This window comes from Helianthus annuus, chromosome 5, assembly GCF_002127325.2.
Source record: "Helianthus annuus cultivar XRQ/B chromosome 5, HanXRQr2.0-SUNRISE, whole genome shotgun sequence".
Classification (NCBI taxonomy): Eukaryota; Viridiplantae; Streptophyta; class Magnoliopsida; order Asterales; family Asteraceae; genus Helianthus; species Helianthus annuus.
Window position 1 is genome coordinate 127,748,700 of NC_035437.2, and position 72,089 is coordinate 127,820,788.

The 72,089-nt window shown below is 37.9% G+C and overlaps 2 protein-coding genes across 10 annotated transcripts; one reads left to right on the forward strand and one right to left on the reverse strand.

The window, feature by feature from the left end:
• Positions 1 to 29,560: 29,560 nt before the first annotated feature.
• Positions 29,561 to 40,858, reverse strand: LOC110941242. Of its 9 annotated transcripts, none has more exons than XM_035990186.1 (6): positions 35,235 to 35,441; positions 33,247 to 33,305; positions 31,062 to 33,167; positions 30,659 to 30,983; positions 30,464 to 30,563; positions 29,561 to 30,347 (listed from the first exon to the last, which is right to left on the reverse strand). In XM_035990186.1, exons 3-4 carry the CDS (start codon positions 33,056 to 33,058, stop codon positions 30,830 to 30,832), a joined length of 2,151 nt encoding a protein of 716 aa, XP_035846079.1. In that variant the 5' UTR covers positions 33,059 to 33,167; positions 33,247 to 33,305; positions 35,235 to 35,441; the 3' UTR covers positions 29,561 to 30,347; positions 30,464 to 30,563; positions 30,659 to 30,829. The 9 variants fall into 9 exon arrangements, 3 of the variants coding, with proteins under 3 accessions (XP_035846079.1, XP_022038559.1, XP_022038558.1); XR_002593934.2 differs by lacking the exons at positions 29,561 to 30,347; positions 30,464 to 30,563; positions 30,659 to 30,983; ... (1 more) ...; positions 33,247 to 33,305; positions 35,235 to 35,441 and adding exons at positions 37,420 to 37,902; positions 38,002 to 38,171; positions 38,281 to 38,373; ... (1 more) ...; positions 38,752 to 38,798; positions 40,451 to 40,844; XM_022182867.2 differs by lacking the exon at positions 35,235 to 35,441 and adding an exon at positions 40,451 to 40,858 and having other exon boundaries at positions 31,062 to 33,305.
• Positions 40,859 to 40,968: 110 nt separating this feature from the next.
• Positions 40,969 to 43,777, forward strand: LOC110941235 (bifunctional lysine-specific demethylase and histidyl-hydroxylase NO66-like). The gene is made up of 9 exons (XM_035990188.1): positions 40,969 to 41,251; positions 41,317 to 41,542; positions 41,646 to 41,873; positions 41,969 to 42,204; positions 42,276 to 42,478; positions 42,559 to 42,646; positions 42,728 to 42,823; positions 42,923 to 43,265; positions 43,424 to 43,777. The coding sequence occupies exons 2-5, from the start codon at positions 41,431 to 41,433 to the stop codon at positions 42,450 to 42,452; spliced, it is 753 nt and encodes a 250-aa protein (XP_035846081.1). The 5' UTR covers positions 40,969 to 41,251; positions 41,317 to 41,430; the 3' UTR covers positions 42,453 to 42,478; positions 42,559 to 42,646; positions 42,728 to 42,823; positions 42,923 to 43,265; positions 43,424 to 43,777.
• The last annotated feature ends 28,312 nt before the right edge of the window (positions 43,778 to 72,089 follow it).

Consider the following 72,089-nt stretch of genomic DNA (forward strand, 5'->3'; position numbering starts at 1 on the left):
TGTTACCATACTTTTCTGGTAATACTAACAATTGGCTAAGAGTATAAGTAATGTTTAAGGGATTTCTCGGCTCAAAATACATCGAGTTTAAACTCAATGAGTTATATCATAAAAGGTTTCGAGGACGAAACCTCTTTAAGGGGGGTAGACTTGTAACATCCCAAAAACGGGTTTGGTAATCAAACCACGTTAACATTAACGACGGGTAAAATACCGCTAGTGGTGAAAATGTACCCGGTAAATATTAGGACTTAAATAAATAAACCTAATATTAATTAAAAGGGGGAATAAATACTTTGAGAAAACGAAGTGTATAAAAAAAAGCCCAAATCAACGGGACTTAAAATATAACGGGTTATAACTTCCCGAACACGTTAAAGTAACTAGGAATAATTAACCTAGTTAGAAGCATTTAATTAACTGACTAATGGTGAGTTATAGCCTCATTTGATCAAAATAAAACATGAGGGGCTAATGTTGCCAAGTGGGAAACTTGTTTTAATAAAACAAGAGTTAAAACACCAAAACACACACTTAAAGTGTGTGTTCTGGTCGTGACAATCACAGGAGCCAAGGGAGGGTTCCTTACTCAAACCCTAACAAGCACAAATCAACAAATTGGAAAGGGGAATCGAACCTAAATGGAAATCCAAGCACAAACTAGTGATCACCTCAGTGAAGGGATCGTAAGGTATGTCAAAATTCCCACTTTGGTTCCATCTCAAATTTGGATGAACACATGAGATTTGAGATTTGAGTTTGCATGATCGTTATTTGGGTGAAATAGTAATGAAATCATGTCTAGGAGTAAACCCTAGTCATTAGTTTGTTGAATTAATGTTTAAACTATGAAATTCATGATCATCCACCATGTGTGTGTAGTGGGTTTTGTAGAAACAAGGTGAACACTAGAACTATGATGAGTAGATTAGTGTTATTTGAATTCTATGAGGTTAATTCTGATATTGAACTATAAATTAGATGTTTGCCTTGTAAAAGATGTTAAAAATCTTGGTAAAAATAACAAGTTATGAACTTGATTATAAATATGTAAAATCATGCACATTAGGTGTTTGTTGAAATGCCTAAATGAGAACTAAGTGTTGATAATGTGCCTAATTGAGTCTTGTGAACTTAATAGTGCAATCATATGTGTTAATTGGTGATTTGACTTTTAAATAGTCAAACCGACCATTAATAAGATCGAATGGTAATTGTGATAGAAAACATGTAAGATGGAATAGTCATAATTAATGATGACTAATATAACCGTCTTACGAATTATGATGATAGTTTGACGCTTGACAAGCTAGGTAGAGGCTTGGAAAGGAAGCGGGTCAAATGAATCAAGCACGAGAAGAAAGGCGTATGCGGGATGCGAGGTAAGTATAGCTTACACTAGTCTTAGATTGTGTAATATTCCCTTAGCGTATAAATAACGAATGGAATAACTAAACAATTAAAATACGATGTTCCGTCGTGTAGGCGTACGGAACTAGATAATCCAAGATGAGAGAAACCATAATAATGGTTAAAAAGGAAGTAAATTGATAATTCGGTCATATTATGACGAAAGTGGTAATAAAAAGGTTTATAAGTAAAAATGACCGTACCGTATTAAACGGAGCGGGTCATGTACTTGAGATGATAATAAATATCATCTCGAAAAGACAAACGGTCAATTCGGCCAAACGGGTCAAAAGGTGTAGACATCACCTTTTGACAATATTGACTAATGATCTTTTGTCGAGTTATATGCTTACAGGAATAGAAATCCAATGGATACTCGCATCGCTCTTATTTAGCGATTTAACAAGCAAGGTATTTATAAATCGGGTCTACTTGTTGATCCGGGCCAGGTATGTATAGTCATGTCGTAGTTTAAAATGCTATTTTGGTCGAATATATGGAAAGAGAGTCTTTCGTAGTAAAAAGAACATAATCGACCAAAACGCCCTTGCTGGCTAATTCGAGCAAACAACCTTTACAAGTTGTTTGGAAACGAGTTCTATGATTAGGTAAATACTTAGAATAAATATAGAAGCATTCGAAAGCGTTTTTAGGCTTGAAAATGCTTAAATACCCGGAACGGGTCAATTAAGCATCCAAGTAAGAGAATGGGTTAAAGATTATATAATAACCCGTGATTTGAGTCTAATATGTTAAACAATATGGTAGTGATGAGAAGTTAGAATCAAACAACATGTTTGTTTGATAAAATTCGCGAACGGGTCAAAATTTGGTAGAAAGGGTAAAAAGCCGAAGACTTAAAAGTCTAAATTTTTGTTAATCCGGATGTTAAATTTTGACTCCATAATGTGGAGGATCAAATTACAATCATGTAGGAAGAAACGGTAGGTCAAACGGACAAACGGATTAAAAGTTATGAACGTTGCCGTTTTAGAAAACGGCAAACTTGGAGAATTCTGCAGAGGCCACCGTAAATTACGGTAGCTACCGTAATTTACGGTAGGCCATATAAATTTACGCCATGAACCTCCTGATTTACGGTGGAGGAATAAACATTCAGGGGCTACCGTAAATTACGGTAGCCACCGTAATTTACGGTGGACCCTGTACAAAAAATGTATTTTTGATTAGTTTTGCTTCCCGGACTTGTTTAAATACGTTTTAAATCACGTATGACTAAAGCATTTCATGTTTTTATGAAATGTAGGTACTTTGTGGATGCCGGAAGAAGATCAAGCTCAACGAAGAACCGAACACGATATAGATACACGTTTCCGCACATTGCCACGTTGTAAATTTTAAACAACGAACTCGATTAAGTTACGTTGAATAACTTATGATTTGTTAAAAGTTTTAATAAACCCGCAATTATATAATATGTGTGGTCTTAACTACACATCTAATTGTGGTATTTTCATATAAAACCGTAATTTAGTAACTAGGGTGTTACACCTTGCATGATCCACCATGGTTTGCATGGATTAAACCATGGTAACCATGGTCCTCCTTTCCTTTTCAAGAAACATTTCCTTTTTCTTTAGACAAAGATAAATTAAAATAAATAAGGGGATAGTGGTTTGGGTCATGACCACACCCTTAGAGTACTGGTTTTGAATGGTAAATTAGAGGTGGATAACATGGCACTAACGTGAAGGGTCATGGTGATCATGAGGATCATCACCACACCCTATAGCCTTAAAGAAGTCATGTGCTTTTACAGTATCATTTTCTCTAAAATTTTTATGTTATTTTTTTATTATTTTATTGTCATGTATCATCTCCTTTAAATTTTGTATATTATTTTTATTATTTTATTTTCATGATTAATTTAAGCATATTTTCTTTTTTATAACTTTTAACATACAACATATTTTAAAATTCCAAATACGCCGTTTCAACGTACATCTATGTCTAAATATAATTTTTACTCGGAACCGATTTTTGGATAGTATACACAAGTGATCGAAGCATAAACATACATGTTATTAACATTTTTTGCTGTTAGTAGTATAATATAGGTTTTATAAAATTTTGAATACATTGTTACTACATAGTTATTTTTATCTACGTCTCAATACAATTTTAGTCGAAACCGACTTGTGGATAGTAATGTATAAGTAACCGAAGCCCAAACGTACATGTTATCAAAGGTTACCTTTTTTTTCGTTATTTTAGAAGTATATTATAACATTTTATAAAATTCTGAATATACTGTTGTGATGTACTTATTTCTATTTACGATTGGATAAAAAGTTTTATTAACAGGTCAAATATAGTTGGTTTTTCTTTATCATTAAGAACTGAACCAAATGTTGTCTTAACATGGGTACAAGTACCATATTCTTTTTAATATTTTCTTCGTCGTAGCGAAAATGGAGTTGTATTCATAATAAAGTGTATATTTGATAATGTTAGCTATAGCGAGTACCGACATGGTAACGGTACTGTAACGAACTGAACCAACATAGGCTAAACAACATTGTGTACCGTAATGAACCAAACCGACACTGGATGAACAACATCAATACCGGTACCAATATTAGTTTTCAATTGATGTAAAACCCGTGTCAATATCCTGCTGGACATATCTCTTTCGATTGTTATACTGGGTGCTTGTACCATGCCGAAATGAACCGACACCGACCGAATTCCTATTAGATCATAGGGGAATGCGGGAAAAATCACTGCCCACCGTGAAGCGCGCGCTAATTTTTTTTACGTTTAAACGTGTTTAATAGAATAATAGGCACAAACGTACATGCTATCAATGCTTACCGTTTTTCGTTAATTTAGTAAAAACAATATAACGTTTTACTAATTCCGAATTAATTGTTGCGACGTGCTGTTTTTATCTACGATTCGATAAAAATTTCATTCCAGCGGGTCAAAAATAGTTGTTATCATTCTTTTTCGCGATGAACCAAACCAATACCCTTTAACATCAATAGCGGTACCGTATGGTTTTCTCAACGTGGCGGTATAAAATTAACCGAATATATATTAAGAAAGCCACGCTTCTACAGTAACTCTAAAAAAATTACTATCTTATGCTTATAATTACTTTTAATCATATTTTGTTTTTCGCGAAGATACGATTTTTTTTATAAAATTACGAGTACGTCATTGCGACGTACTTACTTTTATCTTCATCTCTATATAACTTTTTCACAAAACTGACTTGTGAATAGTAATGTACACGTGTTCGAAGCACAAACTTACATGTTATCAAAGCTTACTTTTTTGTTATTTTAGTAATATAATATAACTTTGTTATAAAATTCTACACACACTGTTGCCATATGCTTATTTTTTTATAAGATTTGATATCTATTTCTTACTATAATTTTACTCGAAACCGACCTATCGATAGTGATGTATAAGTGATCAAATTACAAACGTACATTCTGTCAAAGCTTACTTTTTTTTCACTATTTTAGTAATATAATTACGTTTTATAAAATGTTGAATATATTTTCACGACGTGCTTATTTCACTACTAGAAAACTGCTATTATTCCTACCAAAATTTCCTACGCATTTCCTACGAACGAAAATGGCGACGCATTTCCTACGAAATTCCGACGTATTAGAAAGGGTCTTAGTTTTGTGACAAAAAAATGACAAAAAAACGACAAACTGGTTTGCGTAGGAAAAATGTAGGAAAATTCCGACAGATCTCCGACGAAATCCGTATTCATTTTAACCATTAGTCGGAAATTTGTAGGAATCGTTATGCGTAGGAAAAGTGTCGGCAATTCCCGACGGGATTCCTACGGAATCCGTTTTCATTTTAATCATCGGTAGGAAATGCGTAGGAATCCAATTTATCATCATAATAAAATGAAATTATTGATATTAAAATATAAAGTTTTATTATTTATAAAAAAATATATGTTATTTTTAAAATAAATTTATTAATATCCATAGTTTTCAATTAATATCCGTAGAAAATGTGTAGCAACATACCGACACAATTCCTACGAAATACGTTTCATTTTAACAATTTTCCTATCCGTAGGAAGTGTGTCAGAAATTACCGACAAATTACTCACGAAATTGATAATTTTTTTTTGTAACATATATTTTGTATTATATGTGTGTTATTTTTAAAACAAATTTATTAACATTCGTAGGAAATTTGTCATAATTACCGACAGATTTCCGACGGAATGGTTTTTAATTAATATCCGTAGGAAATGTGTAGGAAAATATCGACACAATTCCTACGAAACACGTTTTTTTAACAATTGTTCAGAAATTCGTTGGAAAATGACGAATTTAACAGTTCCATAGAAACGTAGGAATATTCCATGATACACACGTTAATAAGGTCTATTAGGGCATGTATGACTTGTACTTCTTCGTTACCATATAATAGCACTCAATACAATGTGTTGTAACCCTTCAACATAAAGGCCTTAACGAGCCATTAAGATATATATCAAGGCTTAACACAGTCTGTTAGGGCATGTATGACTTGTTGTTTGTTACGATATATTTAACTCAATACAACGTGATATAATCCTCCAACATCGAGTCTTACATGAAGAACATGTCAACGGTACCAGTGGCGTATTCGTTTTATGGTTTTCTCAATGTGGCAGTATAAAATGTGTTGAAAATGGTGTTGTATTCGCAATTGAGTATATATTTGGCAATGTTAGCCATAGCGAGTAATGGTACGATTACCGTACCGCAACAAATTGAATCGATACAAGCCGAACAACATCTGGTATCGTAACGAACAAAATGATACATGTCAAGCAACATCTGGTACTGATATTTGTTACTTTAGTTTTCAATTGATGCAATTACAACACGTGCAAATATCTTGTTGGGAATGTTTCTTTCCATTGTTATACTGGGTGCCTGTACTGTGTGAAACAAACGATACTGACTGAAAGACTGTTGGAAAACCAAAATGCTACCAAGCAAATTATTGTCACATCATGGGGGAGTGCAGAAAAATCGGTGAACGCCGCGAAGCGCAAACTCATTGTTTTACGTTTAAACGTGTTTACGAAACTTTGTGACTTGCTTATTTTTTATCGTCATCGATGTGAACTTTATTATTTTTTATCATCTTTTCGACGTTCATTTCTTATTTACGGTATGAATACTGATGCACAAGTGGTGGAAACTGCGCTTAACATGTTTTCCACCGCATCCTACACACACCACACACGACGCGAATTAAATGTGTATACTAAACCTTGCGGCTTGCTTTGTTATATCATTGTTCGGATGTGAACTTGCTTATTTTTTATCGTCTTTTAAACATTTTTTTTCTACACGGAGATTTCTGATGTACAAGTGGTCGGAAACAACCAACGGATTGTTTGCAACATCTTACACCCCTAATTATCAAATGTACTGCTAAACTCTTCTGCACAACAAACACTCCCCACTGCAAAGCGCGGGATACTTACGCCCCCTAGTTAGTTTTATTTTTGTTCGTTTTATCCATCAATAATACCAAAAAGAACTCTGCCGTCGATAATAGTAAATTAAGAATTATAACTTCAACGTTAAGAAATTTTATTGCAAGTGTGATGTGGATGAACCCCAAACTGAAACACTTAATATTATGACCCTCGTTAACGTTATAACGTTTTTTTTTTTATTTATTTATTTATTTTTTTTTTTTTGTATATGGATGGTTAAATACATGTATATATTGCATAAATGCTGTCCTGCATTAAATCAATTAATAATTGATTTTTAGCTTTTGAAAAATTCAATATTACATGGATTACTGACATCTAAAAAACAAGCTTTGAAGGATATTTATATATATAACAACTATATAAGTGTTCTATGACGTAAAGTCATGAGCAGTTTTTTTCTTTTTCGTTTTCGTAAAGATGATGATGAAAAGAATGAGTATATAGTCAAATATGCTAGCTGTACCAGAAATAAATATCTTTATGACTAAAGGATATTGGTTTAGTGGATTAGGATCAAATACAAAGGATCCTAATTGTAAGAAGTGTAAGAAGGATTTATAGAGTGACAAGTGTCCAATAACCTAAAAAAACCCACTACACAAAAAAACCCCACTAAAAAAAAAAAAACCTTAAACATCCACCACCACCAAAAACCTAACCCCCCCCCCCCCCCCACATCACCCACCCTAAAAAAAAAAAAATTTTTTTTTTTTTTTTTTTTTTTTTTTGCCGAGGGGGTGGGGGTGGGTGTTTAGTTTTTTTTTTTTAGGTTTTTGGGGGTGGGGGGTTAGGTCTTTTTAGTTTTTTTTTTTTTTTTTTTTTTTTTTTTTTTTTTTGGGGGGGGGGGGTTTAGGTTTTTTTTAGGTTTTTTTTTGGGGGGGGGGGGGGGGGGGGTTTTAGGTTTTTTTTAGGTTTTTGGGGGGTGGGGGTGGGGGGTTTAGGTTTTTTGGGGGTTTTTTGGTGAGGTATAGTTTTTTTTTGTTTTTTTTTGCGGGGGGGGGGGGGGGGGGGGGGTTTAGGTTTTTGGGTGGGGGGGGGTTAGGTTTTTGGGTGGTGGTGGGGTGGGGTGGGGGTGGGTGTTTAGGTTTTTGGTGGTGATGTAGTGGGTTTAGTTTTAGGTCATTTGATACTTGTCACTCTATAAATCCTTCTTACACTTCTTACAATTAGAAGACTTTGTAGAATAACTTGACCCTTGGTTTAGTTTGATTTATATGTATCTACCAAGATCCGATCTTTTTCATGAAAAATGAAGTTGCGTTTATTGTAGATTAGACATATCTTCAAACTCCCCCCCTACCCCCATTAACAACTTCCCTTTTTGCTTTTGAACTATATGCCCGTAGCTTTCCGATATCTCTGAACGTTATCAGAAGCAGGAAACCATGAGATAATAATAATATTTAAGTAGACACTTGCATACCAACTTTATAACACATTAACACAACTTCTTCCCTAGGTGTCAAAGATCATCACACGTTTAGATATTTTTAGAAGTATCTTATAGGAGGTGGCGGCTTTGATGGCGTGCGTGGAGGACCTTCGCACAAGTCCCGTGATTTCGAGGGGCACGCGATTTAAAAAAAAATCCGATATATACATATGTTTTTTTTTAAATAATAAACACATACGAATTCCAATATAGCCCATTTACAAATCATATTTTATGGTTTAGAATTTAGGTCACTTGGCATTAGGTTTGTTGAGCCCCATACTAGTTTGATTTTCTTTTAAATAATAATAAAACATTACGGAAGGGCACATTATTTCAAGCACGAACAGAGTACGTGAATTCTCAGAGACGCCTCTGCTTATAAATCGTAGTTTTAAAATTAAGTTAAGGGTTATCGGGCTAGCATTTTTTGTTTACGGCGATACTTTTATTCCTTTGTGTACCGCAACTTGCGAGCTTACTTGTGTATCCTCAATGGTGTTACGGAACAAATTGTGTATGTAACAAGAACAATGAGGAGCCTCGAGCTGTCGAGCAATCATTTGCATATATGTAACTAATAACAAGATTATGATCGGGTCAGTGGCGAAGCTTGAAATTTTTTACGGGGGTCGAAAACGTATACACCAAAAAATTCTATAGAACCGGGGGGTCGAAAACATATATACCCAAAAATTTCTATACGAAAACTACATATATAACACTACTGGCCGAAAAGTTCAAGGGGTCGGACGCCCCTCCCGGCCCCTTCAAAGCATCGCCCCTGGATCGGGTGGTTTTGCTGGTGACACGATAATAATTTAGTGGTCAGTCAGTGATTCAAATTTGCCATTCAAAAAAGAAAAATAACAAGACTATGGGTGAGTGAAGAGTGTGAGACCCTCTAACTCTAAGAGTGTTGTCCGTAGGCATTTTTGTGCCAAGACGAACCTCCCTCTCTTCATCACTGACAAAGATTTAGTTCGCTTTAAAATATCTTTAAGCTTTGTATTATGGGTCCTACGTACATACGTCATTTGGCCATTTCTATGGCCTAAATTATCAAGACGGTCTCCCTTTATCAATACCAAACCATAAAGTAAATATCTCGTAATTAAATATCATTAGTAAAAGGAAAATTCACTGAACAAAGAGATAAAAAGTTAAAAGAAAATGTTCAAAACCTACATTGTGAGTCACTTTTGGCTTTATCACCATCCGATCGATCGATAGGAAAACGACCTTGTACACAATACCAAAGCTATATTTTATTATATTTTCAGTTGTTGGTAAAAAGAGGAATTAAAGCCATAGTTTCTAGAACATATATAATATATATAATACACATGGATAATTGAAGATGACATTCAATAATAAAAGTGTCATTCGAAGTTGTTTTGGCCATGCCTTGTTTATCCATCACTCGCTCAGAATCACATAAAGGGATACACATGTTTGATATTTGTAGTTATAATATTCGCAAAAATCAGTAAGTTGTTTTGGCCATGCCTTGTCTATCCTACTTGCCTCAAGCACTAACTATTGGAACATCTCAAAATTCTCGTGTTGCAAATCCATACAAGCTTGGCAAAATGAGTGGGCTTCACTTTTATAACAAGTTTAAACACCAAAGGTATCTCAAGTAGTGTTGTAAAACTCGGCCTAGGACGTACTCGCAAAGTAGTCAGCCATTGGCACCATATACCGTAGCGACTTTCTTCATGCCGCCTAATATTACTCGGCGTCGGTAACATCGGTCAACTCTGGTCAACTCGGCGAATAGTTGGTCAACTCGTTAAATTTTGCTTTGCCGCGCAAATAACTTCCACTCTTTACCCAAATCGCGGATCTGCAACATGCTAACATTCTCTTGGTGCCACTTCTCATATGTAAACTTGAATCTGATTGAAAAGTAGAAAAACTTGAAAAGGTATTTACTTGTGGCTACCGGAACTAAGAAAATATAAGAACTAGATGCATAAGTCACTTGATTCGGATAGATTTGTTTATATTTGCATTTAAAAAAAACCGGAAAAGAATTAGAAATAAAAAATAAAAATTTTCATTCTGGAAAACCTAGAACGACGACACAGGTGTTCCAAGAAATTTTAACTATAGGCCCTATAGCAATAACATGTCATCTCTACTAAATGTAATAAATGAATGTTGATGAAAATTCATTTCTTACCTATGACGATAACATGTCGTCGCTATAGGTGTTCCAGAAAAATCTAAATACAAGGTTTTAGCGATGAATTCTTTTCGCAAAATAATTTAAATATGTTTTTTTTTTGTTTAGATTGATGCCGACAATGTTTTAGCGATGACATTTCGAAGGAATAGGTTTAGCTATGCTAACGTCATCTATAGCGACATGTAGAAGATGAAACCCTTTATTATTGAATCAGTCATCACAAATTACATAAACCGAAAGAGTATACATCATCTACAAGCTGATTCAGATCACAATAATCTAAATCTAGCTTTCTCTCACTAACACATAGTCACTCTCTCTCTCTCTAGAATGTGCACACACTGTTGAGGAATTACTGGTGTTTGTGAGAGTTGCACAAAGCTTGTTGTTCTCATCTAACCTGTACACACATATATATATAGGCTAGGGCAACAAACTCGGACACATAAGTCCTGACACCAAACTCGTAGTCCGAATTTGTTAACTAAACAAATTCGGACACTAAAAAAGCTAACAAATTCGGACTATACATCATAAACCCTGACAAAACTTGTCCGAATATACGTAACAAATTCAGACAATAAACTCTAACTAGGATATCTGAATTTACACCTAAATTCGGACTCCATCATGCTTCAACACCTTTGACTTTGTTGACTTGAACCTTTGAATTTGTTGACCAATACTGATAAAGCACAGTTACCCAACAAGAGCTGCACTTCCAGACCCCTCTCTTAACTATTGCTATCAGTTATGTGTGGCATCAATAATCTTCAGTCACTGCATACTACACTTACAGATTCCACCTTGACTGATGATATCATGCTTGCTTTCTACTTTGGCTGAGACTTGATCTTTCCGGCAGAGCACAACGATCTTCAACCCTTCTAATTAAAGGCTTGATGGCGATCACTTAAATGGCCGCTTTGTGAAACCTGAAGAATCCAACATCAACCACTGTAGATCCTCCCCCTCAAACTACTCCCGAATCAAGTTAACACGAACCATCCTACAACTAAATGTACGAATATCGCTCGGTCCCTTAATCTTCAAACCTAACCGACAGCAGAAAGAAACATTGGATTTCCAATGCCCAACCTTGAACACTTCAAATTCCACAAAGACTTGAAGTTCAGTTCGATAAGTTAATAACAAGCTGAACTTTGTAAAAGTACATTGATGTGCTAAAAGTAGTTTAATAAAAACAAACTAAGTTAACCTAATCTAGACACAAATTAATACTCTAGACTCTCTAAACTCGACTAAACTACTGACTGGCAAGTGAACCGATCGACTTTAGTAAAGATCAGTAAGTTCAGATATCGAACCCATAGGACTCAGTTTAACTACACTAATTAACTTACCTAGACTGACACTGACACGAACATGACACTAATTGTTTTATATTAGGGGGGGTGTTCTAAAAATCCTAATATGCAATTAAAAATAAAAATTAAATTAAATAACTAAAATAAAAGTGAACGCGATTGAAACTAAAGTTTAACTCAGTGATGACAAATGACTACTTAGGTTGGACTCCCAATTGAATTGTTACTGTATGGCTTTCTACCGGATGCTAATGTTGTCACACCCCCAAAATCCCACACGCGGAGTACCACCGCTTGGGAGCGTGACATGACCAGGATCTTAACCACCAATCATATTGAACATGTAATATAGTTAAGTATAGAGGAAGCATTTATGTAAAACCCAGCATAAGTATTACTGTTTGAAACGCCATAGATGTTTAATAAGTAATCACGATCCATCTGCCCACAACGACCTGCTCCTCCCTGTGCAAGCTCCATAATGTACCTAAGGTCCTGCAAGGCATGCAGCAGAGAGTCAACAACTAGTTGAGCGAGTTCACAGAAAGTAAATGCGTAATAGTAAGTTCATGAATATCAGGTGGCTCTACTGGGCCGTTAGTACGTTCTATTGACTAGACTATTCGTAACCATAAGCGTTCTTCCCAATCCGAGAACAGTAGTAGGTATAAGTTCACGCAGGATTTTACGTGAGTATCCTTCACATCCGAGGATAGTAATGAGTATAAGTATCCTTCACAACCGAGGATAGTGATCAGTATAGGTATCCTTCACATCCGAGGATAGTGATCAGTATAGGTATCCTTCACATCCGAGGATAGTGATCAGTCTGAGTATCCTTCACAACCGAGGATAGTATTAGGTATAAGTATCCTTCACATCCGAGGATAGTAATATGGTAGTCTAGTCATAGTGTCAGTACGAATCTATTCAACCTTATCCTTTCAATCCCATTCCCAACACCCCGGGAATCCCATGCCTTGGTAAGAGTGTGAACTCACCTTGGGTTGCTCGGCAGATACACAATAAAAGGTTCTTGAACTAAAGTGGTTAACCTCGTCCTAACAGGGTTACCATACAAGTCAGGTTTGGTGTTCAAGTATTGCACGTGTGAATCACATAAGTTAACATGTTAAAAGCACGTATAGGTCTTGGCAACACTTATTACACGGCATCAGTCAATTAGTATAATAGAATCATACATTGTGCGATTAAACAATTAGCCCAAATGTAAACAGCCCAACATATAACAAACCAAACATAAAGGTCTCGGCCCAATAACGTACATGTGCGACTTGTGCGATCCAAGCAGACTTGTGCGATCTGCTTGGATTGTGCGATCATGTCCAGCCCACTAGCGATCCGGCCTAGACAACATAAACAGGCCTGGTGCGAGTGAATACGTGGGCTGTCCGGCCCAACCGAACGGACCCGATTCTTGTGCGGTTCTAATTCATTACCCATCCCAAGACTACGGCCCAGTTGTTACCCTTAAGCCTTGTGCGATTCTAGTGGGTTGTGCGATATGACTTGGGCTCGTTCGGCCCAATAGCCCAACAACAATTTAGCTTGTGCGACACGGACAAGTTGTGCGATTGGGGTGGCTTGTGCGACCCGGAAGGCTTGTGTGGTCCGGAGTCTTGTGCGAGCAGACTCCTTGTGCGGCTGGATCGGTTTTGTGTGATTGACTTGATTACCGAATAACATGCAAGTCGGTTACAATTATCCCAATTTCCAAGTTTATCATGTCAATCAACAACTAATCAGTTTTCTTCCAAATTTACACAATTCAGTTAACAGTTTTTCAAACCAATCCATATTCGATCAAAAACAAGAGATTTATTATTAATTCACATGAACACTCATATCATAGTAATTCAGGAACAATCGATCACCTTCAAACACACTAACATATTCGTGAATTTGATTCCTAACATGTACGCTACATATTGACACAACAATCATTCGAATATCATACTCGATCATGGCTTTAATCCGAGCACATAATTACACAGCCGATTACATGCATCCTTCGGTTCTTTAGTTAACATTATAACAGCCGATTTCATATGAACATAACCTAACAACAGATTTATCATCTATTCGGTCTGATTAGTTGTATCATCCGATTTATAACAAGGTGCACATGTGAGCCGGTTTTATCACAATCAATCATGCAACATTCATTCGAATCACAACATGCAATACATAGTAATCATAACATCATCTAACAAGATCATAAAGTACTAACCGGTTAGAATCAAAGAGAGAGGGAGAGGTCTTCGGTTGCCTTGGATTGTTGCCGTCGAGTAGAGAGAGAGTGGGAAGCTAGGGTTTCTTGTGTGTATTGTATTTTTGCAAGTTGTGAGGACGTCACAAACATTCAAGGGGTAAATCGGCTAGGGGAAGTGGGCCGAACCCACTTGGGCTGCCCTAAGGGTCCGCGTACAAGGAATACGGCCCAAAGGCCTTGTGCGGGTGTGAGTGTTGTGCGATCAATTTCATTAACAAACATATACATTATATACACAACACACGTAGTACAAAATATAATCATAGCATTCATTTAAATCAAGGCTCGTATAATCATAACATGTTCACATACGTCGCACAAAATAGGTCTAAAGTTCGAGTTGTCACATTATCCCCAACTAATTGGAAATTTCGTCCCGAAATTTGGTATGCACTCACTGAGGGAGCTAGGTAAACTGTATTGTTCACTGATTTTCCTGGGGTGTCACATCCTCCCCCCGTTGATCTGGAATTTCGTCCCGAAATTCCGAAGTAGTAGCTTCAGCCTCAGTAGTGGTTGCATTGGTTTCGAATAACTGGGGGTACTTTTCTGTCATCCTGTCTTCGCGTTCCCAGGTGTACTCTGGGCCACGTTTGGAGTTCCAACGTACTCGAACAAGAGGGATTCTCTTGTTTTTGAGGACCTTCACATCCCGGTCCGTGATTTCAACTGGCTCCTCGACGAACTGCAACCGCTCGTCGATAGTGAGTTTCTTAAAAGGAATGATAAGGGTCTCATCTGATAGGCACTTCTTCAGATTCGACACGTGAAATACATTGTGAACTGCACCGAGTTCAGCTGGTAAGTTTAGCTTGTAGGCTACTTTGCCTATCTTCTCAATGATTTCGAACGGTCCGACATACCGTGGATTTAGTTTGCCCCGTTTGCCAAAACGAACCACACCCTTCCAGGGTGAGACTTTAAGTAAAACCCGGTCCCCGACCTGAAATTCCAAAGGCTTTCTACGCTTGTCCGCGTAGGCTTTCTGACGGTCGCGTGCTGCCGCCATGCGTTATCGTATTTGTGTGGTCTTTTCTGTGGCGTCCACTACAATCTCTGGACCCGTAATCTGACTATCCCCCACCTCTGCCCAACAGAGAGGTGACCGGCATTTACGCCCGTACAATGCCTTGAATGGAGCGGCTTGTATGCTGGTGTGATAACCGTTATTGTACGCATGCCCGAAGCATGTCTTCAAGTGTTTGAATCGTTCGCTCAGACTGCCCATCCGTCTGAGGGTGATATGCTGTGCTCATGTCTAACCGTGAGCCGAAAGATTTGTGCATCGCTTGCCATAGCTCTGACGTGAATCGTGCATCCCGATCCGAAATGATGGATGTGGGCACCCCGTGCCTCGAAACAACTTCTTTAAGATAAACGTCTGCGAGAGTGGAGAACTTATCCGTTTCCTTTATAGCCAGGAAGTGTGCAGACTTGGTGAGTCGATCCACGATCACCCATATGGTATCATTCCCATGCTGGGATCTAGGTAGGCCTGTAACGAAATCCATGGAAATTTCTTCCCATTTCCATTGTGGTATCTTAGGCTGCTGAAGTAGACCCGCTGATTTCTGGTATTCGACCTTGACTCTCGCACAGGTCAAGCATTTGCCGACATAAGTGGCAATGTGGGCCTTTATGCTAGGCCACCAATAAGTAGTCCTGATGTCGTGGTACATTTTATCCGATCCTGGATGTACCAAATAGCGAGACTTGTGCGCTTCATCCATCACAAGTTCGCGTAGACCGCCATAAAGTGGGACCCAAATACGCCCCGTTACATAGTAGGCGCCGTCTGCCTTCGGTTCTAATCGTTGCCTTGAGCCGTGTAAGGCTTCAGCCCTGACGTTTTCTTGTTTCAATGCTTCCACCCGAGCATTTCGTATCTGTGCTGGAAGGCTAGACTGAATCGTAAGCTGTAGCGCTCGCACGCGCCGAGGTAAAGTGTCTTTCCGACTGAGGGCGTCAGTCACAACATTGGCTTTGCCTGGATGATACTTGATGGCGCATTCGTAGTCGTTCAGTAGTTCAACCCATCGTCGTTGACGCATGTTCAAATCCTTCTGCTTAAGAATATGCTCGAGACTCCTGTGATCGGTGTAAATCGTGCACCTGGTATCGTACAGGTAGTGTCGCCATATCTTAAGCGCGAAAACAACAGCTCCCAGCTCTAAGTCGTGCGTCGTATAGTTCCGTTCATGAATCTTAAGTTGGCGCGAAGCGTAAGTAATGACCTTGTCGCGCTGCATTAACACACATCCAAGACCCTGAATGGATGCATCACAATAAACCACGAAGTCGTCTGTGCCCTCTGGCAAAGAGAGGATAGGTGCACTGCAAAGTCTATCCTTTAAGTGCTGAAAAGCAGTCTCCTGGGGCTCTCCCCAGCGATAGGTGACACCCTTCTGTGTCAGTAGCGTAAGCGGCTGAGCAATCTTCGTGAAATCCTTGATAAACTGTCTGTAGTACCCCGCCAAACCCAAATATTGGCGTATTTCCGTTGGTGTACGTGGTGCAGGCCAGTTTCTGATCGAGTCTACCTTGGATGGATCAACATGGATCCCATCCTTGTTCACTATGTGGCCTAGAAAGTGGACTTCACGAAGCCAGAAGTCGCATTTCGAAAACTTAGCGTACAGCTGTTCCTTCCGTAGGAGTTCCAAAATAAGGCGTAGGTGCTGCTCGTGTTCCTCCTGACTCTTGGAGTAGATCAGGATGTCGTCGATGAAAACAATGACGAACTTGTCAAGATAGGGTTTGCACACCCTGTTCATAAGGTCCATAAATACGGCAGGCGCGTTCAATAATATCAAACCATCCATCATATCAAACATAAGGTATAGTAGTTAAAATAATTCATAAAACCCAATACGATTGATATTCAAACTAAACTTTGTTTGAGTAGCGGATACATAATAATGAAAACCCAAAACAAGTTATAAGTTCAAATATCGTTCATTGCGTCACCCTGACCAATCATGTACACGCGGCCCCGGCGTCATAGTTTCCATTGCTTCCCCCGACGCTATCCCCGTTGTCGTCCCTGTTTCCATGGTCGTGGTTCTGATTCTGGTTCCAGTTCAATTGTGGATAGTGTCTCTCGTAGTGATCTTTTGTACCATACTGAAAACATTCTCTAAAACTTTGCTGCTGCCGCTGAGCCTGTGGGGCTTGGGGCTGTTGTTGTTGTTGTTGTTCCTGACTTACGGGACGTGAGTTTCGACAATCTTTAGCTTCATGACCAATCTTGAGACATCTCTGACATCGTTCCTCGTGACACCGTCCACTGTGGTGTCTGTTACAAATGTTGCACCATGGGTGAATTCCTCGATATCTTTCTGCCCATGACTACTAGAAAACTAGTGTATGGGCCTTTGGTAGTCGTCTATCTCTTGCTTCTGCGTCAGGGGCTGATCCAAAATTAATCACGTGCTCAGGTTTTCACCCCACTTGCGTTTGTTATCTCCAGAAGCACGTGCAGTATCAGTTTTAGCACGTTTCGGTAGTTTGTTCTGTTCTACAGCCTGGTCTGTGAGACGATGAGCCAGTCGAGTGACTTGCTGGATAGTGCCATGGTTAGCTGTAGTCATATGACTCTGAATTTCGGGCACTAGACCCTTGAGATACAGTTCGATGCGTTTGGTGGGAGGGTCTACCATAGTAGGACAAAACGTGGCTAACTCGTTTGATCTCCTCGTATAAACTTCTATTTCGGACCCCACCATCTGTAGGTTGAGGAACTCTACCTCTAGTTTGTGGATGTCCTCTTGACTGCAAAACTCTTCTTTAATTAGGTCCTTGAACTCGTTCCAGGGAGTGGCGTTAGCAGCTGCCAGTCCTAACATCTGAACCTGTGCTTCCCACCAGGTTAATGCAGCACCTTCGAGTGTTCCGGTAGCAAACTTTACTCTACGAGACTCAGGGCAATCATGCACCTCGAAGTCAGTTTCAAGCCTTTCGAACCAATGGAGGAGTCCAACCGCTCCCTCCGTGCCGCTGAAGGTACTTGGACGACAGTCCATGAAATTCCTAAAAGTGCAGACAGGTGGCTGCGCGTATTGACCTATTGTGTACGAATAGGGCAAAGTGTAAATACAAGGGCTAGTTTAGAAGTGTAGGATCTAAAGATCCTAGTGTGTGCTATACCGCAGGGTAGACTACCTGCTTGAGCAGCTGCAAGTGCCGCAGCAACTTGAGCTTAAACGAGAGCCTCTACCTGGGCTTGAGTCATGTTAATCCGTCCAGACATGCTCTTCATTGTAAAAAGTAATGTAAGTGAGAATGGTTCGCGAGTAGGGCGATGACAGAAAAGTGTAAGCACGTAGATGTTCTCATGTAATACAGTCATGTGTATCTAAGCGTAATGCGAGCAAAGTTCTAAGCAATTCTAGCAAACAGGCAATAAACATAAACCTTATTACCTAATATGTCGAGTCTTGCACGTGGAGCGAAGCGTCGTTGCGGATCGTTGAGAGCACTGTTCTGGTTATAGTCTGGTTTTAATAAAAACGTTTTCCCATATTAAGACCAAGTTCTCTATAACCAATGGCTCTGATACCAATCTGTCACACCCCCAAAATCCCACACGCGGAGTACCACCGCTTGGGAGCGTGACATGACCAGGATCTTAACCACCAATCATATTGAACATGTAATATAGTTAAGTATAGCGGAAGCATTTATGTAAAACCCAGCATAAGTATTACTGTTTGAAACGCCATAGATGTTTAATAAGTAATCACGATCCATCTGCCCACAACGACCTGCTCCTCCCTGTGCAAGCTCCATAATGTACCTAAGGTCCTGCAAGGCATGCAGCAGAGAGTCAACAACTAGTTGAGCGAGTTCACAGAAAGTAAATGCATAATAGTAAGTTCATGAATATCAGGTGGCTCTACTGGGCCGTTAGTACGTTCTATTGACTAGACTATTCGTAACCATAAGCGTTCTTCCCAATCCGAGAACAGTAGTAGGTATAAGTTCACGCAGGATTTTACGTGAGTATCCTTCACATCCGAGGATAGTAATGAGTATAAGTATCCTTCACAACCGAGGATAGTGATCAGTATAGGTATCCTTCACATCCGAGGATAGTGATCAGTATAGGTATCCTTCACATCCGAGGATAGTGATCAGTCTGAGTATCCTTCACAACCGAGGATAGTATTAGGTATAAGTATCCTTCACATCCGAGGATAGTAATATGGTAGTCTAGTCATAGTGTCAGTACGAATCTATTCAACCTTATCCTTTCAATCCCATTCCCAACACCCCGGGAATCCCATGCCTTGGTAAGAGTGTGAACTCACCTTGGGTTGCTCGGCAGATACACAATAAAAGGTTCTTGAACTAAAGTGGTCAACCTCGTCCTAACAGGGTTACCATACAAGTCAGGTTTGGTGTTCAAGTATTGCACGTGTGAATCACATAAGTTAACATGTTAAAAGCACGTATAGGTCTTGGCAACACTTATTACACGGCATCAGTCAATTAGTATAATAGAATCATACATTGTGCGATTAAACAATTAGCCCAAATGTAAACAGCCCAACATATAACAAACCAAACATAAAGGTCTCGGCCCAATAACGTACATGTGCGACTTGTGCGATCAAAGCAGACTTGTGCGATCTGCTTGGATTGTGCGATCATGTCCAGCCCACTAGCGATCCGGCCTAGACAACATAAACAGGCCTGGTGCGAGTGAACACGTGGGCTGTCCGGCCCAACCGAACGGACCCGATTCTTGTGCGGTTCTAATTCATTACCCAGCCCAAGACTACGGCCCAGTTGTTACCCTTAAGCCTTGTGCGATTCTAGTGGGTTGTGCGATATGACTTGGGCTCGTTCGGCCCAATAGCCCAACAACAATTTAGCTTGTGCGACACGGACAAGTTGTGCGATTGGGGTGGCTTGTGCGACCCGGAAGGCTTGTGTGGTCCGGAGTCTCGTGCGAGCAGACTCCTTGTGCGGCTGGATCGGTTTTGTGTGATTGACTTGATTACCGAATAACATGCAAGTCGGTTACAATTATCCCAATTTCCAAGTTTATCATGTCAATCAACAACTAATCAGTTTTCTTCCAAATTTACACAATTCAGTTAACAGTTTTTCAAACCAATCCATATTCGATCAAAAACAAGAGATTTATCATTAATTCACATGAACACTCATATCATAGTAATTCAGGAACAATCGATCACCTTCAAACACACTAACATATTCGTGAATTTGATTCCTAACATGTACCCTACATATTGACACAACAATCATTCGAATATCATACTCGATCATGGCTTTAATCCGAGCACATAATTACACAGCCGATTACATGCATCCTTCGGTTCTTTAGTTAACATTATAACAGCCGATTTCATATGAACATAACCTAACAACAGATTTATCATCTATTCGGTCTGATTAGTTGTATCATCCGATTTATAACAAGGTGCACATGTGAGCCGGTTTTATCACAATCAATCATGCAACATTCATTCGAATCACAACATGCAATACATAGTAATCATAACATCATCTAACAAGATCATGAAGTACTAACCGGTTAGAATCAAAGAGAGAGGGAGAGGTCTTCGGTTGCCTTGGATTGTTGCCGTCGAGTAGAGAGAGAGTGGGAAGCTAGGGTTTCTTGTGTGTATTGTATTTTTGCAAGTTGTGAGGACGTCACAAACATTCAAGGGGTAAATCGGCTAGGGGAAGTGGGCCGAACCCACTTGGGCTGCCCTAAGGGTCCGCGTACAAGGAATACGGCCCAAAGGCCTTGTGCGGGTGTGAGTGTTGTGCGATCAATTTCATTAACAAACATATACATTATATACACAACACACGTAGCACAAAATATAATCATAGCATTCATTTAAATCAAGGCTCGTATAATCATAACATGTTCACATACGTTGCACAAAATAGGTCTAAAGTTCGAGTTGTCACAAATGTGTTATGAAACTGGGGATCTTTAAATGCTAAATTCTAAGAATAACCGAAAAGGACTCCCGACCCTTCTCGGGAAGACACCTATGGATTTCTAAAGGATTGTTACGTTTACCGGTTAACTAGACTCCCTTACGGTTATCTAAATTATCTAGAAAAGTGCCCTAATGTGACTAACTACCTCACATTTGAAAGTCTAAGGAAACTAAGGAACTCGATTTGGTTTAATAGACAATGATATGGTAAGGAAACTAAAACGGGCTTCTTATGAAGACACAATTCTAACAATTTACCAATCTAGACCTATTAATAACCTAGCACCTTACAGTGCCCAGAATTAGTAGAATATCTAAACCGAATTAAATCTTGAAAATTGTTTCTACGTTTATTGGCCAATTCACCATATGATTACCCAAAACCCCAAAGGACCCGATAATCAACATAAACTCATTATATGAAAGACATTCATCAGAATCTATGTGAAACAAATAATCAATCAATAAGACATGTAAAGTTACGCATACACATCAAATCATAGTACCAAAGTTCTTTACTTTTCAAGATAAATCCATAAACATATTAACATCAAATAAAAATCCAATCTTTAATCAATCGTTCATCACAACCTAAGTAGCTGAAATGTTTAGCCAAGAACCATGATTATAACCAGTAAAACAATGGTCTTAAACAAAGAATCCATCATAGTAGAAGAGAAAAATACGAAACAAGATGAACCGGGAAGATAAAACCCGTAAATCTTAGATCTTTAAGCTTCTGACTCCTACCAAACGATTCCTAAGCTTAATTGCCTTCAAAACCGTGCTAAACTAGTGCTCAAAGTTGCTCAAATTCATCCAAAGTCGTCTAGGGTTGAGATTGATGTAAAAACATTATATTTATACTTGTTTAAAGGCCTAAAACCCTAAATTTCATGACTTCCGCTCATATATAACCCTTTCACAGACCGCGATGGATTAAGCATAGATCCTCGCGCCCCACAGCGCTTCAAAATTGGTCAACGTGTCAAAAGCAGCCTTTGGCGACCCACGATAAACTCCTCCTATAGTCTCGTGGCCCATGAAAACCTTAAAAGCTTTATTTTTCTTGCCGTTTCAACTTTCGAGCTTCCGTTCACATTCCGGTACTTGGTTTTCTCAGATTTTAGCTCGTTTTCTATCCTTTTCAGCTCTTTTATCACCCAAGACCTGCAAAACACAAACGGATCAAAAATATGTACATTCTAACTAAAACCAAAACTAATTCTAACGAAAAACGCACAAACTATACAAGAATTATAGATGTATTTTACAATACATCAAATATCCCCACACTTAACATTGTTTCGTCCTTGAAAAAGAGTTGTGCAAACAGAATCATAATCAGATAAAAGTATTCGGGTTGAAAATCTAGATTACGTATTAATGTTAAAACTCGTATTAACCGCGATTGCAAGTATATGTATCCACTTAAATCCAAACCTGCTTCCAAGCCCTTATTATGCATTTTGTGTTCAAGTTTAGTCAATCTACCTGGGGTCTCATACTAAAAGCCGTAGTTTCACCTAATCCCGCCTCAAGCCCATGAAACAAAAGGAACGAATCACTTAACCCTTTCCTAACCGTTTTATACCAAATTCAAAAGAATTTAACATCAATTTTTCTTTCTCTTTTTTTCTTTCCTTTTCTTTTGAGCACTAGAGTTTGCATACCTAACCCAGAAGCTGTCTCAACCAGAGTCACCATCCCTGAGAGCGACAACATGAGCGTCAGTAATTTTGCATTTTTTCTTTTAACTTAACCTAGAGGCAATCTAAATCGGAGTCACCATTCCCAATCTAGCTCAATTTATTATATTTTTTCTTTGATAAAAAAAGTCTAACAATTTTAGCTTACAATGACATTCCTTAAACTATTATTGGCGGTTTCGGCTTCCTACTCTCCTAGATAAGCATCCACTAGTAAACTAACAATTTAGGTATATTAATATCAAAAGAACCTAGAAACCGGATCGGGCCTACTCACACATCCCAAGCTAGACACAAGTTTAACTTATTAACTCATATTATAATTATTTGAAACCTGAACATACCTAACTTTTCTATCACTTTCCGTCTTTATTTGCAAACTTCTACAACAAGAGACATTTTCTGATTTTTTCAATTTTTTTTGGATTTTTCGGTTTTATATTTTTTTTTTAAATTTTTTTCAATTTTTAAGACTCAAACCCGACTCAACTAACTAAACTAACACTACGACTCAAGTGTCCCATCCCCACACTTTAAATTTGCATTGTCTCTTATGCAAGAATGGAAACACGACTCCAAAAACAATAAACAAACGAAAATAAAAGCAGAAAAATATATAAATATACAAAAATACAATGGAAAAGACTTAGCTAGTAATTTTTGCAAGACTGTCAAAGTGCCAGTGATACGCGCAAAATTCAACATATAAATTATATCAATTGTGGCATAAAACTAACCCTTTTTAATACTAATGTTGGAAAAAGTGTGTTTTTGTCTTCCTTTTGTATTTTCAGGATTAAATGAGCTCAAATTAACAAAAGAAGCAAAAAGACAGCAAAATCTAACATAAATACAAGAAAAGGGACAAAAGTGGATTGCCCGACCCCTCGACAGTATCCTCCTAAGCAAAACAGAGAAGGCAGAAGACTGAACACGCCCCGTGCTCAGCGAGCACGGGGCCGTGCCCAAGAAGCAGCAGAAAAGACAAACTAGTAGAAGCTTCTATTGCCCACCACGGGGCCGTGCCCAGCGGACACGGGGGCGTGGTCAGAGTACTACAGGCGCATTTATTGTAATTGCAAATTACAATTAATGAAGAGAGAGAGAGTGTCAGACGGCCACGGGGCCGTGCCCAGGCTTCTGTTCAGCCTATAAATAGGAGTGCTTGGAGCCATTTCAACTCATCCCTTGGCACACCACCTCTCTCACACTTCACCCACCACCCACCACCACCATAACACCATCATCCACCACCATCATCCATTGTCCATCATAGAGTGTGTGAGTCGTCTCGGGATCCAAGATTGATCGTAAGAGTTCTTGACAATCAAATGCCATGTTTGCCTAAGTCTCTTACATCACTTGGTGAAGACAAGTGTCTAGTGTAATACTTTTTATTTTTAATCTTTTGCACTTTTTATTTGGTTTTGTATTAATGACTTTAATAACTAGTTTCTTATGTTGAAGGTGATTCTTCCTTATCGTTTATCCGTGGTGTCTTGACATTATTTTACTGTCTATATAAAATAAAAGATTTTCACCATTCATATCTCCACGGTCTATATGGAGGTATGTTGGATACCTGGTCGGGGGTTAAGGGAACGATTTGGTAAGAGTCTTGCCCTTGTTCAGCGTTTAGAGGTCATGCAAGGGACCTAGGTCAAATTTAGTAGGATCTCCTTCAATACCCAAAGGTATTGGATGACGGGGATCCAAACTCTTTGACCCCCTCATAAGTTAAACTACTATTAATACTATAACCCGGCTATTTAGGACTGTATCCCTGCTGACTCAGACTACTTAGTCAAGGGTAACGTCACCTTCAAAAGAGGGGCCTACCATAATTTGCATTAATAACTTAATTAATTATCTTTCAATAATCCGACCCTTTAGGATTGTATCCTTGCTGACTCAAACTACTGGGTTAAGGGTAACGTTACCTTCAAAAGAGGGCCCTACTACAATAACTAAGATAATCTCTTAAACAAGTGCAAAAGTGCGAAAATAATCAAAGGTTATACTATACACGAGTCGGATCCAAGTGATTCATCTTGTCTATCTGTTTTATTTTTATTTTTATTTTTCAGCATTTAGTTAGTTTTATTTTCTTAGTTTTAAAAATCATTTCTAACATTTTAATTTGATTAGACGTTGAGGATAAACCGGTACTAAAAGCTCTTGTGTCCTTGGACGACCTCGGTATCTTACCAACACTATACTACGTCCACGATGGGTGCACTTGCCCATATGTGTGTTTAGTGTCAGTAAATATCGTGTTTTATAAATTTAAAACTTGGCTAAAAGTGTAAAAAGGGCTTAAAATATACATCCTAATTATAACTCACTTCACGCACATCAAGTTTTTGGCGCCGTTGCCGGGGACACAAGGATTTTAAGAAAGTTAGGAATCAACGGCCTAATCATTTTTTTTTATTTTCTTTTTATTTTTTTAGGATTTTTCTAATTTTTCAGCTTCTGCAGAGCTCAGCACGGGCCGTGCCCGCTGAACACGCCCCGTGCCCAATCTTTGGAACTGGCAATCCTGTTTTAAGTCAGACAGTAAGCTGAACACGGGGTCGTGTCCGTTCAACACGCCCCCGTGCCCAAGATTCAGTTGCTGAAAACAGAACCGTAAGATCCCGACAGTTGGTAAATTCTGACACAAACATGAGTGATGACGATTTTTTTTTACTTTCGGCACTCTTATGGTACATGGTGTCAATTATGTAATTATGTGGAGGCGGGCATAAAGAGTTAGAATGTTATTTTCTAAACTATAAGCCCCACTATATAGACCCATCGTTTCCCTGTATCCTTAAGAGGGGCGAAAGTAAAAATAATCCTTATCTCTCCCTCAAAAGCGCCCAACCAGATATTTTAGGAGAAATGCTTCTTGATGAACTATTTCAACTAGAAGATCTGATTCTTAATTGGTTAAAAGAACTTAGAATGGATTTTCTAAATTCATCTCAAGACAATAACCAAGAAGAAGTGTTGGGATCGCATTCACACAACCTCGTTGTTTCCGATAATACCTTCGACTCTAGCAAAGACGTGGACGATAGTCGTCCCTGTGTCGATTGTGCCGTGAAGGACTCTCAATCGACTTCGTTCGGTGCATACATAGACCTGAGCGATTAGGCATATACCTTCTTTAACGAGAGCCCGGAAAAGGGTTGGACTTGTCCACCTACAAATAGCATAGGAATCACCCTCACCGACAACCTCTTGCGTTCTCGTCTTAACCAAAGTCAATTTAGGTATCTTAGGCACTTTGGGGTTGTTCCATCCAGTAAGGAACCACCCGATCCGGATAAGTTCCTTAGAAATAGACGAACTTCATAATCAGTCCTTCGACACGGGGACGTGTCCAGCCAACACGCCCCCGTGCCCACCAAAAGATTCCCTTCTGACTTTTACGTCAGAATACGGACAAACTGTGTCAGGATCTTACCTGCACACGGGGACGTGTCCAGCCGACACGGGGCCGTGTCCAGCACGCTGTCGTTTTCTATAAATGTAGCCAAGAATTCTGCACATTTGGACCATCTAAGGACAAAGATTTGAAGGAATCTTCTCTCAGCTATCCTAGGTATGTTCTAAAAGAAGGTTCCAACAAACCATCTTGTCCTTTCCTCTTTTATTCATTTCCTTCTTCTTCATCTTTCTTCAAAAAAAAAACCTCCATTAAAGTTTGAAATTTCAAGCTTTAAGGAAGGAACTATTGAGTTTTGTTCAAAGAATCTTGTTAAAAATAAGTTGTATAACATTGTTTTAAGTTACTAATGTTCAAAAAGACTTCACAAGTTCAGAAAATAACTTAGAACTTCAAGATTCCTTGTTTCAAAACTCTGCAGAAAGATGAACACGGGGCCGTGCTCATTGAGCACGGGGACGTGTCCAGACCACTGTTTCAGCAAAATAAGCTATTTTCAGTTTGTTTTCGTAGAATGTCGAGTGAAAACAGCGAAACATCTTCCGTGCATTCATCAAACAGTCGAAGAGGGAGAAGGCCTTCCATTGAGGCTACACTTGTGCATTATGTCATAGCATTAAGGGAGGCTCTCGATGAAATGACTTCAGTAGAGGAGGTCTTAATTGACCGTATCAACTATCTTAAGGTAGGGCTGGAGAATAGCTTTCAAGAAATTAACCTCTTGCACCAGAGGTTAAATATTCTTGTAACACCTCCAATGGAACCCGTCCTTCCACAAGAGGATTGGAACCTAGCGCTTGAAGTTAACAACCCTACCGGGTGGGACGACATTCCGGCGGAACCTCCCCTTGAGCATCTACAAGAGATCCCGGTGGAAGTCGCAACTCCTCAAACTAACGCTAACGAGCCCTCTTTTCTCCTTCCAAGGGAGATAGAGGAGTGGCTCGCCGACATATGAGGAGACCATGCCCAGAAGAAGGAGTTCTATAAAGCCACAACCAACCAAGACTACTTGCTTCTTGGAAATTTTGCTAATTAAAATAACTTGTAGGTTAGAACTCCATGGTTTATGCTTCTTGTGTTTTATTATCTAATGTAATTCTCTCTATGAATGAATGGATGGTTTTAAGGTTTGAATGGTGTTATGAAATAAAACACACTCTGGATGGTGAAGGATAACAAGGGAAACAAGAAACATGGCCCATGCACGAAAACAGGGCCATTCGACAACAATTTCTTCATTACAGTAAGCTCAACACGGGCCGTGTCCAGCCAACACGGCCCCATGCTGAACATCCTGCAGAAAATTGCCCAGTTCAGGTAACTGGACAGGGGCCGTGTTCACTGAATACGCCCCCGTGTCCAGGCTTCTGTTTCTTTTCTTTAATTTTTGTTACTGGCACCTGAACACGGGGCCGTGCCCAGTCACCACGGGGCCGTGTCCAGACTGCCAGTAACATAAAATTATGCTTTTAACACCATTTTACACCCTCATTCAACCTAAAAACTTATTTTTGGGACACATTGAGGACAATGTGTAATTTAAGTGTGGGGGGGGGGGATACTAAAACCTTGAATTTTGCAAGTCCTAATAACAAGCCTTACACAAAACTCTATTGGAATCGCTAATCACCCCAAATTTTTTTCAAAAATTTTCAATTTTTTTTACTTGTCTAAGTTTAAGTTGGGAATTCTAATTCTAAAAAGGTTATACTTTACAAATTTACAACCGATAACGTCGTGATAAAAAGAACCAACATAAGAAAATTATGAAACAGCATGACAAACTTAGTTAAAATTTGATTATATATACTTGATTACGTAAAAACCCATTCCCACAAAAGTGAGTTTTGAGCCTTTATAGAGCATACACATACATATCTTTACACTAAATGCACATTTCTCGTTTCTTGTGTGAATAGCCGCTTGGTTCTTACGACTCTAGAACTTGCCACGACAATTCACTACAACAAAAATGGCTTTTTAGGACCTTTTCTGTGGGACGCTTGTAAAAGAGAGTCCTAAAAAACTATTTAATAGGACTAATGAACTTTTGAGGTCCTTTTATAATATACTCTACTAAACCGGTGTCCTAAAAAACTATTTAATAGGATGGATGATTTTTTGGGGTCCTATTATCGTATAATTTAATAGGACACTTAAAATGTAGATCCTAATAAAGTACTTTATAAGACATGTAATTGTGAGTGTCCCATTATGTGGTACTGTATTAGGACACTTGATCATCTGGGGTCCTATTATACATAACTTAATAGGACATGTTGTAGTTAAGTCATAAATGTTCAGTGTTATAGGACCCTTTCTAGTCGAAGTCATATTAGAACTTAACTTAACAGGACACTTGACACTTGGGTCTTATAACTTTAAACTTTATAGGACGCTTAATTATTGTGGTGTTATTATAATACACCGTAATAGGACACTTGATATTTGAGTCATAAAACATTAGTTTTATAGGACGCTTATTCGCTAGAGTTTTATTATAATATAACTTAAAAAGACACTTGACACATTGGTCTTATAAATTTAACCTTTATAGGACGCTTAATCATTGTGGTGTTATTATAATACACTGTAATAGGACACCTGATATTTGAGTCACAAAACATCAGTTTTATAGGATGCTTATTCACTAGAGTTCTATTATAACATAACTTAATAGGACACTTGACACTAGGGCCTTATAACTTTAACCTTTATAGGACGCTTAATCATTATGGTGTTATTATAATACACCGTAATAGGATACTTCATATTTGAGTCGTAAAACATAAGTTTTATAGGATGTTTATTCGCTAGAATTTCATAATAACAATAGGTTATTGACCCGTGATTACACGGGATGGTAGTAAACAAAAAATAATTTTGAAACTAAAGTTTCATCATTCATCCTGCTACATTCTTTCCATCGTGGGTTGTGGTTTTCTGATCTGGTTGAAAGTGGGATACAAACTCAATCAAATTTTTTTTAATGGCAAACTCAAACTTTCATTCATAAATTAAAACCGAGCAAGGTGTTGGGGTATACACCATCCAAACCCCACGGTTACACCATTACATTAAAGTACATAAGAATTTTTGTCTAGCCCAAACATGACAAGTCAAAACTACTCCATCTATTCCAAGTAAGTTCCAACCCGCAGTACTTTATGATAGAACATCCGAGGCAAGATCTGATCTTACCCAACAGATGTACTAGTTGTGATACATATCTGTTCACATAGACATAACTATTAAAAAACTAGCAATAACGATGAAAAAATAATTATTATCAGCGATGCAGAAAAAAAATCAAATACAAGTATTGAATATGCGATGAAAAAAATCATATTATTAAATAACTAATTGAAATCATGAAGCAGCTTCAAATAGATCTTCATCTCCGTCAAAAACTAAGGTATTTTTGTCAACAACGGTCCCATTTAAACCCCTTCTAACCAATTCAATATTCATATTATCATCAAGTTGAGGACCCGTAGATGTGTCACTCTGCAAATGTGTTTCCACATTCTCAAGACATGTTTGTTCATTCATGTCATAAGAATCTCTAGGTGTTGTCTTGATCACAACTTTCCATCCTTTGTCAACACGATCTGCAACATAAAATACTTGTTGTGCTTGACAAGCTAGTATAAAAGGGTCGTTATGAGGGTTCAAACCTTCAAAATTGAGTAGAGTAAACCCATTCTCATCTTGCTTTTTCCTTGAACCATTCGAGATCCAATCACAATGGAACAAAACTACTTTCCTGTCAACAGCATATACCAACTCAATGATATCATTTAAAACCCCATAGTATGTTACATCTCCCACGATAGGATTGTTATCTTTAGCACTTGAGAAGCTATTTGTCATGGCCTCAAGCATAACTCCACTATTTTGTGTTTTCCTATTCTGTTCCAGATCTTTTGTGTGAAATCGGAAACCATTTATGATAAATCCCTTATATTTTTTCACAAACTCAGCTGGGCCACTTGCCAAGTTTCTTAGATCTTCCGTGATTCTATGATCCCCTCTGGTATGCAGCTCCTCAACCTGAATTAAGGCAAGATGTGTTAAATTTTTCGTTATACATCTAGCGATTAGAAGCTTGAAAATGTTGTATCATTAAAGTTGTATTTTAAAAGTAATACATCTATGCTATTCCGTACATGATCTTGAAACCACGACTCAAAAGTCTCGCTATGTAAACGCTGAATCTCGCGCTCACGTAATTTCCGATTTTCATGACGAACATTCGTCAGATGTTCTCTGCAATGTCAAAAGATGAGAATCATGACAACAACAAAAACAATTTTAAATATAATATAATAAATGGAACTCACAACTTCTAAATAACTACTTACGTTCGAAATTCATCAACTTCACTACAATTGAATAACACATATGAATGTGCTTTAGCCAAAATGTCAAGGTCAAGTATCTCTACCACTGTAGCACCAATCGGCCGACCTGACATAGAAAAGATAGGTAAAATATCCTCGAAACCACCGTCATCATAATTCCGACTTGTCTTATTATGTATGGTCTCGACATCTATGTATGGTCTCGACATCACTTGATAAGTACAATGAACAAAATGACAAGCATTCTTCAGCTAAATATCCTTCTGCAATGGAACCCTCGGGTTTACTCCTATTTTTGACGTAAGATTTTAATGTAGATAAATACCTAAGTGATAAAAAAAATATTAAGATCAGATTCAATATTATCTTTAAAAAAAGTGTTTACTAAAATATGAACGCACACCTCTCGATTGGATACATCCAACGGTAATGAACTGTCCCTCCTAATTTGGCCTCTGAAGCAAGATGAACCGAAAGATGAACCATAACATCAAAGAATGATGGCGGAAAAATCCTTTCTAAATCACAAAGGATTTTTCCAATCTCATTTTCCATTTGAACCAAATCATTTGGATTAAGAACTTTTGAGCATAACTGTTTGTAGTAACGACATAGCTTCATCACAGGATAACGCACGTGCTTAGGTAACACATTTCGCAAAGCAATGGGAAGCAACTGCTGCATCAAAATATGGCTATCATGACTTTTAAGGCCAAACAGTTTTGGAGGTTTTAACTCTACACATCTTGATATATTAGCTGCATAACCATCTGGAACTTTAACCTTTTTAAGAACACGACAAAATATATCTTTCTCTTTTTTATCCATTGAGAAACAAGCAGGTGGCAAATACACTTTGTTGTTATTCTGAACTTTAGGATGAAGTTCAGGTCTAATACCCATTTCTTGCAAATCAAGGCGTGCTTTTAAATGATCCTTGGTCTTTCCATCTAGATTCATTAACGTTCCAACGACACTGTCACAAACATTCTTCTTAATATGCATTACATCTAGATTATGGCGTAGCAAGTTAGTTTTCCAGTATGGTAACTCAAAAAAAATACTTCTCTTCTTCCAGTTAAATGGTAGATCAGGGTTGGTCTTCACAAGTTTTCCAAATTTAATTTCAAAACCATTTAGCTCATCAAGTACTTCTGATCCTGTTAAGCCACGTGGTTGCCTCTCCGTTTCTTTTGTGCCATCAAAAGACTTCTTATCTTTCCGAACAGCATGATCACCTGGCAGATATCGACGATGTCCCATGAAACAATATTTGTTGCCATGAGTTAAGCGTTGTGATTTTGTATGTTTATGGCAGCAAGGGCATGAAAGTTTTCCTTTTGTGCTCCATCCGGATAAATTCGCATAAGCGGGAAAGTCACTTATCGTCCATAACAAAGAAGCACGCATCTGAAAGTTACTCTTTGTCGATGCATCATAAGTCTCTACTCCATTAATATCCCATAACTCCTGTAGCTCAGCTACTAACGGTTCCATATAAACATCTATATTGTTCCCAGGAGCTGATGGGCCAGGTATAAGTAAAGATAAAAAGAAATAAGGTTGTTTCATGCACATCCAAGGAGGTAGATTATATGGCATCAAAACAACAGGCCATGTACTATGAGAAACACTCATTGTTCTAAAAGGGTTAAACCCATCACTCGCTAAACCAAGCCTGACATTACGAGACTCACTGGCAAAATCAGGATAATTAAAATCAAATGTTTTCCAAGCTGGGGAATCAGCAGGATGTCTCAAGTAACCATCTTTCGTGCGACTCTCTTCATGCCATCTCATGGAGGCAGCAGTTTTAGATGACATAAACAACCTTTGCAGCCGTGGTATGAGCGGAAAATGACGTAAAACCTTTGCTCCAATCTTCTTAATCTTCTTATCCGTATCAGGTATGGTTAACTCATCATCAGGATCATTTTCATTTGCTTTGTACCTTGACGTATGACATATATCACATTCTGTTTTCTTACTGTTTTCTTTCCAGTACAGCATACAATCATTAGGACATGCATCAATTTTATCATAACTAAGTCCTAATTCTCTTATTATCTTCCTTAGGTCATACAATGACTTCGGTATGGAAGCATATGGGAAGGCTTCCCTCAATGTATCAAGCATCATGCTGAAACCCTTGTCATTACATTTCCCAATACACTTACTATGAAATAGTCTAATGATAAAAGAAAGAACCGAGAACTTCTTACACCCAGGATATAGTTCTTTCTTTGCATCTTCTAACGCTTTATAAAAATTTTTCGCATTTCTGTTTGGCATACTTTGACTTTCATTTTGTGTCCCTATTTCATTTTCATGTATGTTCTCACCAAACCCGTTGAATGCATCATGCACCAACCCTTGCATGTCATCTTCAGCATCCAACATAGGAGTTTCACATGATTCGGAAATAAAAGGTGCAATTCTGTAGCCTTTAATAAACCCGACACATTGGAGATGCGTTCTAGCCTCCTCCCGATCAACCCATATTTGATTACTGCAATCAATGCATGGACATGATATTTGACCATTTTTACCCTCGGTAGAAAAGATAAAATCAAGAAATTTGTCAAGACCGTTTTCATATTCAGTAGTAGCTCTTGGTAAAGACATCCAACTCGTATCCATCTTAAAACTGGATTAAACAAACAATTAGTAATTTCATAAGTCATATACATGCACCCAATTCATAAGTAATTAAAGAATGTATTTGGTGGCCTCAAGTAAACTAAAAATTTGTTTAACACAACTATAACACTTAAATTAGCAATTAAGCACACTACCTTTTAATTTATAACACTTAAATTACTAATTAACCAAACTATCAGAGAAGATTTAATCAACTATAAAAAAGGGTTGTTTTGGTTCGGGTCGAAACGGGTCCGGGTCGGAACGGGTGAACAAATGCAGCTTTGATTCGCTAAAATGGGAGGTGGTTTTAGAGTCCTACATCTGGTGGGACCATTTCTCTCGTTTCTACTAGAAGTCCAAAGTGCCGACAGAAAGTACCTTTGTGTTCGCACAAAAAGTTCGATCGCAACGTAAATTCCAACTGAAATGATGGGTTAGATGCCTCTCTTTTATGTTGTTTGTTAGTTCATGATTTCATATGTCTTGAAAAGAGAATGTAAATCCTTTTGGAAAACAATTTGTAAATTGTGCATATTGTGGAAAGAATAATAAGTCTGAATAAAACAACTACTTGTTGATTGCCTTAGATATTCAACTTCATTTTCACTTCATGTCATACACATACTAGTGATATGAATAATAATAATAATGTTAACAGTAGAGGTGGTGGTACTGGTGTTGGTGTTGGTGTTAAGAAAGATAAGGTTTGTAATTTTTGGATACAGGGGACTTGTAGTTTTGGGGAGAGGTGTAGGTATATCATATGCATTCATGGTGTACTGGTGGCTTTGGGATGTTGACACAACTTAAAAGGGCATAAGAAGGTGAGTTTTTATTGGATTGTTTGGTAGTTTTTTATGCTTTTGATGTTTTTTGAATTTAAAAAAAAATTTCTGATTTTTTTTAATTTTTTAATATTTAATTTTTTTTTTTAATTTTTAGCCTATCATGACCGAAACCCATTGTGACCTAAACCCATCTTGACCTTTTTCTTAAAAAACTCATCCTAACTCATATCCATCCTAACCCATTACCCAAACCTACCCAACCCACCCATTTTACCACTTCTAATTATTATGGAGGCGAATTAAGTAGAAGAGTGGGTCACGGTGTGTACCGGTTATTTAGCCATTATTTATTCAATAATATTAAGCCTTTCATCTTTCTTTTTGACTCTCTCGTACAACGATTTATCCTTCCATATTTGAGAGCTTAATATCACAAGAGTTTGAGTTTCTCTAGTGTTTGTTTGAGTGTGTAAACTGGGCCTAAACCAACATGCAGAATATAGTAGTAGGCATTTACACTACAAAATTTAAATGCAATAGTAGCATGTGGCATTGGTTTTAATTTCTTTGTGACAGTTTTACACACAACATAAACCTTTAAAAAAAAGTTTCACACACCTTTAAAAAAGTTAATTGAATCCTTCACGTGACAATTTATTGATAAATAAATTGCAGTGATAAAGTTAATTGGAACCTAATCAGCGATTTAATCAAAGTCGTTGTTTGCATCAGTTGTGTTAGGGAATGTTGGGGTTTCAAACAGCAACTTTAAGGGACAAACCAGAATATGAGAATATGGTACGATCTGTAGCCCTTCGCCATGTGTTAATATGTGAATACTGATTCCTATTTTTAACTTAATTTATTGATAAATTATGCAGTGATAACATTATCTGAAAAGCATTCAGCCCAACAACATCCAACTGTTTTGCCTATTTAGATACTTACATTGATGAAGATAAATTTAGTATTGATAAATTATGCAATGAAAGCATTATCTGGATAGCATTCAAACCCTAACGAAGATAATGAAGAATTTATATCATATCTCAATCATATAGCAACTTTCAAGAATTTACACATAATAATCAACAAATCAAACAAAAATTTTAGCAAACTGAGTGAAAAAGTTATAGAAAAAACACCTGAGAGTGAGAGAATTCAAGGGCAGGTGGGCGGTGGCTGCCAGAGTTGGACGACGGTGGAGGTCACGATGACGAAGGAGCTATTGATTTTGGAGTAATGGTATGGTTCTGCTTTTGTTTCTTCGATGGACAGGGAAAGCAAGGAAAGGGAACCAATGAATTGAACATGAATACAAAAAGTCAAAAGACCTAATACATTAATTTAGGTTTTTTTTAAAGTGCAAACATGGAAGGTTTGTTTATTTATGTACGTATATATAATCTTTTTATTTTTTAAAACTTTTGTTTTTTTTAAGAACTTCATTAAAACAAGGCCAGCCCGAAAAACAACCGGGCGGCCAAACCAACTACAAAGAACAAGAAAACACTATACAAATTTACACCACTCGACCCATGAAACGTCTAAATACTTCGACCTATTCCTAAACCAAAGATACCCGATAGACTTGATCGCACTAAACACCTCCTTAACCTTCGGATGCTTCCCCGCAAACACTAGCTCATTCCTAGCCTTCCAAATTTGCCAACACGTAATAAGGACGATACCATGATACGCTAACTTCTTCTTTCCATTCAAGTGAATTGACAAAAAATGCCCTCATGTGCAAGGCACATGACTAGATTTAACTGAAACATCTATCGGGTTGGGTTCTAAAATGGTTTAACCGGTTGAACCAGGTTTTATCGGGCGGTTGAACCGGCACTACGTGAAAAAAGGGGCTACGGCCACACTTTTGGCAAAACCGCCCTACCACACGTTTATAAAAATGTGTGGCTAAAGGTTATTCATAGATATGTTAATGAACCATATTGGGCCTTAATGGATCATAATGGACAATAGTAGATCACACATGTCTTAATGGACCATATGGGCCTAAATGAAGCACAATGGACAATAGTGGATCGTATGTGTCTTAATGGTCCTTATTGGGATTTGATATGTCACATTGGCCAATAGTGAATCATATATGTCTTAATGAACCATATTGGGCCTTAGTGGATCACAAGGACAATAGTAGATCAAAATTTCTTAATGGACTATATTGGGCCTTATGGATCACAATAGACAATAATAGATCTGAACCGCAATGTAATAATAATAAATTGACCATATTCCGTTTTTTATGGAACTAAGATCGTAGGATAGAGATAAACGAGATCGTCTTAATGGTACCTTAGGGGAGTAGGGGTGGGAGCATGATAGAATTCTATCACTCGTTTTTTTTGGAACACCGCTGCCACCACTCCCATCACTCGTGAAAAAAAGAACGCGTTGAACATATCACGCGTTGTAAAAAATTGATTGTATGTGTATGACTTGTACGTTGTGTATTAATGCTTGTACGTTGGAATTCCATCACTAGTGATGACCACCGCCACTAAAAGATGCTTGTGAGTGATAGAATAGTGGTTGCTGACATGGCGGAACATGATTGGATGTTTGTGAGTGATGGGATTCCATCACTTGTAACCACCCCCACTCCCCTTAATCAAATAGTATGCATCTTTGGTTGTAAATTATGCTTAAATGTTTGTACCTTAATCAAATAATTTGTATGCATGTTTGGTTGTAAATTGTGCTTAAGTGGTTGTACCTTAATCAAATAGTGGTTTCATTAGCTTACCATGTTCAACCTGTATTGTATGCATTTATGATTGTAAATTGTGTTTAAGTGGTTGTGCCCTAATCAAATAATGGTTTCATTATCTTACCATGTTCAATCAGTTTGATCTATTCAAATTTATATTGTTTTATTTGTAAATTATTATTATTTATAATAATATAATTAATTTAGCCAAAATCTTATATAAATATAATTTGCACCATATTGATGCAACGGTTGTTGTAATATATGCATTATGATTTGTATAGTGGTAATGATATATAATATATACAGATTACGATAAACCTGTCAAACGGGAAAAAATAGACGCGGGTTCATCTTAACGTGCGAGTCCTAGATCAACTTAGTTATTTTATTCTATGTTTTACTTTCGATTTAATTTCTTTGCATTAACACGCCCTAACTTCAGTGTCGGAGGTCGCTGGCAGTAATGTGACATTAGTGCTCGCCCCTGCCGTAACGCAAGGGGTGCTTAATACTAGTTTGAGTAAAATGTCATCCATACCCCTATGAAAATACAACTTTCAAAACACATTGTACAAGTCGCTATAGCAAAAACATTAAAATAAAAAGTACATCTTTCAATGCAGTTGGTACAACTCACAAACACGATTTTACATCAGCTTAAGTCACCCCCACTAGTTTTTTTCAAAATACAATATCCGATCCATTTAAAACGACATCAAAGGATCTTGTATATGAGGAAACAAAGAATTATAGGAAAGATATAGGTGACTAAATATATATATAAAATTAAAACGCATAATTTTCAATCTAAAGTCAAACGAACCAAATCAAGCTTTGAATTTCGTTCATCACTCTAAATCAATCCGTAAATCCCCCACTCTGCCACGTTCTCACAAAAACCCTCACACACAGTTCCTTCTCACCTCCCCTTCACTCTTTGTTAACCTGCTTGTTTGCTGCGAAGAAGTCTGGTGGCACGACGCGTGATTATAGACGGCAGTACGCTTTGAACTCTCACCGATTTCCACTTGAGGTAACTCACTGATTGTTGTTTTCGTTATTATCTCATTCGGTTGCTATTGATATTGAATTTCAATGATGTTAATGGGGTAAGAATTTAGATTAAAAATCATCTAATCCAATTAAAATCACTACCATATTCCAATCGAAATTACCTTCTAGCCGATACACTGGTTCATAAAATCTCGCATTGTTATCTTGTTCATCCACTTTTTTATAAAACTTTTCAACTTACATAAAAGGAGTCATACTGCGAGTGTTGTTCTTTGAGCAAGTAATGTTGACGACTGGTGTATAGAGTGTAAAACTTCTGGAATGCTTAGCACTGTATGATATGGTTTGTAACGAAGTTAGATATTAATATAACAAAACAAAACAAAACACAAGCACTGTTGGTGGGTTAAAAAGTTAATTTTCTTTATCAATTATCATACCTTTAAGTCAGCAACGCAGCATGTTCAACTATGTAAATGCTAATCAATCCTTTCTCCCGCCCCTGTCATATTTGTCGTTCCCGCAATTTTACACTATTAATCAAAACATCGAGTAATTAAATAACAATTGTAATTGCATAAGAATCATAGATAAAACACCATCAAATAGGTAAATGTATAGGGTGCTTTGCAAAATTAAAGTGGGGCAATGTTTCTATATCCACGGGTATATAAAAAGCCGCCGACCTCCATCGTCCCTTGCCGACCCGACCCGTAACCCGTACCGTTCCAAACCGACCCGACACATACCCTAGGTTTACATAAAGTCCTTTGATGTTCCCCATCTCAAAAGCTGTTGACCCACCACCATTAAAATTAAGAAAAATCAGCCAACACACATTTGAGATTTACCAAATCGTTAATCTTGTGTAAACGTGTTACATGTACTAATGTTAAACACTGAAACCATACCCATCTGCTCTTGAAATAACGCCAAGATTTGCTCGAAGCCGTCTCATCTGAGATGAAATCAAAACCAACACAACAAATTCAAACTAGAGAGATATAAAAAAAACAAGTATGACTATGTACTGAAAATTGAAGTTAATGCTTCTACTTTTATATCTTGCAATGTGATTTTCATATTTATATAGATTTAATTGAACAATTTTATGTTTTAGCATGTGTTAGATTGATATTTGACCTGTTTCGAATTTCTTTTTAAAAAGATGTATATTCTTAGATGGATGATGATTATGGATATTGTGCACTGGAAATTTAAATAAGAATTGATTAACGAAATTAAATTGGGCCATCAAGTTGGAAGACATGTTAAATTGAATACTGTTGGGCCATTAGTTACGAACTTCATCTGGGTTGCAATTAATTACATTCATTTGCAAGTTTAATTGAGATTGGGGTGTATCTTTAAGAAAGCATATTAGACTGCTTTTTTTTGGAATAACGGAAAAAATAGAACAAGGGGCAGAAAGAGACTGAAAATCCCAAAAACAGAAGTAAATTATAATATTGTATCGTGAATACTAAAAGCACGTCATCTCTCCCATTCGACCTCAATGAAAGGGGTTCGATCACTCAAAGGATTCTCTTTAATTTCTTCCACGATTTTTGTGACTGTAAAGGGCACTTCTTCGAAAACCAATCCATTTCGAGCCTTCTAAATTCTCCATAAGGCTGCAGCAAAGATAAATCCATAAACTTTTTCCATGTAGCCGAACCCTTAATGCTATGCAAATCATCCATCAAAGCCCAAAACAACACGGCTCAGATATTTACAAGAATTTTCATCCAAACACAAAGATGCCACCACACTGCTCTAACCATGACGCACGAGACGACAATGCGGTCAAGGTCTCTTCCCCATACCCGTAAATACTGCATCACGTATCCATTCACGAAACCCCACGAGACGTCAAAGCGGCCTTTGTCGCTATAAAACACAAAACCAGCTTCCACATAAAATAACCCACTTTATGTGGAACTCATTTATTCCATCAATTTCCACGAGACTGCTGTTATTTTCTTCACAAGGCCGACTCTTTTTATTAGCCTAACTTTATTTTGGTATATTCTAGCTAACAGTTTAAACCAATTGATTTCAAGTTAGCAACTGAGAAATTACAAATTACAAGGTATTTGCAACTTATGCACCTTAGTTGCTGATTAAAATTTTTATTTACCGATTTGTTTGTTAGTTATTTACTCATTTTTTTTTTATTTTCAACATTATAACTAACATCCCGCCGCAGCGCGCGCAAACGTCAGCTCCTTTAATACAAAATGTAGAAATAAATCTTCAAATTTTTATCAAAACAAGACCATCATAAGGCATACCTCTAATTGTCTGATCTGTTAATCAACTTAACATCTAATACTAACATAATTTATAGCAATTACAGTGCCAAAACTCTAGAGCGCAGCACATGGAAGTCAACATACTCGTATAACACATTACACACCAGAAGCCCTAAATTTATACACAATAACAATAACCACTGACTCAGATATCCATCACACTTGTTCATCACTAAATGAAAACTAAACCCTAGATATCATAAGCCAAACTGACAATACCTCAATTAACAATCTAATTGATGAATGTAATAGTAGCAATCACGAAAACGATAGAAGTTGGATCACATATACGAACCTGTATCTATGGCAATATGAGAGATTGCTGATCAGGTGTACTTCTTTCAAAACCTCTAAAAAATCAAAATCAGATGTGCTTGCTTGCTTTTCCTTCTTCAAATCCCCAAATTCAGGTTTGAGATAGATGAACTATACACCAATCGATGGATAACGAAATCAAGTGTAAACTAAAAGTTATATAATCGATTTGTGAAGTTTTGATGTGATAATTGAGATGAACAAATAAGGAATTTCAGAGAGATCGAATCTACATAGATTGATTCAATGATTGAATCTACACAGAAATAACTGGAAGATGAAATGCTTGAAAAATAGGGTTAAGATGTTTCCTGAGTGAGAGCAGAGTAGCGTTTAGAAAAGAAATGCACAAATGAAATACTTGATAAAATTTGCCCTAAAATTCACCAGCTAAGTTTGATTTTCTTTTTATAAATTTTTATTTTTTATTTTTCTTATTTATTTGAGCCTTTTATGAATGATTTAATAAGATTTTTTTTTTTTGTATACACCAGTAATGGAAGATAAAAGTATGCAAGGACAAAGCTCCAAAAGACGTATGAATGCTTATGAAAGGAGTAGAATGTCAAGGATTCAAGAGAACCAAAAAAAATTACAAGCTTTGGGAGTGAAAAATATTGCTAAATCTTTGACAAGTCTAGCAGAGAGTGACAAAACAAAGAAAAAGAAAAACAAATCAATGGATACCAGCAAGAAAGATATAGATGTAGAGTATATGCCTGGTTCTGATATTGACGTTGAGCAAGATTATCAAGAAGCTGCTACAAAAATCTCTAAAAAGGTACTAATATCAAATACGGATAATATAATTTCTTTCGGTTTCTTCTCTAACAATTCGACTTACAGAAACAACGTCCAATATACATTGCTCCGTAGTCCCTGAAAAGATATACTAATTTAGCACAGAAACGATTCATTGCTCCGACTGTCTCCTGTGTGCTAACATCTTCAGAATCTCATATGCAAAAGGGACAAGTAATTGATACAAGTGGGAGATCAACTGTAGCTAAGAGAAAGTTATCTGCAGTTGACAACGATGATGACCACGGGGAGCGTGACATGAGATTTCATGGTACCTATATTTGTTTTTCAAATATTTTATTTATGATATTTACTTAATATTAAGTCTAGATTCAATTAACTGTTTTTTATGCTTACCTTTTTTGTAACTATAGATATCAATGAAGAACAAGATGATGTTGAATTTGATGATATTGAAGATATAGATATGAATGAAGCTTATGAAGAACAAGATAGTTTTAAAGATGATGGAGGTAAAGACATGGAAGACTTAGAACAAGTGAATGATTTAGAAAATCAGAACGATGAACTGGTTGAAAAAGAATGTGAAGATCAAGAAAATGAAGAAGAGCATGAAGGTTCACAACAAGAAAATGAAGCAGGTTTATTCTATCTACTTGATTGCTTATTTTTTTGGTTAAATCATATATTTAGTATTTTTTAATGTATATATGTACATCATGTTCACTTTTTGTAGTTCGGAATGTACGTAAAAGAGTGAGAGGACCAACGCGTATGCCAAAGGTTTGGGCCCAAGAAAAAGGGGATAGAATTCCTATTTTAGTTAATGAACACGGACAACCTATTAATGACAAAAGTAGTCAACTGACCCATTTCATGGGAACCCTTTCAAGGAGTGGAAAGTATTGTCCGATTTATAAACCATGGAATAAAGTTAAGGCCGCCAAAAAAGCGTTGCTTGCACTCTTAAAGGTACATAATTAAAAATATGTATGTTAATGACTTAAGTATTTGTTTTCTCATGTAACCTGTTTCATTTGTAGACAAAATTTGATATTCCTGAAGCTGCTAAAGGCTGGATATTGCAATCATTTGGGCGGAAGGTGAAGAACTGGAGGGCAAGAGTTAAGGAACTATACCATGATCCGTCTTTGTCACTGAAGGAACAAATAAGTTCTAGGCCAAAACAAGTGCAAAAAAACAATGGAAGAAACTTGTGAAGTATTGGAATAAAGAAAAGTCTAAGGTATGAAATAGCCTACCACTTTAAATAACATTAGTTTATTTCCCATTCTGAAATTTCACTTGTCTACTGAAACTCGTAAGTGAAAAAAACAAGGCGAATCGGGCAAAGAAGAAGATGGTTCAAGTAATGGGTAAAAAAAGTTATGCTCGAGTCCGGGAAGAGCCAAAGGTGATTGTATGAGATAGTGCAATTGTTAATGTAGCATGTCGATATCCATTGTTAATACTTATTTTCTTTTTATTCAAACAGGCATCTAAGGGACAAGATCCAAGTCGACTGGAAATGTTTCGTGCATGTTTCTCCAAAGATGGAACTACTAAAAGTTTGGAAGCTTCAAATGCAATTGTAAATAATATGCTTATATATTCATACACATATTTTTTCTATGTGTTCTTGATGCTCTTAAAAATACATACCTTATTTTTGTTACTATGTCTAATATAGGCACAGATGCAACAACTTAGTTCTAATCTTCCCGAGGGCTCGATCGATAAGCCTGGACCAGATGATGTTTTTTTCTAAAGTAATGGGTAATGATCGAAATGGTGATGCGGTTATGTATGGTCTGGGTGTTCGTGTTGCTGATGTTTGGGGTGTAATACCAAGTCGTTCAGCATGTCATAGAGAAAACATCCAATTGAAGTCTCAATGTGAAGAACTTACTAGTATTGTGGTCCAGTTACGAGCCCAAGTATCAGAGATGGAAGGGTCAAGGGGTGGTTCCAGTGTTCAACCTCTTGCATCACAACATTTCCCCAATGTAACCAATGGACATCAACGTTTACGGGTATTTTTCTATAAAAATCTTTAAAAACCAATTTTCCTTAATTTTTCTATAAAAATGTTAGCCTACTAGTATAAAACTTTATTAATTTTTTTGTAAAATGATTTTTTGCACTATTATGACTAGAGTTTAGTAAATATTTGTTGAAAACTAAAATCTAGGTCGGAGATGAAGTTTTCCTCAAAAGCATTCTAAACTCTACCGAGATTGTAGCAAGAGGAAGGATCCAGAGCTTGGACCCAAATGATCTAGTTGGTGGTACAGAGATTAGACCAGATGGTGTGAGGTAAACGTTCAAGTACCAATAAAAAAAGATGAAAACTGGTAAGACCATATGGTTTATTTTCTACAATTCAAGATTGTATTACTGCACCCATCGCATGGCCCTGTCCATTCATCTCGGTATGTATTTGTTAAATTTGTGATACAAATAATTTTAATATCATGGAACTTAATGCTTATACATGGATGGTTTATTTGTAGGTAGTCCATGAGGATTGAGGACGCATGATGACTCAAGATTTTATGCTTCATATTTCTTTAATTGTTTTTAATTTCTTTGTTAAATGTTAAGACTTTATGTTAGATAATGTTATAACTTATTTATGGTTAATGTTTTTGTTATGAACATGTTTTTTTGAAATATAATGAAGTTTTATTTCTTTCATTAGTTGATTTTATACAATAACTATTATGATGTTATATGTTGATGGCCAGTTTATAAAATTGGTTTTATAATCTTATTTGGGATATTAGGACCATTTTCTTGATATTTAAAGTAGCTATAACGTTACATCATAAGGGTCCTATAAATTAATTTTTAAGGACGCTTGTATGTGTATCAAAAGATTAAAAGTGGGTAATCACATATTAGAACATTGTAAAAGTGTCTTAATATGTTCTTTTTAGGACACTATTTAAGTTGTCTATAGACACATTATGCGACCATAAAATTGGTTTCATAATCTTATTTGGTATATTAGGACCCTTTTCTTGGTACTAAATTAGTTATAATGTTACATCGTAAGGGTCCTATCAATTAATTTCTAAGGACGCTTGTAAGTGTATCAAAAGATTAAAAGTAGGTAATCACATATTAGAACATTGTAAAAGTGTCCTAATATGTTTTTTTAGGACGCTATTTAAGTTGTCTATAGACATATTATGCAACCATAAAATTGGTTTTATAATCTTATTTGGTATATTAGGACCCTTTTCTTGGTACTATATTAGCTATAATGTTACATCGTAAAGGTCCTATCAATTAATTTCTAAGGACGCTTGTAAGTGTATCAAAAGATTAAAAGTATGTAAGCATATGTTAGAACATCGTAAAAGTGTCCTAATATGTTTTTATTAGGACACTATTTTGGTTGTTCAAAGACATATTACGCGACCAGAAAATTGGTTTCATAATCTTATTTGAGATGTTAGGACGCTTTTTTAGTTCCGAGACTTATTACGACCCCTTTACATGAAACGCTTTTACCGTTGGTCCTGTTAAATGAAATGTCCTATAAAACAGCATTTTAGGACGCTTTTGCGTGTACTAAAAACCCAGTTTTCTTGTAGTGATTCATTCCCGGTCCTTACCAACTTAAACCCAAGTAAGTAAATGATGGAGGCATTAGGACTAACCCCTTTTTTTTTTCTTTCAACACCATTATTTTCATTTTTCTTTTTACCTACCCAAAAATTCCCCCTAGTTAACCCCTTTGAGCCTATACCTTTTCATTTCTTAACCCAAAACCCTTTTACCCACCAAAACCCCTTTTTCATTTTTTACCCTTTATTTTAGTAACAAAGTTTGGTTTTTCGTGTGACTCTTGAAAAAAAAAAAATTTGATGAAGTAAAAATAAACAAACAAAGCTCCCCAAACAAAAGCTTGTTTGAATAAATACTTCATTAAAAACAAAAAGTCACAAAAACAAAATGTTTTACGAAAACCAACGCTTTTTACGCCTTTCGCCCTTTTCAACTAACCACTAACCCAACCACCCGCCTTTAGCCCAAGCCTAATCCTTCACCCAAAAAGTCCTCTTGATATTTACAAAGGTATAAAGTTAAAAAGGAGGAGGATTGATTGCTTGGCAAGCCTATGGTAGAAATAAGTTCCACGCCGCTCTCGAGTGATTCACTAAAAATACACCTTCGGCCGAGTGTGAGTGATTTCCCCCGTGAGGTATGTGAACTTGTATATAAATGGAATTTTAAAAAGGTATGTTATGCCTTAATAAATAATTTATCTTATGAAATGTTTTTAATAAATCATGACGAATAGGATTGTAAATAAATAAAAATAAAACCTAAACGATCTTGGAAAATCCCAACACTCTATGACAAGCCCAAAAACCTTCTCTTCTGCCCATTCCATTTCGGAGTGAATAAGCCACATTATAAAGAGTTTTGCTTGAGGACAAGCAAAGATTTAAGTGTGGGGGTATTTGATACGCGCAAAATGCAACATATAAATTATATCAATTGTGGCATAAAACTAACCCTTTTTTAGTACTAATGTTGGAAAAAGTGTGTTTTTGTCTTCCTTTTGTATTTTCAGGATTAAAAGAGCTCAAATTAACAAAAGAAGCAAAAAGACAGCAAAATCTAACATAAATACAAGAAAAGGGACAAAAGTGGATTACCCGACCCCTCGACAGTATCCTCCCAAGCAAAACAGAGAAGGCAGAAAACTGAACACGCCCCGTGCTCAGAGAGCACGGGGCCGTGCCCAGCGAGCACGGGGCCGTGCCCAAGAAGCAGCAGAAAAGACAAACTAGTAGAAGCTTCTATTGCCCACCACGGGGCCGTGCCCAGCGGACACGGGGGTGTGGTCAGAGTACTGCAGGCGCATTTATTGTAATTGCGAATTACAATTAATGAAGAGAGAGAGTGTCAGACGGCCACGGGGCCGTGCCCAGTGGGCACGGGGCCGTGCCCAGGCTTCTGTTCAGCCTATAAATAGGAGTGCTTGGAGCCATTTCAACTCATCCCTTGGCACACCACCTCTCTCACACTTCACCCACCACCCACCACCACCATAACACCATCATCCACCACCATCATCCATTGTCCATCATAGAGTGTGTGAGTCGTCTCGGGATCCCAGATTGATCGTAAGAGTTCTTGACAATCAAAGGCCATGTTTGCCTAAGTCTCCTACATCACTTGGTGAAGACAAGTGTCTAGTGTAATACTTTTTATTTTTAATCTTTTGCACTTTTTATTTGGTTTTGTATTAATGACTTTAATAACTAGTTTCTTATGTTGAAGGTGATTCTTCCTTATCATTTGTCCGTGGTGTCTTGCCATTATTTTACTGTCTATATAAAATAAAAGATTTTCAACATTCATATCTCCACGGTCTATATGGAGGTATGTTGGCTAGCTGGTTGGGGGTTAAGGGAACGGTTTGGTAAGAGTCTTGCCCTTGTTCAGCGTTTAGAGGTCCTGCAAGGGACCTGGGTCAAATTTAGTAGGATCTCCTTCAATACCCAAAGGTATAGGATGGTGGGGATCCAAACTCTTTGACCCCCTCATAAGTTAAACTACTATTAATACTATAACCCGGCTATTTAGGACTGTATCCCTGCTGACTCAGACTACTTAGTCGAGGGTAACGTCACCTTCAAAAGAGGGGCCTACCATAATTTGCATTAATAACTTAATTAATTATCTTTCAATAATCCGACCCTTTAGGATTGTATCCTTGCTGACTCAAACTACTGGGTTGAGGGTAACGTCACCTTCAAAAGAGGGGCCTAATACAATAACTAAGATAATCTCTTAAACAAGTGCAAAAGTGCGAAAATAATTAAAGGTTACACTATACACGAGTCGGATCCAAGTGATTCATCTTGTCTATCGGTTTTATTTTTATATTTATTTTTCAGCATTTAGTTAGTTTTATTTTCTTCGTTTTAAAAATCTTTTCTAACATTTTGATTTGATTAGACGTTTCTAGCATTTAGTTAGTTTTACTAAATGCTCTTGTGTCCTTGGACGACGTCGGTATCTTACCAACACTATACTACGTCCACGATGGGTGCACTTGCCCATATGTGTGTTTAGTGTTAGTAAATATCGTGTTTTATAAATTTAAAACTTGGCTAAAAGTGTAAAAATGGCTTAAAATATACATCCTAATTATAACACACTTCACGCACATCACCAGTCAATTCCAAAAATGCCCTCTACACCGAACGTGCTCAGTAAACAATACCTCAACCCTCACACACGAACGAAAGCGACTATAACTCACACAAACCTAGATAATAACCAACACAACCCAAACAAAACAAATAAATAATAATATAGCAGATAAAGTTCAACATCCAAACCCCCAACCATAATATCCCGACCAACCGACCGGAGAGAATAAAAGTAACATAAAAAGATGTTGGATCTAGTGGACCCTACAAAAGAACAGATGATTGGAAAGCCAAAATAGTCTACGACATCTGATCACAAATAACAGTGCTTTGAAGATTTGCTCCTCCCAATGGCAAAGACTCAACATCTGCTACTCTAAAGTCTACTAAAGCCAAAGGTCTGCCTTAAGAGAAACTCTGTTGAAGACAAAGTCTGTTGAAGCCAAAGGTCTGCGAAAGAGAACCTCTGTTGATGAAGAAAAATTCTGTTAAAGCAAAGGTCTGATCATCCATTGCTGAAGAGATCAATGCTGATGAAGCTAAGGTCTGCTGTGGATCAACAGATGTTAAAGTATAACAGAGGATTCTTCAACGGATGATGATAAACAGAGTTTTCATGTATTATCAATGTAACAGTGCTTAGGCTCTAGCAAATGTTAGAAGTTTGTTAAGTTGTTAGATGTCGCTATCTAGGTGACGTCAGCCTAGATGCTTCAGATGTTTCGTTTGTACTATAAATAGAACAGTGCATGTACTGTTCTATTCATCACTTTGCTCTTGACATTTTTGTACGAATAAATAAGGAGTGATCAAGCTGAGGGGGAGTTGTAATTCTTCATGCATACGTAAACATTGTAATTGCAATTTTATAAAAGCATGATAATGAAAGCAATATCTTCATTGTTGTGATTGAAAAGTTAATTATTCTGCTGCATATTTCATCTTGGTTTTATCTTCATTCATTGTTTCCATCTTAACTGTCACAACAATAAAACTCAGATCCTAACAATTGGTATCAAAGCTTGGTCAATCAAATTCAATCTAAACAATCAATTTGATATAAAAAGATCAGCTCCTACTACTGATATTGTTTGTTCGTTGGATTGAAAAATAAAGTAAAAGTTTATTTATGTTCAAAGTATTTTAAACAAATACACTGTTACTCTGTACAAACCTCCGATGCTTGTTAGATCGGAATATAATATCTGGCAACGTCTGATGGGTCACATACTTGCTCAATAGAACACAGGGTGCTGGAAATCGGTTATCTTCGGACCACATGTTCCGATGGTGCCGGGTGCTGAAGACCCCAAGGTTCAAGTACCAAAGAAGCTTTAAAACTACTTTGAGTAGGATTTTTAGAAAATCGAGCTAGATGCCAAAGCATTTAGCATCGTTGCTACGGCTCTGCTGAATGATATCTATGCTGGCCTGTTGCATTGCAATAGTGCTAAGGAGTTGTGGGATGCTTTGAAAGAGCAGTTCAGTGGCACAGAGGAAGTTATTGAAAACAATCGAGAAGTTCTAAACCAACAGTATGAAACATTTTGTCATGTTAAAGGAGAATCATTAACTCAACAATTTAAGAGGTTTAGTTGTCTAATAAGTGAATTAAAGCTGGTAAATGTTGATTTTCCTAATTCAACCTTGAATAGCCGATTTCCAAGATCATTACCAAATAAATGGGTTGCCTTTGTAACAAGAAACTCTGTTGGTTTCAAAGAGATGAGTTTGACTCAACTTCATGGTAGGCTCTTAACTTATGAGAGAGAGCTTAACCAGAAAAAGAAGCTACAAGAGTCAGGAAAAGTTGCTGATGACTATGCTTTTGGTAGTACAACACTTTTTGGTCAAGAAGAAACCGCTGGTGGATGTAAGGATCAGGGTTATGATCATTTCATTGACATAACTTTTGGTGGAGGATTTAACTCTGATTCTTACTCACCTAATTACGCTTTTGCAGCAAATGGGGAAAAGTAAGATTCTGAAAACTTATCTTTTGAGTTAAATGATCTTCAACACTTTGACCCCCACTGATTTGGAAGAAATGGACATCTTGCACCAACTTGCTTTGCTAAGTGTTAGAACTAGCAAATTTTACAAAAAGAACTTGCAGAAAATTTCTAGGGTTGCATGGAGGGTTGAAAGTTGGGTTGGATAAATCAAGTGTTACAAGTGTAATAGGTTAGGCCATTTTGCTAGAGAGTGTAGGAGCCAAACAAGTGGTCCTATTGTCACACATCTAAGTCTTAGACCTCAAAACACTGTCCATTATACCTAATATACCCCTACTCCACACATGCAAAACAATGCTCACTTTGCACACACTACAACCACTGTTCCAGTACAGTATGTCCAAACCACTATTCCTTAGATACAATATGTTCAAACCCTAGTCCCTCAGGTTCAAGTGCAACTAGCACCATAAGCTGCACAAACCCCTGCTCAGGCACAAGACAGTCAGTAGCTTACCTGATGAACTTTCAGATGAAAATTTTTCTCTAGTTGCCACTTTTGAATAGGAACATGATGATTTTTGCTTTATGGTACTAGAGAAAATATTGTAAGGGGTTGAGTCTGAAAAAGTGGTGGCCAATTCTGATGAGGTTTGTGATAATGTTGAAATAAATGTTTCAGAAGAAAAGGTTGGTGAAGAAATGATGAAACCTCTGACAGACACATGGGAGTCTAGTGTTTGTGAAGGAGAGTGTGATTATGCCATGATGGTTGTTGCTAAGGTATCACGTCAAGTCCTTAAAGACTTATGTTCTGACAAATGTGTTATAGGTTTTGCAAACATTAAAGATCTGAATGAAAACCTTAGGAACAAGATTTAAAATGATGAAATTCAGTTTGAAAAACTTGTTAAAGAGTTAAAATCAAACTATTTGAAAAAGAAAGTGAAATCAACAGTCTCAAACATGAATCAAGCATAACCAAGGATCAACTCCAAACAATGGTAGAAAAATACCATAGTTGTAAAAGGGAGCTTGAATCAACCCAAATCACATGTGAAAAATGGGTAGAATCCTGCAAAGGTTATGAGTTGATGTTAGTAAAACATATCAAAAGTAATGTAAAATTTGGCATAGGCTTTCGCTAAAATGACCAAGTTTCTCAAAACATTGTTGTAAATGATTCTGGTTTGGTTGAAATCATTCCTAGTAACATGGCTGGTGAAGAAATTAAAGTCACATAACCAAATGGAAAGAAAAATGTTTTGGAAAAAACCTGAGTGGTCCTCAACTTTTGAGGAAATTGAAAAATACCAATTCAAACCAACATGGTCAGAGGAATGTGACATTCTTGAGAATTTTAAGCCAATGGACTTCTCAACCATTGAGAGTGTGAAAGCACCTAAAGTGAAAATCATTCCCTTAAAAGACCTTCCAGTAGATGTTACAACATCTGTTGACAAAAAGGATGAAAAAGTGAAGAAGAAAGAGAAGATATCCAACTTGTTTTGTGATTTTTGCGAAAAGAAAAACCATGTTACTAAAAACCGTGTGATTGTTGCCGCACCTCATTGCACTATCTGTGGCAGAAAAAATCACAAACTCAAGAGTGTGTTTATCTCAAAAATTTTGATGTCAAAAGAAATGAGTATAAATCAAAACACTTAAGAGTCCACAGGGCCAGTACTAAAAAAGGAAAGGCCAAACAGACCTTCATCCCAGTCCAAACATCTGTTACCAAACAGTTTAATGCAACCTCTGCTCCCAGAGAGGTTCAGGTAACAGATGCACCACCAGCAAACCAATTTCCAAGAGGATATGGCCAACCACTTTATCAAAGAATACCACATGGTTATGAGGCCTACAAAAGACCTTTTAAACCAAGAGTGAACAAGCATCCTCATGGTTACAACCACTTGACAGGAAATGGTCCACATCAGATGTTTCAACAATCTGTTCAAAACTCTGACCATTCTCCTGGAATTGAGGATGGAATGTCTATGACCCCATCCAAAGCCATTTTGGTTTTGGACGCTCACCAAAACTAATCTGTTACTGATGTGCAGGGAGCTTATTCTTGCTTTGATAGTTTATGGTATGTAGATAGTGGAGGCTCCAGGCATATGACAGGATGTAGAGCCCTTCTCAAAGATTTTCTAGCACATGGAGGGTGATATATCCATTGGTAACAACTCAAAAGGAAAGGTGTTGGGATCAGGGATAGTCCAAGCAGGAAACTCAAGTTTGAACATGTCAACCTTATTGACAATCTGAAATTTAACCTTCTTAGTGTGTCTGAAATGAGTGACAAAGGCTATGGGTCATTCTTCACTAAGGAAACTTGTGAGATTGTTGGGCCATATGTGGTGAAAAAGATTGAAGAAATCATAGCCGAGAGCAAAACGCAGATTGTTTCTCAAAGGAGTGGCAATGTGTATGTGGTTGATATGTTGAAAGATAATCCAATGTCTGATGCTTGTCTGTTCTCAGCTGCCTCTACCAAAGAGACAGAACTATGGCATAGAAGAGTTGGTCACACATGTGACAACTCGTAATTTCAAGAGTCTATTCTTTGCACCGATTCCTTCTCACGCTTTGTGCTTCGATGTAACTTACGTGTACGTTATATGATATGGTAAATGTATTAGAACAATTGTGAATTATGAATGTGTTATGTGAATGTTTTAAGTATGTATGTATAATATTAATCTAGTCGGACAATGCTTCCGGGTCGCACAGCCCACTCGTGACCGTACACTCTTTACTCTCTCGGCCCAAACCCTTATTACTTGTGTTATGGTGTACGGCCCAAACGAAGCCCAGTAGCTGGCCCGACTGGTTTCTTATGCGCTACACACACTTGGATTGTTTGTAAATCTCTATAATTTAGCCAACACAATATCACACCAAACCCTAATTCTCTTTTCCTTCTCCCCACAACCCGACGGCAACCACCTTCTCTTTGTTCGAAGCCTTCCTCGGATCGTTCTAACACTTTTGTGTACACATAATTCTTGTGGTTAGTAATCCTATCTTGGTTTGACTAAACCCCCTTATGATTCTTGATTATGCATGCTTGATTGGTTGCATTACTTTGAATAAGATCAGTTTTGAGAAAACAATATGATAGAGAATGGTTGAATTGAACATGTAATGTTTATCGGATCGGATAATAGGACATGGATGTATGCATGATAATTAACTAGGGTTGCATGATAAGAATGTTTTGATGTCCACAGGATTGAATTGGATAGTTGTTAGTAATAAAAGTTGTTTATGTTAATGCATGAATAAATCGGATGATGTAGGAATTTAGTGTGCGATGATATCCTTGAGTATTTGATCCAAATTTGCATGATGATCATATGAGTAATTGCTATAAATGATTTAATTAATTGTTAGGGTTCATATGAATCAAATAATTGGAATGTTCGATCTGATTTGGATGTTAATTGATTGATTAGATCAAACAAACCAACTTGTGTAACTGATTCCTTGATTTATGGCCGGTTGTAACTGATCGCACATCGGGTGGTCGCACACTAGGGTGCCATACAATCTAGACTGCAAACCGTGCCACCGTTTAATGCACATAAGCTGACCGCACAACATCCAGTTGCACACCTCTATTTAGTACACTTGAAACTGCACATTGTAAAACCCAAGTATGCATGACCGCACACTAGGGAGAGACCGCACACTCTCACGTGGTTCGCACACCCTAGTGGGCCACACACTTATATGTAATTGTTACGTGAATTAGGCTGCACACCAGGATTGGACTGATTATATGAACCGGGCCGGACCCTGAACTGGGCTACTCGCATAGTTAGTGTCACACACTCATAACGGGCCGCACAGTCCCTTAAACTTATATACATTGGGCCGTGCACGTTCACGGGTCGCACACTTATGTTGGGCCACTTATATTGGACTGCGCATTTGGAATAGACCACACACTCGAGCCCAGTCGCACACTCCACATCTGGTTCAGTCATGTTCGGCTGCACACTATATGTTTGGATTAGGTAGGTTAACGAATCGTGCTATCACATACACTCTCAATGGGCCTAGGGATAGTTGGGTCGCACATTCTTGTATATGACACATGAGCTGTTAAGTTGATTGTGTATTGTAGACTTACCTATACAATATTGTATGTGAACCGAATGTGGGATATGGAGCATGATTACTTGCATGCTAGTTGTTAGTGTACATGTAAGAACACGTGAATTACTTGCATATAAAACTGATTATCATTGTAACCTAAATTAGGACGCGGGTGAACAACTCCGAACAAGTAACATAACATAACATACCAAGCAACACAAAGGTGAGTTCACTAATCTCTTTCACAAGCATGCGTTTCGGGGAGGGACAAACGGGTAAATATTCCAGGGAGGAATACTGGTTTTGCTAGGTTTAAATTTGATATTGGATAATACACTCATATCTATCACTTAAGTCCCATCTATTACCAAACTAGTTGCCGGGGAGGTAATGGGGTTATTAGTTGATAGAGCTATTAGGTTTGGCACCCTCACACCGTACCGGGGAGGACGGGCGTGAACTAATGACCTTAACCACTCAACCTATGTTGATATGCATTGGGGAAGGGCAAAAAAACTGACGCCATCTTGCGGTACTCGAGTTATTATTATCATCATACTTGGTAACTAAACACTTTACAAAACTGTGAACTCACCAGGGTTATGCTGATACACTTGTCTGCATGCTTGCAGGTCGTTAGATACTTGGGTGTGGAACTTGCTGTCTGGGATTGCTGGAGTGGTCATGGGTCAAGATACATGGAAATCTCAAGATAAGTTCATTTGTTTTCATACACTTGGATTTTGAAATACTTAAACAATGAATTATGCTTCCGCTGAACATGTTTGGTTTTAAGTTTATGTTTTGAAATACATTATTTTATTGAATGGCAAATTTTATTTAATATCTCGTTATTAGTTCAATGTGATTGGTGGCTGGATCCTGGTAGGTCACACGCCTCGCGGGGGTTTCCACATGTGGTATTTTGGGGGTGTGATAGTTTGGTATCAGAGCCACTGGTTATAGTGAACTAGGTTTTAAAAACGTTTTTATAAAACCAGACTATAACCAAACAGTTTTGAAATCGACCATGACACTCAGCTCCAGATTGCAAGGACACTTACTTATGATATTGCATACGACTGCACGCTTAGCACTACGATATGATTACGTGTGTTTCTTGCTTATGTTGTGATGTTTTGATAGTGTGACATTACCTTTAGAATTTCGGTGATCTCGTCTTGCTACTCGAATCTGAGAAACCTTTTAGCGCAAGTTAACATGAGCTGAGATAAACGTGCAAACCACCTTATCATTATGGGTGCACACATAATGATAACGTGGGATGCATGTAGTCCCAGTGAGGCTTAACAAGTGTGAAAGGGGTTCTGTTCCATTATCCGACATAATGGGAGAATTCAGTAATCCATAGAAGTTATGGCAATGATTGACTTCTACTCAATCGCAATCCTTACCTTTTCCACTCTTTTCTTATATGTAGAATCATGAACATACGTGGTGGATGCAATGGTGGACGTGTTGGTGGCCGCGGCGGTGGACGTGGCAATATTGTTATGATCCAGGCAGAGCTGACTGATTTAATCAATACTCGCGTGGCTTAAGCCTTAGCAGCTCAGCAGGCTGGTATGATATGTACCAAATGCTCTTTACTCCCGTGTCGTGTACTCAACTCTCACTTGTGCGTTGTATTTCCTTTCGTTTTTAGGTCAACCTATGAACCAGAACCAGAACAATCCGCCTGCTTGTATGTTCAAAACATTCATGGACTGTAAGCCACAGACATTTAGTGGAACGGAAGGAGCAGTGGGACTACTCCGTTGGTTCGAGAAAGCCGAGTCAGTTTTTGCTATGTGTAACTGTTCCGCGGGGGACAGGGTGAAGTATGCTTCGGGCACACTGGAGGATGGTGCCTTAACCTGGTGGAATGCCCAGGTGTAGATGTTAGGCATCGAGATGGCAAATGCAACTACATGAGATGACTTTAAGGAGTTGATACGGGAGGAGTACTATCCTCGCGATGAAATCCAGAAGCTGGAGAATGAATATTACAATCTGAAGATGGTGGGATCTGAGATCGAGGCGTACACTAAACGATCTCATGAACTTGCCAACATGTGTCCTAACTTATCACGACCACCACATAGAAGAATCGAGCTGTACATCAATGGCTTAGCGCCGCAAGTCAAGGGCTTAGTTACTGCAGCAAATCTTGATAATTTGCCCCGAATCATCCGATTAGCTCACAAGATCACCGACCAGGAGGTCGAGCATGGTTCGCTACCAGCTCCTGGTGCTGCAACTACTACAACTCCCACCACTGATAACAAGCGTAAATGGAATGATTCGGACTAGGTGCTCAACTCAAACCAATCACAGAAGAAGCCAGACAACAGCAACAACCGTAGTTTCAACCAGTCGTCTTCTGTTAATCAAAGCCAGAGCTGCAATCCGAGCCAAGGTTCCTACGTGGGAAGGCAACCAAAGTGTAGCAAGTGTAACTATCATCACCGTGGACCGTGCACCCGTGCCTGCCATAGGTGTGATAAAGTGGGGCATATGGCAAAGGATTGTACGGCTCCGTTTCTAAAGCAACAGCAACAACAGTATCAGCAATAGGAGCAACAGCAGTCGTAGTAACAACAAAGGAAACAACCCTAACAAAACCAAGGTAACCGGAAGGGATGTTTTCAGTGCGGGGATGAGGGCCACCTCAGGAGGGATTGACCTCGGTTGAACCAGAATGCCAATAACAATGAGAATAACAATCGCCAGAATAACCACAATGCGGGGAACAATAATAACAACAACCTTGCTGGGAACAACAATAACGGAAATAATGGTGGTAATGGTGCACGTGGAAGGGTATTTACAATTGGTGCTGGTTATGCTAGGAACGATGGAAATGTCGTGACTGGTACGTTTTCTGTGAACAACTTTTTCGCTTCTGTATTATTCGGCTCTGGTGCCGACTGGAGTTATGTGTCATTGGGGTTCAGTCGACAGTTAGGGTTAACCCCGACACCTCTCGAAACCAAACATGTTGTAGAATTGGTTGATGGAAAGTCAATTGAAGCCTCACACATCCTTTTAGGGTGAAAACTCGATCTTGTGGGTCAAGTGTTTGACATTGACCTTCTTCCCGTTACTCTTGGTAGTTTCAATGTAGTCGTTGGTATGGATTGGTTGTCTAAGCACCACATGGAAATCCTCTGTAAATTGAAAGTCGTACATATTCCTCTCCCCAGTGGAGAATCATTGTTGGTCCAAGGACATCGAAGTGGTGCAATTGTTGGTGCATAATGTCTATAGCCTACGTCTACAGTCTAGGTCATGTTGATAGCTTGTAATAGGGGTCAAAATGTCAAAAACGTAATTTTATATGTTTTGGAAGCCATTTCGCATGAAATGACATTTGGTCATTTCGTACGAAATCAAAGTTTGTCATTTCGTACGAAATGACATGTGGTCATTTCGTGCGAAATCAGTTGCCTATATATAGGAAGTCTTGGTTTTTCATTTGGTACGAAATAGCAGGAGGTGTAACGAAGTGCTGCCCAAGTATAAATCTCTGTTTCTACACCTTTCTATCACTGATTCTCAGTTGTTTGACTGTTTCCGCCTTTCAAACAGCTTAGTATTGACTCTGAACGACTCATATAGGTCGCAAAACGATCCTACAAGTGGTATCAGAGCTCAGGATGAGTCAATTCGTTTGAATAAGTGCTTAGAATTCTGTTTTTCTACTCATTCTTGGATTTCTGGACAAATTCACGGACAAAATGGACTGATCTCTTGATATAACATGTAAAATACAGTTTTAACAAATCCTTGAAAGAATCAGACCTAAATTCAGACTAAAAGTGACAAAAATGGGCCAAAAACTTGATTTCATGTGAACGAGCACTATTTCGTTTGAAAAAAATTGAGTTCATTTCGTACGAAATGACTCATTTCGTTTGAAAAATCATTCCGTTTGGCTATTTCGCATGAAAAGAAGATTTTCACTGATTTCGTACGAAATGACTTTTCATTTCGCATGAAAGTTGATTTCCTTTGAAAACTTGTTTTCGTTTGAAGGAGGTATTTCGCTTGAAACTTGTTTTCGCGTGAAAGTCCATTTCGTTTATGTGATTTTGTATGAAAGTCCATTTCGTGTGTAGAAGGTATTTCGCTTGAAAGTGACTGTTTTTCAAAAACTTGAAAATTTTTCCGAAACTGTTTTCGTAAAATGGATAACCAAGAGTTTTAAAACTTGTTTGCCGGTGGGGGAATGATGGCAGTTCAAACCCCAGCCAGTATCGTGCAAAATGTGAACATGGAAAATGAACTCGGTACGATGCAAAAACCGCCGAAGTTGATGAACATTGACGAGTCTGCTGGATGGTCAGATAGGTTTAAGACCTGGGTGCAAGCTAATCATTTCGAGTGCTGGATGAAAATCGAGTCAAAATATGTTCCTCCAAAGAATGGTTCGGGAATTGAGAAAACAATTAGCAGTTTGACTCCAATTGAACAAGAAGATTTCAAGGCAAAAAAGAAAAAAAAGAGTATTCTACAACAAGCAATCAAAGAGGATATCCTTGTTCTGTTACAACATCAGGGTAATTCACAGTCCGTCTGGAATTCATTGAAAGTAAAGTTTCTTGGAAGCGTGTCTATGATAAAGAGCAAAACTTCGTTGCTGAAGAAAGAGTTTGATATCTTTACGGGTATAAAGGGTGAGACAACTGTAGGATCGTTTGCTGATCCGAACGAGTCGTTCAGAGGTGTTTTCGTCAAGTACAGGTGCGGAAAACAAGTAAATGACGTAGGAATAGCTTGTATATCACTTTAAACTCCTTTTCTATTGATTTGACGATGAATACAACCTGTTTTCGATTCGGCAGCACCTCGGTACGAAATTCAGGAACCGTTACAAATGAATCCGCTCATAAGGTATTTATAGGCAACTGGAACCGCTTATTGGACAGGCCCAATAAGCGGTCCATATACATGTCATCAAAGCGGTCCAGTAAGTTGACACATAAGCGGCCCAAGATGTTGTCACATAAGCGGTCCACTATCACCATGTACCTATGAGCGATCCAAACACTATAAACCTATACAATCTCATAATTTCTCGTATTACGTGCCTAGATCTAACGTTCTAAGATAATGACTCGATACAAGGCGTAATCAGCAGATGTAGTGCACCAACAGACTCCCCCTCAGATGTTGATGGAGTCGACTATCGAGTCACACCATGCTATATCTTCACATCTTCAGTCTTGATCAGTCTTCGAACTTTTCTTTCTCTATCTACAGACTCCCCCTCTCGATTTACTGGTATTCACATCTTCAGTAACATCTTCAGGATCTTTGTCTGGCTAACCTGCATAAACTCTACCTCAAAGTAAATTTCTTTTACAAATTGATTTCAACAACTATCCACCAGCATTTTACTCCCCTCAAGAACAATCTATGATGAACCACTTGAAGAAGGCTAGATTTAACGAAAACAGTTAGATTTACACAAACAATCCCCCTCAAATTCTGCTCATCATGTTTAGCACTCGGAATTTTGAAAATCAGTTTTCCAATATCAGTTGTCGAAAATCTTTTTGACTATTTCAAAAAATATGCTAAAACACACACAAAATCTTTTTGGATTTTGAAATAAAGAAACTAAAATGCAGAAATAAACTATTTACAAACAATATTTTTTGTGAGTTCGTGCAAGAGGATCATATCAGTTTATGAGACAAATCAACAACACCGTTAAGCTTGATTTCATTTTAAGCTTTAAACAATTTACCTAGATTGTCAGTATGTTTGTCCTCTTAAATTCTCAACACAAATTTCAATTGATTCGAGATACGATATTAATGTTTTAGAGACTTAAACTTAATTGTGTATCACTCCACTTGAATATACTCCCGTATCCAGATCCCAAATATTCAGTCTTACAGGTGAGTATACCACAGCTGATATCTGTAAAGGGGTTAGCTGCGAAACCGTGAGAGCTCAGGTCAGAACTTCCGTTCAGCAGAGAGATGACGGCTCGACTTTTGGTGTGTCCCCTTTAGAGGATCTTTTTGCATTTCAACAGCAGCGACTATCAATTTTATTGTTTCATCAGCATGCTGAGGGCGGCGCTTTTTCAAGCATTTGCAGAAAGTATTATCCGGGGACTAGGTCAGTACTTCCATACAGCAGAAGTCCCGGGATAATACCCCAGATATCACTGAGTATAAAGACCTAGTATCTCAGAATATGGGACCTTTCAAACAAGATTTCGGGGGTTACCCATATATCCAAGAATAGTTACCCACGAATTAAGCAAGTTTGAATTAGGTTTATATCTCGTTTCAATTTACTAAATGTGCGAAAATCTACTGACACATCCGCAGTAAGATTGTTTAACACTTTTTAGACTTTACATTTCTTTAGCATGCCGTGATAGTCCACTGATGTACTATCATTTCCTCTTTTTCGCAACAAAACTCATTTTTGAATTTTATCATGTTTTTTGGCTTTTTCAAATTTTCAAATGTTTTTGGATTTTCTGAAATTTCCCTACTCCCCCTAAAATGCAAACACATTTTATAGAAAATTTGAAAACTTCTAGACTTTTGACCTACTAGAAACATAAAAAGTAAAACAAACTATACAGAAACTTGACAACCGACACTGAATCACATCAAATCGCCATTCACTAGGCATAAACAATCTGAACTCCCCCTATCACAAATCATTTTCTCATTTAGATTTCAAAACACTTAAGTTTATTTTAATCAAAATGATTTTTCCAGAAAATGAATTTGTGATAACAACCACTTGTAGGATTGTCAATTTTAAGAACGGGGATGTGGTTCATCATCTTGTCTATCTTTTGCCATATATAGTAAATCAAGTACAATTTAATGTCCCTGATTTACCATTTGCCTTTATGAACCTTCTGTACCACTTGTAAATGTACTTCAAAGAATACACTCAAAATTTAACCACAAATACCACTTGTGGGATCAAGATTACCACTTGTAGATACCCAAAAACTACCAATTGTAGGAATGTTACGTCTACATCTTACCAATCAAAATGCCGATTCCTGCTTCGCACTTACCAACCTGGAAGCTCCGGCGTAGTCCTTTCACCTGCAAATATCCAAACATTTCAAAATTTTACAAACAAACTTATCAAATACTAGAAAGATGCCGATTCCTGATCCACGATATAAACTTGGGATCTACGGCGTAGTCCTTTGACTATTCTGGGAAGCAAACTTCCCTCCAAGTCTTCTCAGACTTGAGAACTTTCAACTCTTCAGCTGTAGGGGTGTATGTCGCCTTTTTAGTTGCGTAAAAATCTTTTACCCCTTTAGCTTTACCACTCAACATTTTCCCAAATATCTTCTTAACATTCCCATTGAATGTTTTCTCGACATCAAATTCTTTTTCATCATCATAAAATTGATTTGAAATTTCAATTTTTCCAATTTTCTTTTTAACCTCCTCAAATTTCAATGATGGAAGAACATCATCATTTTCTGAACTTTTCTCCATAACTTGTGACTCTTCTGGCTTTGTGGAACCAGATTCATCGCCGACTTTTTCTTCTACCTTTTTAGCAACCCACACTTGGTTGTCATTTCCTTGTCTTTTGTAAAATTTTGTTTTTTTCTTTGAACATTCTCCAACTTCATTTTTCGAATTTTTAAAAATTTTGGATTTCTCAGATTTTTCTACAACTTTGTCTTTCATCTTCTGAGAAGCTCCCTGTTTTGCTTTGATATCTTTCGAACAATCCGATGCAATGTGACCAGCTTCATTGCATTTCAAACAGGTTTGAGCATTTCTCGGATGAAATACTCCAGTTCCATTCTTTCTCTTTTCAGCAAGAAACTCTTTGTTAGTTTGTCTCCAAAATGGTTTCTGCTGTTCATCTTCCGAGCTTCCACCTGTCACAAATTCAGTGTTTGATTTAAAATTTTTCTCATTTTTATGATTTTCTTGTGGAACAAAACCTAAACCTTTCTTTTTATAGCTACGATTTTGATTAGGTTTCTTTGGAAAACCAGGACCAGAATTATAACCTTTTTTCTTGTTTAGACGTTGTTGAACTCTGGAAGTAAATTTTTTAGGTTTATCAAAATTTTTCAAAACTTTTAATTCAGGAATATTAACCTCTATTAGTTTAAAAGTTTTGTTGATTAATTCTGTTTTGATACTCATTATCGGAAACTCTTTGTTGTAATATAATTTGTCAGAACCATTCAAAGTATAAACAACTTTGAATGTTTCATCATCCAAATCTGCCTTTGATAACAAAAATTCTTTACTATAAGACCGTTGAACCGAAGAATTTTGACTTTTGACAGACGAATTTGGCTTTTCAGACTCCGATTTTGACTCTGTCTCCTCATCAGTATCCAACACTTGATCGACCATCTTTTTGATTATTTCAGACTCATGATCAGTATCGGATGAGGTAAACGTCACATCAATGTTTTCTGGTAATACATCAGTTGTATCGGTTTTAAGCTGTATATTGACTGCTTTTGCAAGTTGTTCCTCATTTGGTTTCCTAGGTAAATACCCATCCCAAATTGGAGGCGGACACTTGTTATAGCTAATGGTCGGTTTCTTACCACAATCTTTCTTTTCTTTCGGCTTCTCAGCTTGAAAAGCTTCCATACCTGCAACAGTTGGGTAAACACGATCAATAACATAATCAGAGGTAGAATAGCTCAACAATAACCTCCTAATCCCCTCATTTTCAATCTTTTCAGTTTCCAACTCTTGCTTCCATTTTGCACTTTCTTCAACGTAGAAATTTATAGCTTTTTGCTTCGACATTAAAGTTGCATTCATCATCGTCAGCGCCTGTTCTCTTTCTGTGTTTGTCTTTTGGAGACCAGTTACTGTTTTGTTCAACACGTCGTACGATTCCTTCACATAATTAAGATTGAACAATAACTGCTCTTTCTTTTTCTCGTACTCAGCTATGATGTCGTCTTTTGCTGCACACTCTTTGCAGGCTTCCAAACACTTCTCACATGGCTTGACGACTTCAATAATCTTCTCAACTTCGATTGTTTTAATAACTTCAACCACTTTTTCTACTTCAATCACCTTTTCTACTTCTTTCACAAACTCACCAAGTTTCTCAGCAACATTTTCAGCATTCTGAACATCACCTTCAGATTCAGATTGTTGTTCTTTAGCAGCTTGTTTCTCTTTTAGTTTCTCCATTTTTTCTGCAAAATAAAAATGAAAACTTTCAGGAGACATATGAGATTTTGCAGTATTTATATGTTTCTCTTCCTCATCATCACTGCTACTATGATCTGATGATTGATCAAAATGTACAGACTTATCAGAATCACCATCTGATACATCAGAATCCGATGGTGTTTTATCAAATATAACATCCTGTTCTTGAACAGTTTCATCTGAATTATCTGAAACATCCCCAGAGTGTTCTGAGAGTCTATCAGTACTATCTGAACTTTCATCAGATGACATAGATTTTTCATCTCCACTTGATACATTCTCTCCAATAGATCTCATCCAAGTAGCAAACAAATTTGGCTCTCGGACGATCTTTGCAATGAAAGCTTTAAAACCTCCCTTTTCATCCACCAACATATCCCAACTGAAACCTTCTGGTAGTTTCTCATCATCTTGATCGATAACTCGTTCTGCTGTAGCTTCAGATGATATGTAATCACTCCAGCTGAAATCTACAACACAAGCTCTTTTGGAATCTTCAATCTTTCTCCCATGAGCTGTCTGAGGTTCTTGGGATTGACCAACTTGTTGATAGATTGCTTTGCGGTAGTAATCATCTTTCCCGAATGGATTTTGTGCTCCGCTAGCTTCTCTTCCTTTGCACTCTCGCTTGAAATGGCCCTTCTCCCTGCATCGAAAACAAGTAACTTTAGATTTATCAAAACCTAAAGTAGAAACATGTGCATCAAGAAAGTCATTTCTCCCGGTAATGGTTTTGAATTTTTCAGCCCGGCGAAGAACACTAGCAAGACACCATTTGATATCCATAAGTTCCATTTCCTCAGCGTCTATTTGATCGTAATCCTCTTTGGTGAGCATAGGATTTCCGATCCGACCAGCAACAAGACCTTCATAAGATAACAGAACTGAACCCAGAAGTGCCATGTGGTCTTTAGCAGTGTCTTCAGAGAAGCTTTGACCTTCTGGAAGATTGAGAGCTATGTTGCACTGAATTATGTATCCATTTCCGGTTTTTGTACTCTGAGACTGAAAGCTTGTGTTAGTCTCTTTCGGATTTACACTCGGAAATGATGAAAACCCACTGCTACTCTTGTTCGAACCATGATAAGCTTTCTCAGACGAATCACCAGCACTGAAAGCGGTTTGAATTTTCGGACTTCTTTCATTTTCAGAAACTAGAATACTACCTTTATAGTACATTTTAACATCTTGTTGACCACTAGGATTATTCATCCTTGCGATCTTTTACTGTTCAAGATCCTGACTCTCAATTTTCTCAATAAACTGACCAATTGTAAGTTTGTCATAAACACCCGTGTTTTTCAGTATCATCAAATATGTTCCCCACTCTTTCTGAGGTAACGCGTCAGCCAATTTATCAACCCATTCCTCACGACCTTTTTCAACTCCCAACATTGATAACGAACGCACTAAGTGACAGTATCTCTCAATCAGCTTTTTAGTATCATCTCCAGGCAAACTGCTAAACAAATCAAATTCCTTTTTAAGCAATGCCTTCTTGCTTTTGATCATACTTTCACTACCCTCGAATTTCACTTTAAGAGCATCCCAAATTGACTTTGCAGTTTTGTCGTGTTGTAGCAGAATGAATATATCTTCTTTAATTGCCTGCTGTAACAAACTTATCATCATTTTCTCTGCTCTGTACATTGCACGTTCTTGTTCTGAGAATTCAGATATCTGTTTAATGACTTGCAATTCTGTTCGAGGCAATGTGTACTTCTCCAATATGCATTCCCACGATCTGAGATGATTTGCCTGAACCCAGTTTTCAAAGCGATCTTTCCACCCATAGTATTCTTCAATACTCATCAGTTTCGGGGGTTTCTGGGTGGTTCCAGTCTCATTTTCCAGGTTCATAGCTTGAGCAATCGCGGCTGGAGTAGTCGATGTAGCAAAGGCGTTGTAAAACTCAGAATTCATGATGACTTAACACGTTTTTCAAGGCAACTGACAGAAAAGCGGTCCAAAGAATATGTCGAATAAGCGATTCAAGTGAAATTTGATCACAAACGCGGTCCAAATAAAATGCTATTCGAGCGGTTCAAGTCATCCGACCGTATAAGCGGTTCTAAACTCGTACAGATGAGCGGTTCACAAAAATTAATTTCGAGCGGCTCCAGATGGTCCAGAAAGGCGATCCAGGTAATTGTTAGTACGAGTGGTTCAGGAAATGTACGAATAAGCGGTTCACAATTGATTTTGGGGCGGTCCAAGTCACTCGACCGAATACGCGGTCCAAAACACGTACGGATAAGCAGTTCAAGCTAGGTCCAAAAAGCGATCCAGAGTAGTTCCAGAAAAGCGATCCAACTTCGGACAACGATTTGACCTACTATTTCTTTGAATTTCAACCCCAAACTTTCAAGGGTTTGTCTTTATACCATCGCGCACAATCCCTGAGATTTTGAGCAAGTTTCGACAGTGAAAAATATCTGAAACTGAAAAAGAATGAGTAGAAGACAGAATTTTCAACACTTTTCAGCTATCTCCTGTAGAACTCCTCCTCCTGAAGCTCTGATACCACATGTAGGATCGTTTGCTGACCCGAACGAGTCGTTCAGAGGTGTTTTCGTCAAGTACAGGTGCGGAAAACAAGTAAATGACGTAGGAATAGCTTGTATATCACTTTAAACTCCTTTTCTATTGATTTGACGATGAATACAACCTGTTTTCGATCCGGCAGCACCTCGGTACGAAATTCAGGAACCGTTACAAATGAATCCTCTCATAAGGTACTTATAGGCAACTGGAACCGCTTATTGGACAGGCCCAATAAGCGGTCCATATACATGTCATAAAAGCGGTCCAGTAAGTTGACACATAAGCGGCCCAAGATGTTGTCACATAAGCGGTCCACTATCACCATGTACCTATGAGCGATCCAAACACTATAAACCTATACAATCTCATAATTTCTCATATTACGTGCCTAGATCTAACGTTCTAAGATAATGACTCGATACAAGACGTAATCAGCAGATGTAGTGCACCAACAACAACAAAACAGTTGATTGAGAGATATTGTCACCTGGTTGTTGAGATGAAACGGTTGAGCATTGAGAAAACGGATGAAGAGTGGGTTGATAAACTAGCGGATGCTTTACCATACGATGAATGGGGTACTTATCTGTTGGTGTTGAAAAAAAATTTGGAGTATGTGGGATTCAATATTAGCACATTTATCAAGAAAATCAAATCACACGAGCTTGAGTTGACAAAGATTAGAAAAATGAAGTCTTCAAATGTGCAACAAGATGTTTCATTATATTACAAAGGAAGCTCGTCAGCAACATCGAATCTAAATCCAAAGATCCAGACAGCTTTTAGTGCTGATTCGACATCCGGAGTTTCACCTGGCACATCAAGCAGCAATAATTCACCATTTGCATGTTTTGAACCAAATCCTAAGGTTCAAAACTCACCAGATCAATCATATACCCAAAGTTCGTTAGGATCAAACAGTCAAAGTCAAGGTCCAGGAATTCTGTGCAACATAGCGGTGAACATAAAGAATGCTCAAGACTTTACTGAATCATCAACGAAACAACACATAGGATTACTTGCTTCGGTGCTTGAATCTTATGAAAGTTTGGTTGCTGGTAGAATTGGAAACCCTGATATGACAAAGGAAGATTATGATCAGATTGATCCAGGGAGCTAGAGTTGATCGATATCAAATGGGGAATGGCAAGTTTGGTGAGGAGAGCTCAAAGATTTATGGAAATAACTGGCCGGAACAGTCTTTCAGGACCGGATCAAAAGCTTGGGTTTGACAAAACAAAAGTCACATGTTTCAAATGCAAAGAGAAGGGACATTTCAAACGTTAATGTCCAAACCGAGAAGTCAACAATCACCAAAATCCGTTCACAAACGACTACTACTGACAAGCAATTTATCACAAGACAAGTCAACAACCATTCACACAAAGACCTCAGATCGAAAACAAGCCTAAGAAAACTCTTCTAGTCAATCAGGATGATGAGAAGGTTGCAGAAGGTTTTAGTTGGGATAAGTATATCCCTGGTAGTGAGGGTATGGCCATGATGGCAGAGATTGTGGAAGAACTGGAATGCGTTGTGGAAACAGAAGTAGTCAGTGAAGTCATATCTGAAGAAAGTTTGGCAGAGCTGGAAGAAGTTGCAGCAGAAGTTTACTACTATCAATCTGAACAGGAGATTATTGCTAGTTCGTTTAAATCAATAATGCCTCCTAATATGTTTGATTCTTTTGCAAGTTTCTTTAGCGAGCCAACTACCGGATTCTGCCCACAATACGACGTTGAGAAAGCTCCAGTTGAAGAGATAATTGACGTTTCAAAAGAAATGAATGAAGAGACTCTAAAAGAGATTGCTGACAAAGCGTTGATGGGCAAACTGAAAGAAGTAGAAACAGAATCTGTTGAAACGGAGTCTGTCAAAACAAAGTCGGTTGAAAGTGTGTCTGTCGAAACAGAGTCAGTTCAAAAGGAGTCTGACGAGAAATCAGAAATTGAGGAGATCAAATCAGGAGAAAAGTCTGAGTCAGAGTCTGATGGGTTTGGTAAAAAGGATGTTAAAATTGATAACGAAGAGAAGGTTTCTGAAAAGGTTGATTCAATTCATGAAATTCCATGCAAAAACTGTTCAAAACCCTGCATGGATTGTCTTGAAAAAGACAAACAATTTCAAGAATTGAAGAAATTTACTGATGAAGTAAAATATGATCTCAGTGAGATAAAAGAAGCATATGACAGTTTGGCACGATCAATCAAAATGATTAAAAAGGAAAGCTTTGAAAATGATAAAGCCACGAATTTGCTAAAATCCACTGTCATGGATAAACAGATGGAGATTAACATCCATCTGGACACAATAGCTTCTTTGAAAAAAGAACTTGAGTTAATGAGAATTGAAACTGAGGGAGTTGATAAGAAACTGATGAGTTATGTTACTTCATCATATGTGATTGATCAAATGGTTCCACAACAACCTGATGTGAAAACCTGTCTTCAATAGTGTTCCACCCCAAATGTGGAATCATTATACACAAAAATATCCAGATGGGGTGGAAACTGCTTTGAATCTCAAATTGAGAACCGTGGAGAATGAGTTGCCTGAGAATATTGATGTTACATTTTCTCTATCTGACACTGGAGTGAGTCACAGGTGATCAAAACCGTTGTTGACCAAGTGTTTGATGAAGAAAGTGATAACTCAGAGTTTGATACTGTGAAAACTCATTTTGAAAACTCCATTTCTGATTCTGAAGAAGATGGTAACTTCTTAGACAAGTGCATACCAAAATCAGATACAGTTGTGAATGATGATTCGATCTTTGTGGTTTACACAATGACCGGAACTGACAAACTTTATTCTGATTTTGAGTATCCAATTCAGAACGCGAACATGCACAATTTTGAAAAAGTGTTGAAGCTTGTGGAGATTGACATTTCTGAGGTTAACGACAACGAGTTTCTTTCAAAACCTAAAAAGTCTTTTGTGAAACAACCAACCAACTCGGGAAAGAAAGAGTGGGTGGGCAATGGTGGTAATAAAAAGAGAAATGGAAACAATTTCAAAAACAAAGGTGTTGGTTTTGAAAAGAAAATAGCTAAGAAGAATGTCAAGCCAAAAGAAAAGATGAGTGATGTTTTTGTTGCTGGTCCTAGTGTTGATGCTGAAAAGGATTGTATCTTCAGTCAAAAAGCCGTTGACGATTTCAAAGCAGCTAAAAAGTTGAGAGAAGAGACTAACAGATCAACTTTTGTCGAATATGACAAAAGAATCTATTACCGCTGCAATGAAATTGGTCATATGGCCAAGCAGTGTGTGAAAAAGCTTGAGAAACCAGTTTTTCAAAAACCAAAATCTAAAATTTCAACTGATGTGAAGGGCAAAACACCAATGATTTCCCCCGTTCGAATTTTGAAAAGAGGTAAATCTTTGAAGTCCGAAGAAAAGCCGAAATCAGTCTTTGAGATTGGTGAATCTTCGAAAACTCGAAAGACTTCAAAGGTTTATCCGAAGACGAAAATTTTTGAAAACCAATCATGGGTGGCAAAATCAAAACAATCAGTTGAAGAGAAGAAGATGGAAAATGAGCTAAAATCTGAACCAAAAGTTTTTGCAAATGATGTTGAAAAACTGGAATTTAAACTAGACAAGTTGCTTGAGGAATTCCCGCCAATTAAGGAGGGAGATTGAAAACCAAAATCTAAACCTGTTGTTCCGAACGTCATTTTTAACATTCCGAAAGTTGATGTGTCATGTGATCTTGTGTTTGGTAGTGTTCCAAAGGTAAAGAAATCATGGGCTTCATTGGTTAAATGAATTTATTTGAAGTATGCAGGGGCTTTCGAGGTCGATAATCTCAAAGTGGATCATGGACAGCGGAGCTTCAAGGTATATGACGGGAATGTTGGCTTTGCTATATGATGTCAAATCTATCAACGGAGGATATGTTGGATTTGCAGGGAATCAGGGTGGCAAGATAGGTGGTGAAGGAACTCTAACAAATGGAGTCGTAACGTTTGACAAAGTGAATTATATCATCGAACGTGAAAACAATCTGTTGAGCATCTCACGGATATGTGACAAGTCTTTTACAGTACACTTTACAAAAAATGAATGTTTAATCATAAAACCTGGTTTTAAAATTCCTGAGGACATGGTGTTGATGCGAGCTCCCCGGGAAAACGATTTGTATGTCCTCGATATGAGTGTCGCAACAACAACATATCATAAGAAACAGTGTTTTGTAACAAAAACAAAAGCGACTGAAAAAGAGTCAAGAATGTGGCATCGAAAGATGGGACACATTCATGTCAGAAAAATGAATTTTCTCGTGCACAATGATCTTGTAGAAGGTGTAAATCTAAAAATTTTCCATTTAAATGATGATTGTGTAGAGTGCAAGAAGGGAAAACAAACGAAGAAGACACACCCACAAAAGCTGTTGAATTCAATCAGGGTATCGCTCGAAAGGCTCCACATGGACCTTTTTGGACCAGTTAATGTGAAGAGCGTGAGTGGAGATTTCTATTGTCTGGTGGTCACTGACGACTTTACCAGATTTTCATGGGTGATGTGTATTGAAAGCAAAGACCAAATGTTTGATTCGTTAATGGTACTGTTCAAGAAGATGGAGACGCTGTACAAATTGCCGATCAGAAGAATAAGAAGTGACAATGGAACGGAGTTTAAAAACAATCGCATGCTCGAGTTTTGTAATGAGAAAGGAATTCTTCATGAATTTAGTGCACCATACACTCCACAGCAAAATGGTGTAGCTGAACGAAAGAATCGCACCATAATTGAAACAGCTCGAACTATGCTTGTCAATTCCAAGTTGCCAATATTTTTCTGGAGTGAATCAGTTGCAGCAGCGTGTTATACACTGAATCGTGTCCTAACAGTGAAGAAATACAAGAAAACCTGCTTTGAACTTCTTCATCTTTATAAGCCAAATTTGAAGTTTTTAGAACCGTTTGGATCACCTTGTACTTTTATTGATCCAGATGGTAAGTTTGGTGCTAAAAGTAACGAGGATTTCTTTGTAGGTTATGCGAGTCCGCTGAAGAGGGTATTCGTTCCATACATGGGGAAGATAATTCAGGTTCAGCATGTTGATTGTCAGAAGCATACTGCTCCGTCGCAACTTCCCGGACAAAGATTGCTTTTCAATTATGACAAACTCTGGGAGTCTTTCCAACTGCCGACTAAGCCAAGTGAAGAGGAACTAGCACTATTGTACCAATATTAGCAATCTATGTCCCAAGAACAAGTGCCAAGACCGCTAGTAGTTTCTTCACCCACCGAGGGTTCAAACAATCACGAGGCCGGTCCAAGTGGAACTGCTCATGAACCTCCAGAGGAACCAGCTCCAACATTTGATCAGTGTGACGACTCAGAATCAGAACCCGGTCCGACTTTTGACGAGGAACCAAATGTTGCAACTTCAGAAGCTGTTGATCACACCGGTGATCAGGACATCACAAACTTGAGATCGGAAGTGAACTTCCCTGACAATGTTATGCCAAGAACTTTGTCTTATCATCCTTCAGAGCAGATAATTGGTGATCTTCAGAGTGGAATAAAAACGCGGGATCAGATCAACAGAGCTCTTACATTTTTTTATACATCTGTTGCTCCTTTACAAGTTGATTTCTCACTAAAATGTTTCATTTCGCAGGTTGAACCACGAACATATAAAGAAGTTTTAACTGAAGAAAGCTGGGTGAACGTTATGCAGGAAGAGCTATAGCAGTTTGAGAAGCTGGGAGTATAGAGATTGGTAGACCTTCCTGAAAATCAGAAGCTGATAAAGACAAAATGGGTCTTTAAGTGTAAAAGAGATGATAGAGGAGTGATTGTAAGAAATAAAGCACGATTGGTAGTACAGGGTTTTAGTCAGCAAGAAGGCATTGACTTTACGGAAGTGTATGCACCTGTTGCTAGACTCGAGGCGATAAGAATCTTCCTGGCATTCGCGTCCTGGAAAGGATTCAAAGTATACCAACTATATGTGAAGTCTGCATTCCTATATGGCAAAATCAAAGAAGAAGTGTACGTTGGACAACCGCCGGGGTTCACAGATCCAGTGCACAAAAACAAAGTCTATCTTCTCGACAAAGCGCTTTACGGACTACACCAGGCCCCGAGAGCCTGGTACGAGACGCTTTCCCAATATCTGTTGGCCAATGGGTTCACCAGAGGGACGGTTGATAGTACGTTGTTAACAAAAGAGGTTGCAGGGCATCTATTGACCGTGCAGATTTATGTCGACGACATCGTCTTTGGATCGACAAATGATGATTTATGTAAAGAGTTTGAGAAAGTTATGAAAAGAATGTTTGAAATGAGTTCGATGGGGGAGATGAAGTTCTTCCTAGGGCTACAGGTGGAGCAAATGCCCGAAGGAATCTTCATTCATCAAACTAAATACGTGCACGATGTTCTGGAAAAGTTCAACATGTCTGAATCTACTCCAAGTGGACGAGACGTATTACCGGTCGATAATTGGATCTTTGATGTATCTTACTGCTTCCCGCCCAGACATCATGTATCCGACTTGCTTATGCGCCCAATATCAGTCAAGCCCAAGACAGTCACACCTGACGATTGTGAAACGCATTTTACGGTATTTGAAAGGCTGCCCAAGTACCGGCTTGTGGTATCCTAGGTCTGGTGACTTTTCTCTCACAGGTTATGCTGATTTGGATTTTGGTAGCTGCAAGCAAAATGCGAAGTCCACCACTGTTGGATGTCAGTTCTTTGGAACTCGACTTGTCACCTGGCAGTGCAAGAAACAAACCTCAGTCGCTCTCTCTACATGCGAGGCTGAATACGTTTCGGCCTCCAGCTGTTGCTCTCAGATCCTCTGGATCCAGCAGCAGATGAGGGACTTTGATTTGCAGTTC

Coding starts and splice junctions, on each gene's coding strand:
- LOC110941242 (XM_022182867.2), bottom strand. CDS start 33,298: ATGGATACGAGTTGGATGTCTTTACCAAGAGCTACTACTGAATATGAA. Junction 30,984..31,061: donor TGGATGTATCCAATCGAGAG/GTGTGCGTTCAT, acceptor TTTATCACTTAG/GTATTTATCTACATTAAAAT.
- LOC110941235 (XM_035990188.1), top strand. CDS start 41,431: ATGCAAAAGGGACAAGTAATTGATACAAGTGGGAGATCAACTGTAGCT. Junction 41,543..41,645: donor GCGTGACATGAGATTTCATG/GTACCTATATTT, acceptor TTGTAACTATAG/ATATCAATGAAGAACAAGAT. Junction 41,874..41,968: donor ACAACAAGAAAATGAAGCAG/GTTTATTCTATC, acceptor CACTTTTTGTAG/TTCGGAATGTACGTAAAAGA.